Raw genomic sequence first — 72089 nt, forward strand, 5'->3', positions numbered from 1 at the left:
CAAGGAAAAACCAAGGTCAAAACTTTAAGTTTTCATCTTACTGTCGAGTATGAAAAGTTCTCTTCAATTGCCAAGTAAATTCCATTGTGTGCTGAGTTGTTAGCCAAAGCCAGTTGAAGCTGAGTCTGTAGTATTTGCTAAGTGAAGGTAATTCCTATTGAAGCGAAGTAAGGGTAATTATAATAGCTACCGAGTGATGGAAAATCAATGGATGTTGAGTAAAGTAGAAATTGTATAGAAGCCGAGTTTATGGCTATAGATGCACCATGAATTAAGTGCTACATTTTGAAAGGGTATAAGGTAGATTTTTGCCCATTTTTTTGTTATTACAAACATAGAGCGAGAGTGAGTAGAGCAAAGAAGTGACTGACGAGCAGAGATTGAAGCATTTGCATGAATTCCAACCAAGATCAAGCATCGTTTCATCGATTTAAAGGTATTCTTCATGTATCGAGTTATGCAGTTACATAGTTTAACATCTATTGAAACCCTAGCTTGCAAAAATGGCCTCTAGCTCAAGAAATCCTAAGGACAAGGAATCTTTCAAAGTTTAGTTGGTTAGCAATGAGGTTAAGCAACTAGATTTTAGGCCTATTCCTAAGGTTGCATATAAGAACAACCCAACAGGGGCATTGTTAATCATTCCACCAAGGTCCTAATGGTCCAGGACGTAAGGAAATGTTATAACTGCAAGGTTGGAGTAATAGGAGATATGGAAATTCATTAGGCATATGACAAGTTATGTGAGAATGGAGTGTTAAAGGAAGAATTTCAAATTGTTGAAAGGAAGGGCTTAGCTCATGCCCTAGATTTTCCCACTATCTTTAAGACTGAATGTATAAGAATCATTTTGAGTAGAATCCATGATGGATGCCTATGGTTAGAAGGAGGGCCTATCAAATTGTCAAAAAGGATTGTGCATAGGATTACAAGATTTCCAACCCTAGAATGACCCAAAACCCTAATAAGTGATTCTAAAGAGGTGATTGAGAAGAATACAGGGGCAAAGTGGAATAAGAGGGGAATGACCATTAATACCACCAAAGATCCACTTCTTGAATTTGCAGTGAGGGTCATATCTCACAAATTCTATTAGTCAAGCCGACTAAACAATGTGCCATGCATTGCAATTGATGTAGGATACAAAATTGTGAAGAAATATCATAATTATGATCTGGCCGAGCTACAGTTGCAGCAAATCATGGAGAATTTAGGAGCAATTAGGAGATCCAAAGGTGCTCAATGCAAATTTGGTTCAATTTTGATATGTATATTTTTCTATGTTCAGAACGAGTTTCCTTCTTTTGGTAAGGTAGGATGGAAGACCAATAGGTTTGTGGCAACACAAATAAATGAATACATTGAGAAAATGGGAGACACTTTTGAGTCTATAATGATGAACTACTTTGAGGATTTCAAGCAATCCATGAAACAAAGACTGAGAATCCCAGTTTCCCTGGTGTAAAAGTACTTCAATGACATTTGCTTTTTGGTAGATATTGACTACACATTTATCCAGGCTACAGTACCCAGAGTAAGATGGCTAAGGCCTTTAGGGTATGAAATCAATATATATGAAGCATTAGCAACCATCACTGCATTAATAGTAGAGGACATTAATAAGTCAGCAAAGATCTTTGGAAACTATGATGTTGTGAAATCCAAAGTTGAAATGGAGTTGAAAACTACCTCAACTCTCAAAAAGAAGGATAAAATGGTTAAGAAGCTGAAAGCAAAATTTGGTGAAGGACCTAAAGGTGATAATGATGATGATGATGAAGAAGAAGAACAAGAACACGGACAAGAACCTCTTCCCTTGAGTTAATGTGTCATTACTATATTCAAAATCTCTCTAAGTAGATTTGCCTCTGCTGTAACTCTTTGTCTTCATTCTGAATTCTAATACTCTTTATCTGATCTGTTCTAATATGATGCCTTGCTTCTACTTTTCTGCTTGTTGCTCCCCCTATCTTCCCTATTTATTATGTAACTTCCCCTATCACACGAACAATTGAGTGTCAACACACTTAAGCCTTTTGCCAAGTTCATGTCGAGCTAGTAACATGTGCCGAGTATAATGTGTATAGATGCCGAGTTACAATGAGTGTCAAGTCACTCATGTGTCGAGTAAATCAAGTGCCAAGCAAATAGATTGAGTCGAGCAGTTCAAGTGCCAAGTGAACAATAGATGTCAAGCAAGTTCAAGTGCCAAGCCAGACATAATTATAGTATGTGTCAAGCATCAGTAACAACAAGTGTCGAGTAACACATAATTGACCTAGTTGTTTGTGATGGCACAAACAACTATGTGAACCATTTTTGAGCTGACATATGGATAGATATCAAAGCTTTGAAGATAAGATTGAATCTATTTGGATTCCCTATGCGATCAACATGCAACCAATCAGAAAAATGGAGGGAATTGAATGAGAAAGTTGGATGAATCTCAATCATAGATTCATACCTAACCCTAAGCCACCAAAGTCTTTTTAAAGGGAGACAAAGCCCCATAATTCAATATGAATGAGAGAGAGCATTAGAGAATGCATGTGAGAAGGTGATGATAGTAGTAAAAGGGGTGAATTGATCAACATACATTCAAGGTGACCTAGAAGAAGGACAAAATTGCTGAATCAATTAACAGAACAAAGGATCAAGGTTACAACAATTTCATATCATATTAGAGAGGATCAAGATGAATTGAATTAGGATTTGAAATCAACAATATCAAATTGTAAGTGTATCAGATCAAGCATTCTACTATACTTTCTAACAACTATATCAGCAGGACAAAATCCTTTGTATTAAGGTTGATTTAACAATCATTGCGAAATCCTTTAACAGGGTGACATTCAAAGTGAGTGTTCTAAAGTCCTTTAGCCAGACACACTTTTAACAAGGTGTTAAAATCCTTTAACAGGGTAGGATCTAACAATCCTTTGTAAGCCTTTCACAGGGAAGATCACGAGAATGGTCAAAATATGTAACCTTAACAGGTGAACTTTATTGCTGCAATAGTGGAGAATTGTGGGTGTCATCCCCACCCCAATTTTACCTTCTCATTGGAGGATTTCTGGGTAATCATATCTGGTGTCAAGTGTTTATGTGGATGCATTTACTTTACATGTTATTTCAATATGTTTATGCATGCATTGTTTTAAAGTTGAAAGTTCTATTGGTTAGAGTTTATACTCTTGATTCACCCCCCCCTGCCTCTCAGAAGTATACATTTCCCATTTGTATTTCCAACAGAAAGGTCAAGTGTTTCTTCAAATCTTGGTGTTGAGTTTGGCCTTTTAGGACAACTATCTACTCCTTATTTTGGCTATTTAGGAGCTATACATTGGTATGACATGGGTTCAAGTAGAGATAGCTTGTTCATAATTAGCTGATAGGAAGTAAAATCTCTACCAACTCTATTGTAAAAAGATGTGGAGAGGGCATTCTTGAATGGGAAATGATTGCCACCCCTCTCCCTACTTCACACACACACACACACACACACACACACACACACACACACACACACACGTATGAGTGCATATAATCACACTTTAAATATGAAGATAATGGCCCATACTGATTGAGAAAACTTGAAAAAACAAACATAAAAAGAAGACTTTGCATTGTGTTTTATTACAACTCTTGTGTAAATTTAGAAAATAAAATCTAGTTATAAACAATAATGGTGAAGTTGTTCCCCTCATTTGACAATTCCTTCATGCCCACCAAAAATTAACCCTTCTTTGAGCACTTTCATGCATCTCAAATTTTTATAATAAGTTATTTGAAAAGTTTATTGCTTATAGTCTAAGTTAAATGCAGATACGAGTGATCAAATTGTTGGAATAATTCTTTGTTACACCAAAGCTCAAACTATCAATGCTGATACAAATGTCAAATTTAGGACCCACGGGAGGTGACTAAGCCATGCCACAAATCTTCAAGGAGGTGCTACCCACCAAGTCAACAAAAATCTCTCCCTTAACATTGATTGAGCCTTCAACACCTACTAAAGGGAGATTTGAACCCGTGATCGAAGACTCTGATACCAATTGTTAGAATCATTTGCCATTGCACCAAAAGCTTGAACTGTCAATGCCTGATACAAATGTCATATTTAGGACCCACACAAGGAAACTATGTCATGCCACAAATCTCTAAGGACGTGTTGACCACCAAGTCAATAACACAAATACAGTCTTAAACAAATAAGCCTTATTAACAACATCATATGAGTTTATTGTGGAGAAGGAAAAATACACTGACCTCATGACCGATTAAATTATCAAGCGATGAATTACTCCTTGCACTACCTCTCTAGATTCACAAGCTCACTACCTTGGACCTCCACACAAGTTAAGGATGAGAGCAATGTAGGATGTCCACATGGAGTGCATTTTTCTAGTATTGACATATTAAAAAGATCATGACAAAAAAAATTGTAATAACAAGAAAAGACTATTCTACTGGTGGAAAAGAAATGAAGAGCAACTAGATGCTATGTAAGAAAAGATAAAACAAATAAATGAATGGTGACAAGAATGCTCACAACTAGAGAGGATCACAAAGCCTCCTTTTTCCACAAGCCCACATGCAAAAAAAAAGAGAAAAATATTAGATAACTATTGAGAGACCTTCCTTAGTCAGATCCTTGTTTTGGTGTTTCAAACTTTGCAATAATTGAATAGACAAGGTAAATGGTGATAGATAATTGTACAAATAATAGATTAAAAAAAAAACCAAAAATATTGAACTTAGATTGAGATAAAAAACTATAACATACTATACAAATGGGAAAACATATGAGATGGAGAGATTCCCTTCAAAACCACAAAGCTACAACTTGATGGAATGGAGGTTGAGTAATGAAGACAATGAAACCAAGATGTTGCAAGTTGTCCCAATACAATGAAAAAATGGCAAAGAAGTTGCAAAAGATTGAGTTGTGAAGCAAGAGAGCTAAAATGAGTGAAGAAGCACAAATAAAGCTAAATATTTGGATTATGATGGCAAAGGGGTGAACCTTGGTATTGGTGAGTGGTGGTGCGAGGCATTACACTGCAAAGGTGGTAGTTTTAATACTTTAGCAACTCATTAAACATCTATGGATTCATAGGATGAGTATGCATTACATGGATGTCTCTTCAACATGCATGAGTCTTAGGTTGTTCAGGTCATACAACCAAGAATCTAAGTAGCTAGTTGACGAGGAATATGAGGGATGCAAAGCATGACATGTAATTTTATGTTTCAACTAAGGCGAGAACATTGCGTAATGGTAAATTACCAAAGGGTGCAAATTTACAACACTGCATTTATATTTTTAAATCTAGTGAACATATTTTAATTAATTAATAGTAATAATCATTAATACCTTTTTCATTATAACTAATGCTAACTTTTTAAAGTGTCATTTAAAGCTCACCTATTAAATACTTTCTCTAATAAGATGTAAGTGAAGAAGACTTGATGAAAAATTACAAATTTATAAATAAACAAATAATAGTAATGCTATTTCAACTAAGATAAGAAAAATTATATAAGGGAAGAGCACCAATAACTAAGTGAAATTTACTAGTCGTTTACAACTTGTGCATCTAAATCCCAATTACTAATTATAAAGGAGTGCACCATCTTAAATTGGAAGCATTCTAATTTAATGAAGGTTTAGCACCTATTTAATGTGAGATCATCAATCTCCTCTTTTTCATCTCTTCTTCCCTTTTTCGTCCTTTCTCATAGGTGGAATTGGGGTAAAACCTAATAAATCCTCTTTAAAGGTCTTATTTTCATTGTGTTAAGCTCAAGGTAGGATCTATTTCCCCTAGGTTTTTCCTTTCATTCATTTATCCAATTGAAATGTACCCCTTGCATCAAAAAAAATTTCCTCAGAATTTGGACATGATTTCTAAATCTTGAGACCTATTTTGGAGCCTTGAGACAACCCGGGGGTTTGTGCATCAGATCATCAAAGACGCAATGTGCCCCTGATGAAGCCATATTTTGGCTTCCCTCTTTGGGTCTCGTGTTCTAAGTTGTTTAGGTGTTAACTTCTAGGTTAGTCATCCTGCGAGAGTTAGTTAAATCTAAGCTCTATATAAACCCTTCCATTTGTTTTATTTTTCATTTCTAAGTGTCCACAATCATAACAAGAAATTGCATTCTCGAGCTCTAGCTCTCAAGCATTAAAGTGTTTAAGTTTCAAGTCTTCAAGCATTCCTCCATTGAAGATCAATGATTCAAGCATTTAAGCAATTGAAGGAGTTTGTCTTCAAGATCTTCTTTAATCCATCCAACGTCCTTTATCACATCTTCTATATCCATTCATCTTCATCTTCTTGGTCTAAATATGTTGGTGAAGTAAGTACATTGCATTTGATTCAAGAGATCCAATTTTTGTAAGGTGAATTCGTACATTTACTTTACATGCTATTCCAATTATTCCAATTATTTCAATTCAAGGTTAATTCCTAAACTAGGGTTTGACCACGAAAAATCCCCCCATCAACAAGACAAATCATTTTTTATTGCAAGTTGTGGATATCGAATTGACAAACGTGTTGTAGATCAAAGTACCCTTTTTGACTTTCTTGGAAACTAGGAAATCATAATCATTGTCACACACCATCATTAGGGGCGCACTACACCCTTGAAATTCCATTTCGTCGCTGAAGATCCAGTTCGTCGGAAGACTTATGGTTTTCGTTTGTTGCATAGTTTCAGGCCCAAATACAATGATTTCCACTCATTTTGATTAGGACAACAAACACAAAATAGATTTCAAAGGTGCATTCCTCTTCCTCCATTGTCTTTTCAACATATCTACATATATCTATCTTTCATTACACAAACATACATAAAGAGTTTTTAAGGAATTATATATCTTTCCTCTATTCTTCCTATATCTAGTTTTCATTATTGTTCCTTGTTCATTCGGTTAGCACTACTTTCTCTAGACCCAGTTCTCTAGAATTGGGATTGAAAGGAATGTTTTCCTTATCTTCTCTCCTTCTATATCATATACTCGCATATGTGCGTAGGTAATGTGATGAACTTAGGTCTTGTATCCTCGAGCCACATTTCCTCCCTTACAAGGAGTAAAACCTATTAACAAAAGATTTCTTGTGATATTGCTATCAGGATTTAATTGTGTGATTATGAGTCAAACTCATTGACCCATGTTTCATGAGTAGTGATTCAACATGAATCCATCTCTCATGAGAATAAATGGAACACTTAGCAGTCATTGGATCTAGGTGATGCTCACAAGGGTGAAGCACCGAGACTTCCCGAGAGGTTACCCATCCCAACACTACTCCAGCCTGAGCACGCTTAACTATAGAGTTTCCTCCATGGTTAAACCCAAAGCTTGCAAACCCATTTGCAAAACCTTCACCAAGTGTTGTGCCTTATGAACCATTCATTAGAAAGCCCCTTAAACTCATCAATTGGTAAGTAGGAGATAATTTCCACATCAAGTCAAATTGTGATATTGCTATCAGGATTTAACTGTGTGATTTTGAGTCAAACTCATTGACCCATGTCTCATGAGTAGTGATTCAACATGAATCCATCTCTCATGAAAACAAATGAAACACTTAGCACTCATTGGATCTAGGTGATGCTCACAGGGGTGAAGCATCGGGACTTCCCGAGAGGTCACCCATCCTAGTACTACTCTAGTCCGAGTGCACTTAATCCATAGTTAAATCCTAATAGCAATATCACAATGTGACTTGCTATGGAAATGATCTCCTACTTATCAATTGATGAGCTTAAGGGGTTTTCTAATGAATGGTTCACAAGGCACAACACTTGGTGAAGGTTTTGCAAATGGGGTTGCAAGCTTTGGGTTTAACCATGGAGGAAACTTTGTAGTTAAGCATGCTCAAGTTGGAGTAGTACTGGGATGAGTGACCTCCCGGGAAGTCCTAGTGCTTCACCCCTGTGAGCACCACCTAGATCCAATGAGTGCTAAGTGTTCTATTTATTCTCATGAGAGATGGATTCATGTTGAATCACTACTCATGAAACACGGGTCAATGAGTTTGACTCAAAATCACATAGTTAAATCTTGATAGCAATATCACAATTTGACTTGCTGTGAAAATTCTCTCCTACTTATCAATTGATGAGCTTAAGGGGCTTTCCAATGAAAACAACACTTGGTGAAGGTTTTACAAATGGGGTTGCAAGCTCTAGGTTTAATCATGGAGGAAACTCTGTAGTTAAGAGCGCTCAGGCTGGAGTAGTACTGGGATGGGTGACCTCCCGGGAAGTCCTGGTGCTTCACCCCTGTGAGCATCACCTAGATCCAATGACTGCTAAGTGTTCCATTTATTCTCATGAGAGATGGATTCATGTTGAATCACTACTCGTGAAACATAGGTCAATGAGTCTGACTCAAAATCACACAGTTAAATCCTGATAGCAATATCGCAATTTGACTTGCTGTGGAAATTATCTCCTACTTATAAAAAGATTTCTTAACAAGTTTCAATGTACTAATACTCAAGCATTTTTAAAGCTTTTTTTGAGCATAATTGACTCATTTAAATATGACAAGTGCAAAATTTATCCTTACGTGACAACATTTTTTAATGTATAATTTTTGATACATTTTTAAGTCAACATTTTGAAATAACCACTTTTTAACTATTAGGAAATTCTCGACAAATTTTACAAATTAAAAATATTTTTTCAATAAATAACTAAATAACATATAAGAATCTCTTTAAAAATGAAAAAAATAAATTCGTTTAGGGCCTGTTTGGTTGCTGGAATAGGAATAGAAAATTTGAAATACGTTTTCTATTTTTCATTTGGTTCGTCGATTGGAATAGAGCATATGAATGCATATTTTCATTTTGCCTATAAAATGAGCTTGTACCCACTCCAAAAAATAGCTTTTATTGGAATATCCATTCTTATTTTCCATTCCTATGCTTATATAAGAAAGGAAAGGGAAAGGGGGTTTTATAGTCCATGACACTATGCCATAGTTTTTGGGTTTACGTATGGTGACAGTGATATGCGACTACCTCATACTCTTTTTTGAGAGGCGTTTGCCGCTACAAACGAGGCGTACATATCCTACCCCCAGTGAGATTTGAACTTGTGACCTCTCTTTCAAGAGTACACGTTCTCCACCACTATACCAACTTTTCGAGAGTACATGAAGACGCTTCCTTCGCTTCCTTTTTATAATAAAATATGCTCCAAAATTTTGTGATAAAACCTACCCTGACCAAAGTGAGTCTTCTAATTCAAACTATTTTTAATCTTTAGATGCACAAACGGCAAGAAATTTATGCTTTATCAGATAATTTTCACGTAAATCTTTCCCACTGTTCAGATTTTGTAGTTCAAAGTAGTCGCTCAAAATCTATGGTAAAATTCACCGATTCATATTTAAAATTATTTGCCTGTAAAATGCTTAAGCCTCTATCTTCAGCTCAAAATCTTTCGAAGGGTTAAGAAATTGGTACTCTGTGAAACCTCTTATAGCGAGTTCATCAATCCATACTAAGATATTTGCTTTGCAATGCTTCATTTTCTTTTCCTGCCGAAATTTCCAAACGGCTCAGAAATTCGGATTTCGCTTTAAAGTTTTCCTCAGGGTGGAGAATTCTCTGGTCGTTAGAAATGGATGACCTTTTGCCCAGCGAAGATGATCTGGTGTACGAAGAAGAACTATTGCGAAACCCTTTCACCCTGAAGCTATGGTGGCGCTATCTGATTGCACGGCGCGACGCTCCATTCGAGAGGAGAGCCATAATCTACGAGCGCGCCGTCAAAGCGCTGCCGGGAAGCTACAAGTTATGGTATGCTTATCTCAGCGAGAAAATGGCTCTGGTTCGAGGCCTACCCATAACACACAGCAAATATGAAAATCTCAACAATACGTTTGAGAGAGCCTTAGTTACAATGCACAAGATGCCGAGGATTTGGATCATGTATCTGCAGATTTTGACGGAACAGAAGTTTTTGACGCGGGCGAGGAGGACATTTGATCGGGCTTTGTGTGCGTTGCCTGTGACGCAACATGATAGGATTTGGGATCCTTACTTGCAATTCGTGAGTCAGAAAGGGGTGCCAGTCGAAACATCGCTTAGGGTTTACAGAAGGTATTTGTTATTTGATCCCACTCATATTGAAGATTTTATTGAATTCTTGCTTAATAGTGAGTTGTGGCAAGAGGCTGCGGAGCGGCTTGCTGGGGTGTTGAATGATTCTGGATTCTGGTCAATAAAAGGGAAGACAAAGCATCAATTGTGGCTCGAGTTGTGCGATTTGTTGACCAAACATGCTAATGAGGTGAAGGGGTTGAAGGTCGATGCTATTATCAGAGGGGGAATTAGGAAGTTTAGTGATGAGGTTGGCAGGTTGTGGACGAGCCTTGCAGATTATTACATCCGGCGTGGGCTTTTTGAGAAGGCAAGGGATATTTATGAGGAGGGGATGATGGCAGTGATAACTGTGAGGGATTTTAGTATTATCTTTGATGCATATACACAGTTTGAGGAGAGTATGCTGGCGGCAAAAATGGAGACTTTGGGCCTTAGTGATGAGGAAGAAGAGGATGGCGGTGGGGAGTTGCAGGGAGGGAAGAAGGTGGCATTGGAGAATGGTGAAGGCAAGAAGGGAGCAGTGGATAAGATGGCGAATGATATTGTTGCAGGCTGCTGGCTTTCCAATGACAATGATATTGATCTCAGGTATGGATGATATTAGTGGCTAACACATCTTTGTGTAGATTGGATCCATTATTTTGTGAAATTGAACTCTCACATTTTTGTGTTTTGTTTTATGGTTGTATGTGCTTCCTTCTTCACTAAATTGGAAATTTATCTGAAATAACTTCTGCATTGTTTTTCATGTTTGCTTGGAAATTATTGCTCTTTCTGATTTTAAACCTGAAGTAAATTGAAAGATTTATATAAAGGAAGTTCTACATTCTCTTTTTCCATGTAAAAAAAAAGTCAAATAAGTCTAGGTAGTTTTTTTTTCTTTTTCTCTTAAAAGTGTGGGTAACTTCATATTAGGAGAAATTGGTTGATAGAAACTGAAGTAAATTTTCAGTTTCATTTGGAAAGTATTTTTGAGGCGTGTTAATGAAAAGAATCCTTCTTCAACTTAAAAAAAGTAAATATGGGGAACTTTGGTTCATGACAAATTGATTGATAGTAAGTGAAACAATTCTTCATTTTCAATTAGAAATATCTTTCAGTTGTGTAATTGAAGAGAGTCATTCTCTCTGGTTTCAAAGGGAAATAGCCAATAGGAATTTACTAATTTTCCCTCAATTTCTATAGACCAATATGTTGTGACAGGATTCCCCAGATATCAGCAAATTAAAAATGATTCAAAGTTATTAAAAGACATTGGCCAATTGAAAATGAAGAGTACCCCCAATTTTCCCAAACATTAAGCTTGCTAAGCCAATCTGCTGATTTCTTTTTCCAGGGCCCATTTCCTTGCCTTGCTTTGATGACCCATTTTGCTGCCAGATATATGTTTTTTCTTGCACATAGATCCCATGCAATTTTGAAAACCCATTATGTAACAAATGGATTTTCATATCTAAAACAAAGACGGTTTAAACTAAAAACTCCCAACATTCATTAATATATAACTGAATCCTTTTCACATGACATTAACTGCTTTTAACAATTAACAGAAAATAATTGTATTCATGATCAATTGAAATAACTAGATTAACTATTCATAACTGTATGCATGATCAACCGAAATAACTAGATTAACGATTAACTATTCAAACTGTATTCATGATCAGTTGAAATAACTAGCATAACTATATTCATAATCAACTGTAATAACTAGTTTAACGATTAACTATTCACAACTGTATTCATGACCAGCTGAAATAACTAGATTAACGACTAACTGGCATAACTATTTCATGATCGACTGATTAACGAAACATACAAGCAAAGTAAATGCTTAGCAAGATAAGATGGAATGGAACATACAAGTAACATTAGAGGATCTTTAGCTGGTTGTGCAAGCCTCGGCTTTGGTGAGATGAGAAGCATTGACATAGGCTTAACCTCCCAACCTCGGACCATACTTATCCCCACATTCTATTAAATTAGAAAGGCCCTCCCTATTTCGGGATCATACTTGGATGTTCTTTAGTCCAGCCACCTGAGCATACTGGTGTTTTGATTGTCCACTCAGTTATGAAACGAACATGCTTACATAACTGGTGCTACTGACATTAAGTGATCATTAGATGGCAAACTTGCCTATAAACTACCTTGGCCAAGGATTTCCGATAGGCTCAACGACCCTATCACCACCGCTCAACTTGACAACATGTTTCATTATAGGGATGCGCATGAGCTATTAAGTATATTTCTTTTGAATTTTCATGTTTGATTTCTCATTTGCTTTCTTGCAGATTTATTCCACCTTTTCACCATACTTGGCTATACAGTCGGTGAGTCCCAGGTGTCCGAAATTTTCTAAGCAATCTGCTCTATGCTTCTTATTATGCTTATCACATCTTGTGACCGTAAATATTATATTCTTGAGACTATTTGGAAATTATCATTGGATAGTATATTTTATTCCAGATTTTATTGTTTCTGGATATATGCTTACATAAGGGTTGTATCTAAGTACTATGAAAGTTTAAGGAAGAGGACTGATAACAAAGGACATGTATGTAGCAAAACTCATATTGTATCTTGAAATAAATCTAGAAAGAAAAAGTTTTAGGAGCCTATTTGGCTGTTATGGAAAACAATAAAATAATACTGAAATGACATTACATGACCTGATGTATATACTGAATAGGTTGAATCCCTGCAATCCGAATTGACAATCTGCTCTCCTTTAGATGTTGCAGACGTATCAATGCAATATACTTATTTCTCAAAGGCCAAGTTCATATGACAGAGTTGCTGCTTGAATGGATGTTAGACTGGAAGAAGGAGGGACTTCAGCTCACGGGATTGTGTGATATCAGTGCTGAAGGTGACAGAGTGAATAAGGAAATGTAGAAATAAAGAAAGGTAGTCGGGTGTGCGGAATGCTATTGTTGATTGTGTCCTAGGGCAAGGCAAACGAGCAGATATATAAAAGGTGTCGGACTTCATACACGGCTTCAGTGAAAAGAAGAGCCGTGCCTTCTTGGCTTCCACCGGTTCAAAGATTATATGACAATTCAAATTGCCAAATATTTAAATCGATTGTATAAGAAAGGAAAGTAAAAAGGTTGGAAGAAAGAGTTGGAAAGATTATAATTTCAAATATTATTATAATATATATATATTTATATACGTTCATGTAAGTATATCAATGGGGTGACATCATTTTATTAAGTTATTTTAATATAATGTTGTCATTTCATTTTTACATTTATATGTTCGTATATAAATAATAATAATAATAATAATAATAATATGATGATGATGATGAAAGATAAACTAAAAACCTTTAAGGTATGTTTTATATTTTAATTAGATTATTTTTATGTTTAGATTATTTTCTTAATAGCTCATGCGGGTCCCATAAATGTATCCTGTGATTAAATCGTTGCGTTCTTTCCAAAGAAGTTTAAGGTCATACCTGCCAATCTTGATCACTGAATTAAGCGAATATCCCATTTTGATGATCTTGTTTAGCAATGCTTCCCCCCCCTTCATCGTCTCCTGCAATCACCCATGAAAACACTTTTCCCTTAATTAATAATTCTATAAAAATTTCATATAAACATAATAATCATTATTTTAAATCAAGCAACTGCTAATCATCTAATAATAGTGAATGGTTAACGGCCATCTTCATTAATAGTTAATACAATGTATATAAATAACTACCTATTTCACATGATCATGAAAGAATAATCTGTTAAATCCAATGGTTATGAACAAGCTTAAAATTAGGTCAAAATTTTGGGATGTAACACATTACCCATCAAAAGTCATTAAACATATTGATCCCAAGAAATCACATTCCTTTTTCTAGTGCCCTTACAATTCCATTCAGTAAGTTCTCCATCCACACTAATTTGGGCAGAATATTTCTAAGAAGAAAATTTAACATTCTGTAAAGTTATTCCCCAAATCCCAATGCTCTCAACATTATAATAATGAAGGACTACTGAATTTTATCATTTTTTCAAAGTTGAGAAGAACAATTGCAACTTCCTGATTAGAATGCTCGGCCCAATGCATCCTATTGTAGCTAATAATCAAATTGTCCAACATATACCTGCCTTCGGCAAGACCTGTTTGACAAGTTGAGATAAAATTGGGCAAAAGCTTTTGAACTCTGAAAGCTTGAGCTTTAGCATATTTCTTGTAAAACAGAATTGAGTATGATCTATTTTTGGAACTTCAATTATTTATAGCCTCAATGTAGATTAAATACATATTTTTTCTTATCCAATTTCAATTAGCCTTATTAAATTCTGTTGGCATAAGTGATTTGGTAATGGAGTGATGATGTGTTTGTTGGCATAACTGTAGAAGACATGTCATGAGGAGATTGTTGGCTGTGATTGATGATGAGTTAATGAAGATTGAAACAAGATTTGATGATAGGTAAATCAGTTATTTGGTTGTCATTGATGTCAGCTAGTTAAGTGTTTTAGCATGTTACCACGTATTCATTGGAGCACAGGATGAGTTGCAGGGTGAATTAAGTGTTGGTATCCTACAGAGAGGTTAATCTATGAGTCTTGAAGTTATGTGAAGAATCGAGTAAGTTATGAGTGATGGAATTGAACCCTGTAATAGCTAATGCTGTCAGTGGCAAACAGTTAAATGATTTGAATTTAATTTCAGATTGGTGATGAATTAGTTGGATTGATCATGGGATATGGTTGATGATGATGTCAAGATGATATGGTTATATAGCACCTTATAATGTTTATAGGTGAAGGTATTTTAGTGAACAAGAAGTGATCTTGACGAAAACTAGAGAATTTGACAAAAAGGTGAACTGGACGAACATGTCAACAGAGTGAACAAGCAAAGACCAAACCAATAATGAAGAACAATTTGTAGAGATTTGAGGAGCTGTTGTGAAATCTGAATTATTATTGGGATTGATGATGATTTTCGAAGAGTTATTTAAGGTATATGTGTGATTCGTGGAAATTATTGATTACACATTAATCGAGGTAATATGTTTGAGGAAGATTCTTCAAGAAGTTTCTATTTTCCAAGGTACAGATCGAATGCGATATGATGCAGTTAGGAGAAAATAAAGAATGAATGGTTGAATGTGATTTGTGATAACAAAATTAATTTGGATCATTGGACTTAGGTTTTGTTAAGGCGGCATAATGGATTTCTACTCAAAGGCAAAACAGAGAAGAACCTATGCTGATTGTAAGTGGAATGTGAAGTTGGAGAAGGTTGCGATCACAGAGGAAGTTAAAAAATTGAGTGTGGTCAAGTTAGAGTGAAGAGTATGGTATGTTGTTGAGTTACAATGCATAATTGGATCTGATCTAGTAGAGGTAATGCAAATTACAAATCATTCTTTCTCTGTTACTCTCTAACAATTGTAGCAGAAAAATCCCTTAATCGGGTGGATTCTAACAGGCCCGATTGTAAATCCTCTAACTAGGTTACTCCAATAGAGTAAAAAATTTGACAGGTCTTGAGTTAAATTCCTTAATAAGATAGAATTCAATAGTTCTTTTGTAACCCTTAACTAGGAAAGCTCCTAACAGAGCGTATTCTAGAAGAGTAAACAATTTATGAGCATCATTCTCACATTGTGGTTTTTTTCCAAATTGAGTTTCTACGAGATATATCTGGTGTCAAATTTGTGTAGATGATTTTTATGTGTTTGCATGTTACTTAATGTTTACTTTACCTATTATGGTGATTGGATGTTTAAGAGGTTAAATTGATTATTAGTTTGATTGGGTGTAAGTTTAAGTTTGAATTGGTGATTACTGATTCACCCCCCCCAGTAATCATTCCTATATTAACAATTGGTATCAGATTTTTGGTTTCCTGATTCAGGAAACTTAACAGCCAAGGGAAAAGACACAAAGATCTATAGGAATGAGGCACCCAAGTTCACAAAAAGACAACTTTAACACACGGGTAAGCAGAATGAAGTTACATTTGTTAGGTCTTGCTGACAGCAGTGGGCTGCCTTACTACAAAGTACACACCACCTATTGGAACTCTAGTGCAGATAATAGAAGAGAAAGGTTCATCCATAATTCAATAATGATAGAGATTGTAAGTGCCCATCTGATGGAGAATATGTTGATGTTAAGGACATGGATAGTGCAAAGGACATGTGGGATAAAATGATGGAAGTACATGGAGGTGATGTTCATGTGCAAAAGGCTAAAGTTGACAATCTCAGAGGCAAATATAAGGAGATAAGATGTAGGAAGGTGAAAACATTGGTCAGTATTGTTCAAGGCTAAAGGAAGTCATTGTTGCAATCAAAGTAGCTGGAGGCAATCTTGAAGATGATGATGGAGTACGTAAAATCTTTAGAAATTCCACACCACAACATGCTATTAGAGCATCTGCTATTCAAGAGTTAAGGTCTATTAGTCAAGCTTCCCCAATCCTTGTTTCATGTTGAAAAGTTAAAGCAATTGCTCATAATTATAATGATTATGAATGTCTATTGGCTGAAGAAAAAATATGAGAAGAACTTGAAGCATTAATAGCTAAGAGGTTTCCTAAGGGTAAAAGAAAGTACAAGGGCAAGAGTCCCCTTGCTTGTTGGACTTGTGGACAAATAGGTCACCTTGCTCGTAGATGCCGTTACAGAGACAAGAAGGATAATGATGATGATAGTAAGGACATATACAAGAAATTCAAGAACTACAAGGACAAAAGCAACAAAGCATGCTACATAGTTGAAGATGATGAAAGTGATGATGATCCTGATGGAAATAATGATGATGAAGAAATAGTGTTTGTTGCAATGAAGGAAGAACTATCTACTAGTGAAGAAAGAATCAATGAAGAGAAAGCATTAATTTCAAGTGTGAACAATAACGATGATTGGATTATTGAAAGTGGATGTATACACCATATGATTGGTGACAAGAACAAGTTCATTTCAATGGAAGAATGTGATGGAGGCGTAGTCAGATTTGGTAATGGATCATTGTGTGTCATAAGAGGTAAAGGATCAATTGCACTTAATGAAAACATTACTTGTGATGATGTTTATTGGGTTGATGGTTTGATGTATAACCTATTGAGTATATCACAATTGAATAATAGAGGTTTAAAATTTGAGTTTAGGAACGACATATGCAAGATTTTAGTAAAGTTTGGTGAATTGATTGCTATTGGTGGACAGACGAGAGGCAGTCTTTTCCAATTGAATACTTCTAATGGACATTGTTTGAATGCTAAATTAGAAGAATGTTGGCTTTGACATAAAAGGTTTTGTCATGTAACTTTGACAATCTGATAAAGGTTAGTAAGAAGACGTGTAATAACTTAATATGCATACCTACTTTAGTCAAATTAGAGAATGCTTTGTGCAGAGATTGTCAATTAGGAAAGATGACAAGTTTAAGCTTTGCCAATAAGGTCTATTCTTCAGAGGACATTCTTGATTTAGTACATACCAATTTGTATGGACCAATTGGCCTTGAGAGCTAGTATGGTGATAAATACTATATATACTGTTTGTTGATGACTATTCAAGGATGATGTTAGTTATGTTTTTTTAAGTTAAATTTGGTGCTTTCCATATGTTCAAAATGTACAAAGCTAGATTTGAAAAGGAGACAAGCAAAACTCTCAAATGTCTTAGATCTGATAGAAGAGGTGAATTCACTTCACATGAATTCAATATATATTGTGATGAACATAGAATCAAGAGGCAATTGACAACACCTAGAACACCTCAACAAAATTGAATTACAGAGAGGAAGAATAGATCCATAGTGAAATGTGCAAGAGTATTGTTGAAGCAAAAAGGAGTGGCACACATATTTTGGAGAGAAGCAGTGAGCATTACAGTCTACACTTTGAATAGGGTACAACTCAAAAAAGGTATAAACAAGACACCATATGAATTATGGTATGGTCATACACCTAATGTCAGTTATTTCAAGATATTTGGAAGCAAGTGTTACATTAAGAAGGATGAAGTTAATGGAAAGTTTGACACTAAAGGAGATGAAGGAATATTTCTTGGTTACTCCACTAGAAGCAAAGCTTACAAATGTTTGAACAAAAGACCTAACAAGATAAAAGAGAGTGCAAATATAAAGGTCGACAAGTTTTCAGAGAAGAATGAAGAAGATAGCGAGAATAAGTTTGAAGATCACAAGAAGCTCATCTATTATGAACCGATGGAACCTGAAACAATAGCACAGATAAATGCAGGAGCAAGTAATGCTCAACTAGTGAATGACAATAAAGATGAAGAAAATCAGAATGTTGAACTAGTAGCCCCAAGGTATGCAAGACTTGATCACCATGAATTTGAAATTATTGGTGATAAGAATGCTAGAATTTTGACAAGGAGTCAAGCAAAAGAAACAACTTGTTTGTTATTTGAAGTAGAACGTAAGATAGTCAAGGATGTACTAAAAGATGATGATTTGATGAAAGCAGTGAAAGGAAATTAATTAGATAGAGAAGAACAAAACATGGTCTTTAGTACCCAAACCTATTGACAAAATTGTTATAGGTATTGAGTGGATTTTCAGGAATAAGTTAAATGAGAAATGAGAGGTAATTAGAAACAAAGCTAGATTAGCTTGCAAAGGATATGCTCAAGAGGAAGGTCTTGACCATGGTGAGACTTTTGCTCTTGTTGCAAGATTGGAAGGTATTAGAATACTTCTAGCATATGTAACATACAAAGGATCCTAAGTTTGTCAAATGAATCTGTTTTTTTGAATGGAATACTAGAAGAAGAGGTATACATTGAACAACCTGAAGGATTTGTTGCTAAAAAAGGTAAAAATATGGTTTGCAAATTGCATAAAGCATTGTATGGATTGAAACAAGCACCGATAGCATGCTATGAGAGACCTCATGCCCATCTGATACAAATAGGATTGACAAGAACTAGTGACAATAGTAATGTGTATCTTAAGGTAGAACATGAAGATAGGACACTGATAGCTGAAATATCTGTTGATGATATAATCTTTGGTGGAAAAAGGCAATAAGCATGTCATTTGCAGATGAAATGAGAAAAATAATTTGAGATGTTTATGATTGGTGAGATCAAATTCTTTATAGGACTTCAAGTACAACAGATGAAGAAAAATATTTATATCAGTTAATCAAACTATGAGTTGGACTTCAAGTACAACATATGAAAAGTATTTATATCAGTCAAGCAAACTATGAGTTGATGAAGATTGAAACAAGATTTGATGATAGGTTACGACAGACTCATTGGAGCACAGGATGAGTTGTAGTGTGAATTAAGTGTTGCTATCCTATAGAAGGTTCAATCAGTGTGTCTTGATGTTGTGTAGATGATAACACCTATTTATCTGAAGAATTGAGTAAGTTATGAGTGATGAAGTCAAACCGGGTAATAGCTAACACTATCAGTAGCAGATAGTTAAATGATTTGAATGTTACTTTAGGTATGTTTACAGGTGAAAGTATTTTAGTGATCAAGAAGTAGTATTGATAGAAACAAGTGAACTAGGCAAACAGGTAAAGACCAAATTGGTAATGAAGAAAAGTTTGTAAAGATTTGAGGGGTGGTCATGAAATTTGAGTTGTTATTGGGATTGATGATGATTTTTGAAGAGTTAAAAGGTATATGCGTGATTTGTGGAAATAATTGATTACACATTAATTGAGGTAATAGGTTTGAGGAAGATTCTTCAAGAATTTTTATATGGTTAAAACAACTTATGGAGTTGGAACAATTTCCAAGGTATAGATTGAATGTGAGCTGACACAGTTAGGAGAAAATAAAGAATGAATGGTTGGATGTGATTTGTGATAGGATAATTAATTTGGATATTTGGATTTAGGTCTTGTTGAGGTGTTGGAATGGATTTCTACTTAAAGGCAAAATAAAGAACCTAGTTTTTGATTGCAAGTGGAATGCGAAGTTAGAGAAGGTTGCGATCACAGAGTAAATTACAAAATCGATTGCGATCAAGTTAGAGTGAAGAGTATGGTATATTGTTGAGTTACAGTGCATAATTGGATCTAATCTAGCAAAGGTAGTGCAAACTACTAATCATTTTGTATATGTTACTCTCTAATAATTGTAGCAGAAAAATCCCTTAATCGGTTGGATTCTAACAAGTTCTATTTTAAAATCCTCTGACTAGGTGGCATTCTAAAAAATGTTCAAAATCCTCTAACCAGGCTACACCTAGCAGGGGAAAGACTTTAATAGGTCTTGAGGTAAATCCCTTAATAGGGTAGCATTTAATAGTGTGCTTCTGTAACCCTTAATCGAGCAAGTTCCTAGCAGAGTGTATTCCAAAATAGTACATAATTTATGAGTGATTCTCACACCGTGGTTTTCACCCAAATGGGTTTGCACAAGATATATCTGGTGTCAAATTTGTGTGGACGATTTTCATGTGTTTGCATGTTACTTCAAGTTTACTTTACCTATCGTGCTGATCGGATGTTTAAGAGGTTAAATTGATTATCAGTTTGACTGGGTGTAAGTTTAAGTTTGAATTGGTGATTACTGATGTATATTGGGTCTTTATTAAAATTAAGATAACCAATTCAGTTTTCAGTTTCCACCCTTATCTTGCTTCAAATGATTGGACACCCATTTACCATGATAGGGATTATGAGGAACATTCACAACAGAGCTCCTGAAAGTCCCTACTTCCTATGCCCAAAAGCAATCCCCTTGTCCCCCTTTGACCCTATGGGACTTCCTAGCCACATAGCATGAGATGGCATGCTCAGAAGATAAACTCACCTTTTCCCACTTGTAATCCTCTCAACTCCCCCACGACACGACTAGCTGCAGCAGATGGAAAACATACACAATATTTCACAAAAATTCTATATTACAACATTCATGAGTCAGCAATAAAATGTATATTAGATAACAGGTATGCAGAAATGTATACATAAGTCTGTATGTATATCTACACTTAAGCACTCACATGCTAATGTTATATCTCTTAAATGTATACAGAATCAAATAGAGAACAGTCCTGAAAGTATTAGAGTAATATTGTTATATTTCTTATTTAATGGTCACTTAATGTACTTTAGGTTGTTTCTATTTCTGGTTTTAGTTCGCGATTGTTTCTTTAGAAACATCATTATTGTATTTCCTTAAATGGACCTTTCAATCCTCCATTGTAAATTTTAATTCGTAGTTTTTATATTTGGAATTAAATTCCAGAAGTTTAACAATTTTTTGTTGAAAATTGTGAAGAATCTTAGAAAAATTTTATATCTTTTTTTCGCAATTTTATAATAAAAATCAAAGGTGTTAAAATAAAGGGTTTTTGAAATTGTAAATCTCTCAAGATTTCAAAGTTGCTGGACAAATGAAGGATTTGTCTTGATGGATTTATGAGTGATGATTGATAGGCGATCCTTTAATTCTTGGAAGGAGTTCTCCTTTATATATTATTGGTGAAAAGGTCACCAGCTTTCATAGGAATTTAGTCACCACTTTCTATGGCATCCTTTGAGAATAATATTGTATTTCCAAACTTGATCTCCCTTAGATGACCTTCTCAAATGAAGTTCGGTCTTATATCTCCTCTGAGTGTAGGGATCCACATACTTTCATTTGTTAATGCTCTTATAAAAGGGTCACATGCTTTGGTTATGAAAAGATTCATTTGTTTCACAACAACTGCTACCCCTATCACTTCTTATTTAAGCTTCGCCCATCCTGCACTTCTCAAATCTGTCTATATTGCTTTTCAAGTTTGGACACATCTTATTTAAGATCTGCATATCCTCTAATTCTAGATCTACATGTCTTATTTTTTTTCTGTCGCAATTCCTATTTTGAACCCCTTTGTATACTTCTGCTCTAAATCTGCTCTAGATCTCCTCTACCCCCTTTCCTCCATTCCATTTGATCCTTCTTCACCTTTCTATCTTTTGTAAGGAAGGATTACACTTCTTCATCATGTCTGCCCTTTCTAACAGTCAATACCCTTTCACCACCATTTGAAAGAGTTACAATCTGTCATTTAAAAAATGTCAACTTCCTTATTTTCTTCCCTTTTCTTCCTTCTTTCCTTATCTTTCCTCAATTCTTATGCTTCCTCCTCTTCTCTTCATTTCTTTTTTCCTCAAATGAATGTTCTCTTTTCTCCTTTTTATGCCTCATGTTTGAGGGAGACACAACTTCTCTCTTCATGCCCTTTGACCATTTCCTTAACTTAACTAAATTTTAGTAATTTTTTAAATTTGTTTCTTTTATATTTAAATTGAATTGTTATTGTTTATTATTTAATCCTATGTCAAGAAGGGGACATGACAAAAAGAGGGCATAATCCAAATAAACTGCAAATTAAGTGTTTTATATTTAAATTGAATGATTACTATTTCATATTTAATCCTATTTCAAGAAGGGGACATGCCAAAAAGGGAAGGCATAATCCAAGTAAACTTCAAAAAATACTAGCACATTTCACCCATGTGTCTTCCTTATCTATCACTTTACACGTAACCTTATTAAGCTTCAGTGTTAAAATCACTTGCTTGGCTTGCAAGTCATCCTCTTGCAGTGATGTCTGTACAAGTCTTCTATCTTGCAAAGCAAACACCACACCCTTGCCCACCTCTGGCTTCTCTTCTGCAATATTTTACCCTCTTTATAAATGATAATAGCCTTCGACCATTTGGATAAGCTGAACAAGCCACAGGCCAACTGCTTGCAGGGCTCTATGCACCTGAGCAATTACTATATTCAAAATTCAAAAACTGGTACGCACAAGTTTTTCAGTACAAACAATGGTGGCAAAAACAAACCACAAAGACAATGAAAGAAATACAAAAAGAAAGAGCAGTTGGAAACTAGAAAAAAAAACACAAACAAGAATAAAAAACAAACCCCAAAGAATTTTGTATTGTCTATCATTGTCTTTTATAAATGATAAACTGAACAAGCCACCATGGAGGATAAACTGAACAAGCCACAGACCAACTGTGCACCTGAACAATTACTATATTCAAAACTCAAAAACCGGTATACACAAGTTTTGCAATACAAAAAATGGTGGCAAAAACAGATGACAAAGACAATGATAGACGATATAAAAAGAAAAAGCAGTTAAAAACTAGAAAAGAAACACAACCAAGAATCATTCAACAGAGATAGCATCATTCAGCTAGTGTGGAGAATGCTGGAGGATGATTGTTTGCCTTCCCCAGTAGAACACTGCACACCAGCGTAATATTAAAATATTCATATTATCAATTTAATTCTAATTATAGAATATAATAGAATAATTAATAATTATATTATTTAAAATAATTTATATATAATATGGTTTAATTAATAATTACATTTAATAAAAATAATTTATGTAATAACTATGGTTTAATTGAAATTTTAGATATCTTATCCATTTTAAATGATAATTTATTCATTTTATATTATACCTAGAAAAGGGCAGATTGAAACATCAGTTTCATAAAATTCCTTACCTTATAAGTATTTGGTTTTTTTAATATCTTCCTCAATCCCAGGTTGGCTAGACTGGAGAATTTGATGAATCGACGGCCTGAGCTTGTCAGTAGCGTGCTTTTAAGGCAGAATCCTCACAATGTGCATGAGTGGCATAAGAGAGCGAAACTCTTCAAGGACAATCCTACAAGGCAAATCTTAACTTTTACAGAAGCTGTGAAAACAGTGGATCCAATGAAAGCTGTTGGAAAACCACATACATTGTGGGTTTCCTTTGCACACTTATATGAAAATCACAAGGATATTGGAAATGCAAGAATTATTTATGAGAAGGCTGTGCAAGTGAATTACAAAACAGTGGATGATTTAGCTAGTGTATGGTGCGAGTGGGCAGAAATGGAGTTGAGGCACAAGAATTTTAAAGGTGCACTTGAACTTATGCGCAGGGCAACAGCAGAGCCTTCTGTGGAAGTCAAGCGTCGAGGTGAGTTCAAGTCTCTTCTTAAAATTTCACTTTCAGTGAAAATGTACTAATTTGTAAATAGACTTAAGGCAATATCAAGACTAAATTGGAATCCTACATCTTTTTTTTCGATGGAGAAAGTTAATATGATGTGAATTCTAGCAACTTTTAGATTTATCAGCAGAATATACCATTATATCAACAAGCGTGACATTTCATAATGTTGTTATGTGAGATTTCAAACATTATTATTTGTCATGTATGGTCTCCAAAAGATGTTGCCCTTTATTTAATGTCATTGGAATTACCATATAATCATGTCTATCATGTATAGTCTGGAGTTAGTATGGATAACATCTTAAAATTCAGGAGGTGTGGCTTGTCTATAATCTTGCTCTTATTAGCTGTAATATTAAGTAAAATTAATTATTTGTGTAAATAATCCAGCTAGGGATCACTTTAGAGTCTTAGTCTGTCGTATGTCCTTTTATAGCATAGCTGGATTTCTTAGCTGGTGAAAGTTAGCAGTCTTTCAATGCAGTGACACAATTTGCAATCTTATCTACCAGACTTTCATCATATGCAAGTGTATAATTAATGCCGAGAGGCATTCTACAATTTGCAGAAAGGGTGGACTGGGATGGTGTGAGTGTGTTAATGTTACATTTACCTTTTTATATTAAATTTGACAACTATGTACATGTCAAAAATGATAAATAATCAATAATAAATACCACATAAATTATTTGCTAAAATTATAAGTTTTGGAGATATAAGTAATCAATTTTTTAGAAATTAAAATAAAAAAACTTAAGTCAGTGTAAAAAAATGAAGATACAAGGAAATATAAATATTTTTGAGTTTGTAAATTAAATTTTAATCATTTTATAATAGATATCTCTCGACATTTATTTAGATAGATTTATTTAAGATATCTATACTAGTAGTACAGCAGTGCAACCTTTGACATTTAAATTAGTAACCAAATTTTAAACTTGCATTCTTAGGTAGTTCTGAGATGTTTTTTTGATCGGTTGGTAACCTTGAGATGTTGTATGTATGAGTGTCAAGCTTTTCTTGTGAAGAGCTTGAATTTAGAGCCGACCACCTTAATTTGGGTACCTTGGTTGTCATCCGGCACATAAAAATATCCTCAACACCTGATATGGGGACCCATTAAGTAATTAGATATTGTATGTGCAGTTTTCTAAATAAGCATAAACTGAAATTCTATTTTAAGTCAAAATAGTGAATATTTGTTGTGTACTTTATAATTCAGTAACAATACCCCATCTTAAATGTATGCTGTACAGGTCTTACAACACACGTTTCTAAAACATGTAGAATGATTGATTTACAATAACTCCAGCATTTTGAAACATCAGAAATAAATTAGTCACAAATGCAATGTTAAACTATGATATCCCTTTTCGAAATCGCCTTATTACTTTGCCCTATAATTCACAAATCCAAAATGAAACATGACTAAAAATGTAGTTAGAGATGTAATTCTTGCTTGAATATAGATGTGATAAGTTGTATAAATATCTGAAGTCTGATTTCTCATATAAGGTTGATCTCTTAGACTGACCTCCCTTATGAAATGAAATTCTTCTGCTCGGTGTGGTCTCAAAATCTGATACTACTCTTACTGTTGGTTCCTCTTTTTGCTTGGAATGGAATATCCTTTAATTAATGATTTTGCTGCGAAAGAATATCCCCACTGATTTAACAATCAGGGTGTAAGTTTTCTTTTGAGAATTAAGAGTATTATATTTGTTTCTGATTTCATCCCAAGAACCCATCCAGTCATCCATCACAATATCCTGTAAAAGAAAGATGCCCTTCTTCTGCCAGATTTTAGCAAAACAACACTGAGTTAAGGCCAGAGGTTTATTGTTAAGATAAATCCCCCACCATATAGATCTGTCAAGAACAGTATAAGAAGGATTCCTACCCACAACACTCCTTGAATCGAGCAAGGGTTTGACTTGACACCTCGGAGCCTGCTACCTTAACATCAAAATTCCCAAAAACAATGTCAGTTAGGGGCACATGCTTCCAGTGCTTTCCTTTTTAATTGGTTGACCTTGCTAAATTATTTCTGACCATAACTTTCCAAGGCTCATTACCAATTAGGGTTTTGATAATCCATTTAGAGGCTAAAGCAATGCCTTGTTTTTTAATGTCCCTCATCCTGAGGCCTCCTAATTCTTTTGGAGAGTAACATCATTCCCATTTAACACAATGTCTTCTTCTATTTCCAATGCCATCAGACCACAATAATTCTTTAAGGATTTTCTCCAATTTATTGCTCTGATACTTGGCAAACATCCAGACAGAGGCATAGTAAACTACATGAGAGGAAATAACCTTTTGAACCACTTGCGTTCTGCCAACAATGGAGAGCTTACGTGTTTATTCTCAAGTTTAGTATAGATCCATTTCCACGTCCTTCATAGAGGGATCAATAGCAAATGGTATTCGTATATATCTCACAATATTATGTGGGCTGGCCCATTGCCAATTCCTATCCTTAATCCATCCAGGAGGATGATCAGACCAACCAATAATAGTGGATTTCATACGGGAAGCTCCTGAGGCAGCACAAAAGGGTTGAAGTCTGCATAAAACATTATCAAAATTGGGCTCAGAGAGTTCAACAAACAATGAGGTATCATCTGCAAATTGTTCCAGGATGAGTTCATCGTTATTGGGTAGAGCAATACCTCTGACTGGTGGTCCCAACTCAGTGGCTTTGAGAACAAATAACATTGCATCAGCTTCTAGAACAAACAGTGCATGGGCTAGAGGGAGACCCTACCTAATAGATCTGTCCAGGGGGATAGGTCCTGAGAACTTGCCATTGACTTCAATTACTGTAAAGGAACCTTTAAACAAAATGTTTGCCCATTTGCAAAAGAAGGAAGGAAACCCCAGAGCTTGCAGAATCCAAAAAACAGACTGCCTCTCAATTCTATCATAAGCCTTTTCAAAGTCTAGAAAAACCATGCCAACATTTTGTCCATCTTATCAGAATTTCTTTCATTATTCCGAGGAGGGCTTATCAGCCGGTATATTGAATTCCTTATGAATATTTTGCAGAGAGGGAAAATCTTTACGATTATGTCCATTCAATTTACAATGGAAACATGCCCCAAACCCAAGTTTGCAGATTTTCGGACAATAAATGTATTCATCAATTCTAATTGAGACTTCTTCACGAAATACAATAGTGGGGCTAAGAGAAATGAGGATTCGAGCATTGAGATGGGGCAGGGTGAATTCTGGCTGAACACCTCTCAAATCGACCCAATACGGTGCAGAATAAGCAGTGAGATATTCAGACTTATTATTAAGAGACCATGGGAAGGCCCGAAACATAGTTTGACCGACATTCCAGAAGCCTTTCTTCAAAACTTTTTCTTGCATAGCGTGATTCCTCAGAAAAATAACAAACAGCCTCTTTTGAATCATTGTACCAAAATTAACCACAATTCCCAATTTCTTGCCCCACACATTGTTAAATCAATCGTCCAAGAATTCTTTAGCAGGTAAAAATTCATTATCCATGCAAACAAGACAAATTGCAATGCTTTGTAATCTCTTGTTTGAATTTAATAGCTTTTACCATGTTGTCATTCAGCAAAAGATTGAGTCTCCACAGCAGGCAATGGGACCTTACCTTCTCAGCCTCCCCCATGCTCATCTCATCCAGATTTGTCTCTTCTTTCTCGTCGATGTCCATCAGACATGGACCCTCCTCTATTAGCAACCAAGTTCCTCCTATGAAAGGTTCCATCAAAGGAAGCAGTCTTTGGCAAAGCGGGAGAATGTGATTCTGCAACAGCAGCAATCAAGCACACCCATGACTCGAGCAAGCCTCGGCCTAATCAAAGCACACACACGCGAGCCCAAGCAAGCAGGAAGAGCCCTAGGGCTGACTGTGAGAAAGAAAAATAGGTTACAGAGAGCAATAAACAAGTGGTAAACAAAATGAAGCCACAATCATGCCACGACATGGCCAAAAAAAGAAGCGACGAGTCAGCCTCAGGACAGTAAGAAACAACCAGAATGCACCAATGAAGCAGTCTGCAACCAAGGCATGAGATCCAAGCAAAGGGCCGGTGACGCCAGCTTACCCTACTTGCAGACTGCTTTTTTTCCTACTTTAAGTAGTGGTGTCTTGTGACAATGGTTTTTCAAAACAAGAACAGTGATAAAGTTTGCAGATTTAATATATTGATCTCACTTTCAGATTTGCAATATGTTTTTAAACAGCAGTAATAATATATGATAAATGTTTAGATGCTTAACAGAGAAGGCAGACTATAAACATGAACAAGAAGATCATAGATCATATAAGTTATACCAATGACATATTGAAAATGATAAACTTCTGACTTGAACAGTGATCTATTTTTCTATTGATTAGTATTGTATCAAAGTTTCAAACTGATTACGCATTGAATTAAGTTTGATAAACAACAAGTTGATGTGCAAAAGAAAAGAAAAGAAAAATCATAAATCTCAATCATGGCCCTTATTGATGATGCCCTCCACTGAATACTGAGAACCTGGGGTAAGTGTACCTGATACTTGGGGTACATGTACCTGGTACTTGGGTACACGGGCTCGCATCCCAGGGTTGTGGGTACGTGTACCCACACAACCTAGGTGTTAATGTTGTAGCTTCTGTAATTACATCTGATTGAATCAATATTCTAATTGTGAGTATGCAGTTTAAATTGTTTAATGATTCAGTTGGTATTATTATCAATGCCCGATCACTCTATTCAAATTAATGTGTATCAGTGTCACTGATCTCCAGCTTGGGGTCGTGGTCTTTTAAATGGAGATTGCATAATAAAACAGTGATTACTTAATGTGTGATTACATTTTGAATCCGTGTGTTTTGTGTTTGATTGGGCATGTCCAATGCAAGGACATGGCCCTACTTGTTTAAAGCCACATAGGGTCATGTCCCTACATGGAATGCGACTTCTCCATCATATATATATATATATATATATATATATAATGAAAGATCACTACAGATGGAACATACATAAAAGATATAACAGTACTATTGCATCTGCAGTGATCTATAGTAATATGTCAGTTTTATCGAAGAACAAAATTCAGATTATACTTAGAATAAATCAGTGAGTATATGTACATATAAATCTGCAAAGAAAGAAGACACAAGTTAGTGAAAATAACACATAGGGAATATACATATATAAAATTCAAAAGGTATTATATCTGATCTAATTTCCTTAACACTCTTGTTCTCATTCGTTTTATTAATTTTCTAAGTTTTAACATAAGGCATCAACCAAAACAGTGAATCAAAGTCGAAACTAATTACTAGAACCTGTTACCAAAATCCTTGAGCATCTGAACACAACTCCAACATCACAACGAATGGCACTAGTCCAAATGAAAAGAACTATAGTCCAATACAAAAGGGACAGCCAACTTATCATCCTTATCATATAAATATACTCAGATTGGAGTAGTTATTACTCACATTGTCAAGTGTAGATGCAGATATGACTGAAAAATAGATGAATTAGCTCTCAGTGTCAACAATATTTGAGGAGGAAACTCGCATGGGACTTAGTTATTGATGCTGCACGAAATCCAACCCCTGCCTTAACACATACAAAAATCACTTCTCCCAAACTCTCCCTGGCAGATAGGGTTTGCTCACCAATCGAACTTGAACTGAGAGATGAAGATTGCTCACAACAATAAACAAATGCCCTCAATTTTTTTCTGACATTTATATCTAAAACAGGATCACATGCGTATTCAAAATGTCTCTTCAATGGCCTCTCAACTTGCCATTTAACTTTTGCTGCACTTGTGATGTCCTTGCCATATGGGTCTTTCTCTGTTTTCTTCAGTCTAGACTCTATGCTAATCATCCTTCGTGTTGATCTCCTATTTGTTCAACACTCTTGTTTTCCCTATTGGCTATTGTTCTAGCCACCTCTATCCTCTTGCAAATTAAGCATGGTTCCTTTCTATTTTCCATCCACCTTCACTCTTGCCACTTTAGTTTCATGTCTTCATCTTCATGTTCTGCTCCTTCCATTTCATTTCATTACGCTGCGGTTATTTTACTCACCTTTTGCTTCCTCTTCTATTTTCTGCGAAGCTGCCTGTTTATTCTTTCATTCCATAGACTAATAACACCCTCTTACACTATGCTTTTGGCTCCCTGTGTCGCTGTCCAGGTGTACTTCCTTCCAATCAACCGCTTTGAGCGCTTTTGCACCACTCTTCACCAAATATGCTGCCCTCTTCAAACTTTTACCACGATGCTTTTTAACTCCTCCTGCATAGCATTTGGAATCTTACCCTTGTGCCCCTCCCTCTTCTCTGATATTTTCACCTCTTCACATGATATTTTTGCTATCTCGAGCATTTATAATGTCCCTGTTTTAGCGTGCCCTATAATTTTTCTCCCAAGTTACAATTGCAGCAAATTAGGGTAGGGTTTACCCCATATAGGATTTCTTTGGTTTATCCCAAACAAGATAGCTAGGATTCACACATAATCATAATGTCATAGGATTATAATAACATGTAAATAAAGAATGCAAATCAATTCAATAGATGTTGGAGTTGAGTTTAAGATGACCCAATCATAGAATAGATAAGGGAGGGTGGCTTGATGAGGTGCCCCAGAAACCTCTTACGCTAAGCCCAAGAGAGGGTACATTGTTCCCCCTTGGCCTCTTGTGGTCCTTGCCATATAAATGAGGTGGGCTACCTAGTGTGGAATGCTATAACCGTTCTCTTTTATGTTGCAATTCTTAACTTGCTTCTAATGATTGAATACCCATTCACCATGGTAGGGACTATGAGGAGTATACACAATAAGCTGCCCTGAAAGCTTATCCTTCCTAAGCTCAAAGGCAGTCCACTTTGTCCCCTGTTGATCTCATGGGATTCCCCGGTCACAACCATGGGGTGGTGTTCTTAGAAGGTTGCTGTTCTCCTGTCATGGCTACTACACATTGCTTACCATGATTAATTTCAACAGTTAGAAAAATATAAATAATGTTTTATACATATATTTTATTACAGCAATAATATACTTATCATTACTAATTCAAACAATTGTAAAATTTATACCAATTTATATATCTATTTATATATACATATGGAAATGCCTCTATATAATTACTCATTAGAATTTTATTCTAATACACAAAAGTCCAGATAATAATCATCACAACACTTCATGTCAAGTCTTTGTATCAAATGGTATAAATAATTCACATCTCTTTATAACATAATTACATCGATTCGTGACTGAGGACTTTGTATTAAGTCGTAACTAACAGCTGTCATTAATTTCTCCAATCAGCTGTTTTAAGTCATAACTAACAGCTGTATATCACAATTCTCCAATCACATTAATAATTTCTGTCTTAGTAGCTGTCTTACACCTCATTCAAACATTTATAATGTTTCCTTTTATTTGGTTTTCTTACTAAGTGTGGCAGTTTAGCGTTCTATATTTATATTCTACCGTCTGTATGTAATCGCTGATAGAACAGTTCTAGATTCTATATTGTCCATGGTTATGAAATACATTCATTCTATATAATTTCTTAATTTCCAACCAAACAGACTTTGAGGAACAAAACACCACCCAGTCTGAACCAGGTATCTTATGATCTCATTTGTTTGCCACTGCAACTTTCCCAAATTGTATATGACTAAGTCCATTGATAACCAGTGGACAATTCTATTTATTGAGTCATATATCGTGTTTGGCATAGAGTACCATGTACGACTTAAAAGATCTGTGGAACCTTTTTACAATTTTCTCTTTTAGAGACTTCACCAAATTCAAAATTGTGATGATGGCTAGGAATATCTTGGTTAGAGTTCCTAAATGGGAGACATGACAAAATTAACCTGTTAATCTGGCTATGACAGCTGAAAAAGAAAGAAGCGTTACAAATACATGTGTCAATGTAATTTTTTGAAAGTTTATGAAGCCTGCCAATCAATCTATTGTGAATTATGCTTGATGGAGATCTGTACCTTGTTTCAAAACTTACACTTTAGCACAGGCGGTGTCAGTGCTGGTAAAGTCTGTGGAGCCCGGCTTTACATCAGCCAATTGCATTTGCTTAAAGGTTTCCAATCATGAAATCCTGCAAGTGCATTTTGCATAAGCACGAATGGTTTACGAGCCTTGTCTATGCTTCTACATTTAAAATTATAAAGCTAGTTGCAGTTCAAATTTCTTCATCTAATGCTCTTGAGAGCCGTCATCTGCAGTCTTTGATATGGAAATGACAATATGTTGGAGATGGAGCTCTGCAAACCTGAAGCAAACAAAAAATTGAGAAAACAAGCAAAAAATATTTTTGTTGGTGCTGATTGCTGGTTTGCCTTGGTGCTCCTGCACCAGTTAAATTGTGAACATTTTCAAAATGCATCATAAACCAGAATTGAGCATGACTGCATCACTGGTAATGGCAGTTTCAGGCTTGATTGCATGATTAAGATAAACACTAGAAAGCTGATTCTATTCAGATCTGTAATCATCATAGAAATCACTAAATGTGATGCTCCAGTGGTACAACTGGGCTACGATAGTGGCTGAGGAATGTTCAACTGTGCTGTGGAGGACTCTGGATATTATTTAAGATGGGCCACAGCCACAAATTGGTTTTAAAATCCCGTATGAATGTTCTGAGCTGCCTGTTAATTGAAACCAGTACCAAAGGATGGTCAAAGATGCTCCCGAAATATTTGAAGATAAGTTTTGTAGTGTAGTACAGAAATGTGATGGAACCTTCAAAATACTGGAGTCTCTGTAGCACCACTGCAGTAGCAACAATATAAACTTAAAAGTTAAAATCATAGTTAAAAAAAAGGGCGAAATATTGCCAAAAGCATGCGATATTTTGTGGAGCATATAAGGCAGTGATTTTATCGCTATAAATATCAGCGCCAAAATAAACTATAGTATCTCTGCGATTTATACCTCTGAAAAATGCTGTACAATCCAAATTTCGGCCATAATATCGTTGGAAAGTCATGCAGGCTTGACTTTATTAGAATCGATTTAAACTTTTAGGGTTTATTTACTTTATCAGAACCAATTTGACTTTATTTGCTCACAACACGAATAGTCTGGTATCTCTTTTTTGCACGTGGAATAGTCGATGGCAAATAGTCTGGACTTTGATAATCACAATGAGACTTGATGGCAGATTGTTGTCTGCATCTGAAGTTCTGAACACACAGTCTGACTATGAACAGCAGTTTGCAAATTTTATTTGACTTTGAACATCATTTCCAAATTTGTTTGTATTCCAGAGAATTGACTTTGCAGCCGCTTGTAAATTTTTATGTGTTTTTGTATTTTTGTTGAACTGTAAAATTGTATTTAATAGATATAATTTATAAATGTTGTTTTTGTTAAAATATAATTATTATATACTTATTATTATTAATAGTACATACTAAATATAAAAAACTGTAAATTTAAATTTTTTTTACCAGATGCAATATAAAATATAAATTTAAATAACAATATTTATAAATATGTTAAAAAACAGTAGAATTATAAATACTATTATGTATTAAAGTTTAATACTGCTATATATTAAAATTTAATAATCATACTGTTATATATTATTATTTTCATTTTTAAGAACTGTAAACATATAACATTTAACATTTTACTGTGTTTAAATTTTTAAGTTTTTAACAGATTTATAAAATATTAAAATTAAATAGATTCACGATTAATATATTTTAATAGAATTATCATTTCTAATAGATTTTAATACATTTACATACATTGAAGTGTATTTACTAATCTGGTATTTAAAATTTTAATACATTCACAATGATAAAATATTAAATATGATTTGGTGTGTATGTGTGCGTTTTTAAGAATATTTTAAGAAATTGTATATTTTTAAATGTTCGATAAAAGTGCCGATTTATTGCCGATTTTTTCGCCGAATTTTCGCTGATTCCGAGATTTTCAAATTTTTTGGGTCGGCCAAGATATTGCCGAAACCAAAATTTTAAACTATGCTTAAAACAATGTGTTCAAACCCTCAACGAATCAGCACGTTTGTGATTCTCAAGTGGAATCACCTGAAATGGGAAACAATGTTTCCATCCTTGACCCAAAATGTGGAAAAGAAGGTTTTCATCCTCTAAAACCTTGGGGCTTGAACAACCGAAGGGGGAAATTTCACCCTTGGATGCCCAGATAAAATAAATTGCTCAAATCTGAATGTTGAATGGAAAAGATAACTTGAATTGTCCTCAAATAGAGATGGGCACATCCTTGATTTACCTTTGCAAATTGGGTCCATCAGTCCTAATTTCCCTCCAAGTATTTAAAAATGATGTCAATTCTTATTTCATTTTATTTTTAAAAATAAAATCTTCTTTTAATAATTAGAGATTATTGATATCAAGTTAAATAATATTGTTAACCTTTCAAGATTATTGATCATTTTCATAGTCTTGGTTCTTTTCTGTGTCTGTTCAATTGACCACTATGCCATTTCACTTTTCAGTAAGTCTGTATGCTGATTAAACTAAGATACACCAAGTTGTTCACAAGTTTTAATGAGTAAATCAATCACAAGATGAGAATGCTGAAATGCTTTCCCTTGTAAATGACATTGTGTATGTGCTCCTTTATGGTCCAGATTTAGAATTCTGAGTCTTGTTTTTGAAAATGGTAAAATACCATCGCATAAAGAGATTTGCCCAGCATCTTTGATTAATTATGAAAGATGTGCTTTTGATGATATTTTTTAAAGTACTATTGGTAATGCTTGACAAAAATTAATTTCAATATATGTTGCCCAGCAAACTTTAGATATGGTAGTTTTTGTAACCTTGTTAGTGCGAGCAAAAATAACTGGTTCTGGTTTTTAGGATTGTAGCAACAAGTCCAATCAGGTCTACTTTCCTCATTAATAGACTAGTAGTTGATGATATATCTCTTTATGCTAAAAACAAAAGGCTTCTAAGCACATCAATGCTCAGAAGTGGAACACACTGAAATTCTTTCTGCCAAAGCTGAAGACCTTTTAGTTTCTTCAAGCATATCCACTACAAAAAATTTCCGTTTTCCACAAGCTTGGACTTAGCTGTTTTTCTTCTTCAGTTGTAGTAATATGTTTTTAATCCCAAGCTCCTCAAACTCTAATGCAACTCTTCTAGGCCCTTCAGGTGCTTGAAGATTATGATTAAAATTTACAACTAATCTGCTTGGTTTGTCTTCAAGTATGGAGCTTGAATGATTTTTAATGTTCACGAAAAATATCAATGGAATAAATGCTGACCAAAAAAATTGTGCATCAATTTCAAACTATTCTTTATACAGTTGCTGCTGATGGCAATGAACCAGTACAGATGAGGCTGCATAGGTCATTGAAGCTTTGGACATTCTTTGTGGACTTGGAGGAGAGTCTAGGAACATTAGAGTCGGCACGCTCTGTATATGAACGGATACTTGATTTAAAGATTGCCACTCCACAAATTATTATAAATTATGCACATTTGCTAGAGGTAACATTTGAGACAGAGTTATTGACTCTTCTATTTTTGCATGTTTTAACAGACATGTTGGTCAGGGTTATTGACTTTTGTTATGTATATTTGGTTATCAGGAGAATAAATATTTTGAGGATGCATTCAAAGTATATGAAAGAGGTGTCAAAATCTTCAAATATCCACATGTGAAAGATATTTGGGTGACCTATCTCTCAAAATTCGTAAACAGGTATAAGGGCTCAAAGTTGGAACGAGCAAGAGATTTATTTGAGCAGGCTGTTGAGAAGGTTTGCTTCTTTCACTAAAACTGTTTTATTAACTTTTATTTGGGTTACAAAGTGTTATTGTACATGGTATTTGTTTGTTACTGTTTTGGCTAGTACAAGAAGGATAGGTGGAATGCTATAATCTATTATGGATTTGTGGACCAATATTTTATGGCTTAAGTTGAACATCTTGAAAGATTATTCCATCACATTAGTTATTTGTCTCTTTTGAAAGACTAGTTAGTAATTAGATCAATTGCTTTGAAATTAAAATAAGTCGTTTTTCAACTTTGATCTTTCTTTTTAACTCTCAATTGTTTTTTGTAACTTTTTTTGGTCACCAATTTTTTTTTGAAATAATCTGAACCTGCATTACATAGTATGATATCTTGACTTTTGAAAACTATCATTTCACCAAATTATTGTGACCTCACTTTTCCTAATGCATTTTTGCACTTCTTCCTTGCTCATCCAATCCATTTTCCTGAATAATTCATGATTACTTTCAGTCTAGTGTGGTGCCTGGATATTAAATCATGCCTTTCCATGAAAATTGTATTTATTGAAATTCATAGCAAGTTTTTTCTATTCATTGTTATGTCATTATCTTCCTTGTCTATCAAGTAAAAATAGAAAAAAGTTGCCCTGATCTCTCCAAAAATCATTTCTGCATTTAAAAATAATCAGTGTAACATGGGGAATCAACCTCCCTCCGTCACACACAAAACTTCTATGCACCTGGGTTGTGGACTTGGCGTTCAGAAGTCTATACCCATCACCTTCTTTGCTCCACCATCTCGCTGCTGGGAGTGTCTGCAAGCAAAGGTTTCAGCTGCACCACTTGTGATAGAAAGGGGGTTCACTGGCTACCGTAAAGATCACTGGCTACACACACTACATATGCATATCTATGAATGTATGTACATGATTTTGTACTTGTTTTGATACCATGCCACTCAAATCATCTTTATGATATTTCTGATATTAATTTTGCAATTGTGCTATTTCAAGTATTTGCTATTATAATACTGCTGTCCTCAAATTGAAGCTCTGTTTTCCCATCCCAGAAACCCGTCCCCCAGTGTGCCTGTGAAAATAGTTGACAGATTTATCTACTGGACATTATTGTTTTTATATTCTTTTATATTTTTGAAAGGTTTAGGCCAATGTTATTGCCTGCTTTCATCTGAAGTGAATATAGTTTCTTCTGTCGTTTTAGGCACCAGCAGAAAATGTAAAACCTTTGTATTTGCAATATGCCAAATTGGAAGAGGACTATGGACTTGCACGGCATGCAATGGAAGTGTACGACCGTGCAGCAAAGGCTGTTCCTGATCATGAGAAAATGGAGATATATGATCTTTACATTGCTCGTGCAGCAGAAAATTTTGGAGTACCAAAAACCAGGGATATTTATCTGGTTAGTTTTACAATTTGGAGAAGTGTGTACGGATTTTTCTTTTCAGTGTCGGTTTCCATTACTAAAGCAAATTTTGTGCATCAGTTTCTATTTAGATTTTGTTTCCATAGCAAGCCACACAAATTCTAATATCATTCATCTTTCTATGACAGAAAGCTATTGAATCAGAGCTACCAGATAAATATGTGAAGGTTATGTGTATGAATTTTGCTGAGCTGGAGAGGAAATTGGGGGAGATAGATCGGGCACGCAATATTTATGTATATTGTGCACAAATGGCTGATCCACGTTCTGATCCAGAAGTCTGGGACAAGTGGCATAATTTTGAGGTGCAGCATGGAAATGAGGACACCTTCAGGGAAATGCTTCGAATCAAACGCAGCGTGTCAGCTAGCTACAGCCAGGTTTGCATTTTCCTGCAATATATCTTTTATGATTATTTTCCTTGAGGAATAGAAAATAAATAATAAATAATACTTACATGTAACAAAAAGTTTTTGTAATTCTTTGGGCAATTGAAATAACCCACAGTTATATATGCCATTGTTTTCTTTAACCAAGGTTATTAAATCTGTTATATCTGACTTTGAGAATGTTACATTACAGACACATTTTATACTCCCAGAGTATTTGATGCAAAAGGATCAGGGGAAACTGACATTTGAGGAGACAGTTGACACACTTAAGCGGGCTGGTGTGCCTGAAGATGAAATGGCTGTTCTGGAAAGACAATTAGCACCAGAAGCTGTTCCCAGCATGGCTTCGAAAGATGGAATGAGATCGTTGGGATTTGTTAGTGCTGGAGTGGACTCACAAGCTGGGGTAATGGGCACAGCAGATGGGGGTAGGAAGGTAACTGCTAACCCAGAAGATATTGAATTGCAAGAAGAGAGTGATGAAGACAACGAGAATGATGAAAGGGTTGAAGTTTCACAAAAAGATGTCCCATCTGCTGTTTTTGGAGAATTGGTAAACAAAACGAAGGCACAAGACAGTGAAGTGGATGATAATAGAAAGCAAAGAGAACGAGAAGAACCCATGGGTGCTCTTGAGAGAATAAAGAGGCAAAGGAGACAATAATGTTGATTCATTTGTTGATGAAATCTACAATGTTATTAGACCTACCAAAGGAAATGATCTGGTAGTTCAAAAGATGCACGAGGTATTGCTAGTTTAACTTTTTGTTTGGTTTGCATTGAGCTTTTGCTGTAATCCACAAGCTGGTGAATTAACTCTGTTCTGAAAGTTTCTTTTCTTTTTTGGGTTAACGATTAATAGAAGACCAAATGGGAACCACTTCTGTTGCAGGATTTTATTTTCATATCAGTTTGAACTATGGAGATGGCTGCAATTCAGGAACAGTAAACAGTAAAACTCTTAAGTTGTTTAAGGTTTCTGATGATGCACTGCACTTATGAGAAGCTGAGTGTCGAAGTGTCCGAAAAGCCTCGGACATGCTTACAATGTTCCAAATTTACAGGTGACCTATTGAAATATTTAATATAAATGGTAAATCGACCATGTTTGTATTATATTTTGATCAAGTTGAACAATCTCTTAATCTAGGGTCCTTGATTTATTTCATTTGTATTATGAACTGCATTGCACAAGCCTTTTTGCGAATCAATTTCAGTTCAGTCCTGATGTTCCTTTTAAGTCACATTTCAAGTTAGCCATGAATGCCTCATGGTTGATTTGTACAGTAGCTGGCTTTCCGAGTAACATTTGCACCTTCAGCTCCATGGTGTAGAGGCCTTAGATGAGTAATTCCAGAAAAAAAAAATGTTGGGTATCGCCTTTTAATTTTTTATACAATGCTAATTATCTGTTTGAAAATTTGAATGGCCACATCACCTTAGTGAACCTCACAAAGAGTTTTGCAGTTTAAGCAGACCTTCAATTTTAAAATTGCATTTATATAGCTTTCCATTTCAACTGTTTAGTCACTGGTTTTTGTAATTTTAAATATACTCATTCTAATTGCCTAACTATAAAATAAATCTAGTGAGTAATGCATATGTCAAGCTTAAGGCTTAGTACTAGGAACACCAAGTGCAATCTGAATGTTGGGTCAATGTAATGAAAATGGACTCTGACCATGTTATCTCTCTGCTTACAGCAGGGAATAACATAGCAAATGTTTCACCTGCAATCTCTCTCTCTCTCTCTCTCTCTATATATATATATATATATATAAATGTTCACCATTCATGACAGCATTAATGTAGCTCTGAAAAAATTAGGTACAATACTTTAGAAAGGTTTTTGTAAATTGGATAGCAAGGAAGGGAGGTAAGTCGGGGTAACATTTCATGGTTTAGCCCATTACAACTGGAGTAATACTAGGATGCATGTGACCTTGGGAAATCCTGATCATTAGGTGCATGTCTTGAGGAATGATCTTTCTATATGATGCTATGCTTTGTTAGTTTTTCAACACATCATCATTCAACCCATGCCAAACTTGAGGAATGATCTTTCTATATGATGCTATGCTTTGTTAGTTTTTCAACGCATCATCATTCAACCCATGCCAACATTAACAGATGTGGGAGTTGTCACATGTTACATTCAATCTCTTGAAGATCAACTATAAAGGGATTGACTATAAATGAACAGGAAATTTATCATTGCACATAGTTATATTGATGGATGATTGTGAAATTGAGAGTTCTAACAAGCAATTAAATTTTGCTGAGTTTGTCTGTTAACATATTTTAACAGTTCGAAGACTTCTGGAATGATTAAATGGAGGGTTTTTGATTGAAGATCTGTATTATACTACATGTTACATCATGAGCGTAGCTGTTGATGTGACTTTTGGTATGGCATCTTAGGGACCATGGTGATGCTTATTTTGAAGGAATTCGACTCTCCAAAGGCTTGAGATTGTTTTCGAAGGCTCACTTTATTAATTCGAATTTGCGAATTTTCTAATTGGAATTGGAATTTGCTAATTTTAGACACCTCTCTTCGAAGTTATTTTCTCTAGATTTGTAGGTCCAAGTTCCACTCTGAATCTGTGTTTGAGATATGACTTGATGTTTATGTTATTATTTTTGGATTTATTGTTTATTGCTGTAATCAATTTGCTATCATTAATCCTAGATCTCATAAACACTATCTTAGTTCTTTAGCTGAATTCAATGTGCAATCGTTAATCAGCTGAATTTTGTTATCTTTAATTGTAGATCCTATTAGGCTGGGGTCCAATGGAAGGGGGCTTCCTATAAAATAGAGCGGAAGCTGCTTGCTATTTTTAAGTGAATATTTTAAAGCTAGCGGTCCCATGATTTATGCTGCTCAAAATTATAGCTCTGAAATTTAAGGAAGATATGCATTTAAAATAAGCTGAAAATTTAAATTCCCTCTAAAATTACATTTTAATTAAAATCTAAAATTTAGATTATTGACAAATGGCAAAAAGCATTCCTAAGCTGGTGGGGCTATTTCCAGTCCCACCCTTTTTTCACCCGGTTCTTAAAAATGTGGGGCTTCTACTTTTTAGGAGAAGATTCTAAATAATCTTGTAGCAAAATTATATTTTGCTAATGAGACCACCCACTTCTTAGAAAATAGAGCTTAAGCCCCTCTCATGAGACCGCACCCTTAGTGTTGTAGCCAAACCTATTTGTGTTCCATTGTTGTGCAAGATATAATTTTAGATTTTAGTTTGCATTGATAGGTGTTCTCATTCCTTATATATCAATTTGTGTAAACTGTGTTGTTAGAATTTAGGATCTAAGGATACTAGTTACTGCAAACAATATTCAAAATAAATAATAATAATAATATGAGAACTATAAGCACAGTTTTACTCGTTACATAATTAGCTGATAGGGTTTCCTTATGGAGTTCACTCCAGTCAAAAATTGACTCATGCCGTTAAACCAGGTTATTTTCGATTTCTTGATCATGGTTTACCAGTCGCAATTTCCCATGGCTTTAGCAGGTCAGTACTATGTCAGACACGTTCGGCCATATTTTATTAGTCCACACAAGTCAAATCGGTTGGCTCAAATATTTTGACAGATTTCATTAATATGTAACTTAATATGTTACTTCACCTACGTTTGTCTAAAGGGTAAATTCACCAACGCCGATAATACCACTTTGTCTTGTCTTTTAAATTTTTTATTTATTATAAAATGTAAGAATAACTTTAAAATATTTTATTTAATTATAATATTTTAATTAAATATATAAAAAATTTAATAAAATTGATTTTAAAATAATTATACTTTAGTAGTAGACAATTATTTAGTAGTGATATGAATATCAAGATTTAACTGTGTGATTTTGAGTCAAACTCGATGACCCATGTTTCATGAGTAGTGATTCAACATGAATCCATCTCTCATGAGAATAAATGGAACACTTAGCACTCATTGGATCTAGGTGATGCTCACAGGGGTGAAGCACCGGGACTTCTCGGGAGGTCACCCATCTTAGTACTACTCCAGCCTGAGCGTGCTTAACTACAGAGTTTCCTCCATAGTTAAACCCAAAGCTTGCAACCCCATTTGCAAAACTTTCACCAAGTGTTGTGCCTTATGAAACATGGGTCATCGAGTTTGACTCAAAATCACACAGTTAAATCTTGATATTCATATCACAATTTGACTAGTTGTGGAAATTATCTCCTACTTATCAATTGATGAGCTTAAGGGGCTTTCTAATGAATGGTTCATAAGGCACACTTGGTGAAGGTTTTGCAAATGGGGTTGCAAGCTTTGGGTTTAAGTATGGAGGAAACTCTGTAGTTAAGCGCACTCAGGCTGGAGTAGTACTGGGATGGGTGACCTCTCGGGAAGTCCCGGTGCTTCACCCTTGTGAGCATCACCTAGATCCAATGAGTGCTAAGTGTTCCATTTATTCTCATGAGAGATGGATTCATGTTGAATCACTACTCATGAAACATGGGTCATCGAGTTTGACTCAAAATCACATAGTTAAATCCTGATATTCATATCACAATTTGACTAGCTGTGGAAATTATCTCCTACTTATCAATTGATGAGCTTAAGGGGCTTTCTAATGAATGGTTCATAAGGCACAACACTTGGTGAAGGTTTTGCAAATGGGGTTGCAAGCTTTGGGTTTAACTATGGAGGAAACTCTGTAGTTAAGCACGCTCAGGCTGGAGTAGTACTTGGATGGGTGACCTCCCGGGAAGTTTCGGTGCTTCACCCCTGTGAGCATCACCTAGATCCAATGAGTGCTAAGTGTTCCATTTATTCTCATGAAAGATGGATTCATGTTGAATCACTACTCATGAAACTTGGGTCATCGAGTTTGACTCAAAATCACACAGTTAAATCCTGATATTCATATCACAATTTGACTAGCTGTGGAAATTATCTCCTACTTATCAATTGATGAGCTTAAGGGGCTTTCTAATGAATGGTTCATAAGGCACAACACTTGGTGAAGGTTTTGCAAATGGGGTTGCAAGCTTTGGGTTTAACTATGGAGGAAACTCTATAGTTAAGCGCGCTTAGGCTGGAGTAGTACTGGGATGGGTGACCTCCCAGGAAGTCCCGGTGCTTCACCCCTGTGAGCATCACCTAGATCCAATGAGTGCTAAGTGTTCCATTTATTCTCATGAGAGATGGATTCATGTTGAATCACTACTCATGAAACATGGGTCATCGAGTTTGACTCAAAATCACACAGTTAAATCCTAATATTCATATCACAATTTGACTAGCTGTGGAAATTATCTCCTACTTATCAATTGATGAGCTTAAGGGGCTTTCTAATGAATGGTTCATAAGGCACAACACTTGGTGAAGGTTTTGCAAATGGGGTTGCAAGCTTTGGGCTTAACTATGGAGGAAACTCTGTAATTAAGCGCGCTCACGCTGGAGTAGTACTGGGATGGGTGACCTCCCGGGAAGTCCCAGTGCTTCACCCCTGTGAGCATCACCTAGATCCAATGAGTGCTAAGTGTTCCATTTATTCTCATGAGAGATGGATTCATGTTGAATCACTACTCATGAAACATGGGTCATCGAGTTTGACTCAAAATCACACAGTTAAATCTTGATATTCATATCACAATTTGACTAGCTATGGAAATTATCTCCTACTTATCAATTGATGAGCTAAAGGGGCTTTCTAATAAATGGTTCATAAGGCACAACACTTGGTGAAGGTTTTGCAAATGGGGTTGCAAGCTTTGGGTTTAACTATGGAGAAAACTCTGTAGTTAAGCACGCTCAGGCTGGAGTAGTACTGGGATGGGTGACCTCCCGGGAAGTTTTGGTGCTTCACCCCTGTGAGCACCGCCTAGATCCAATGAGTGCTAAGTGTTCCATTTATTCTCATGAAAGATGGATTCATGTTGAATCACTACTCATGAAACTTGGGTCATCGAGTTTGACTCAAAATCACACAGTTAAATCCTGATATTCATATCACAATTTGACTAGCTGTGGAAATTATCTTCTACTTATCAATTGATGAGCTTAAGGGGCTTTCTAATGAATGGTTCATAAGGCACAACACTTGGTGAAGGTTTTGCAAATGGGGTTGCAAGCTTTGGGTTTAACTATGGAGGAAACTCTATAGTTAAGCGCGCTCAGGCTGGAGTAGTACTGGGATGGGTGACCTCCCAGGAAGTCCTGGTGCTTCACCCCTGTGAGCATCACCTAGATCCAATGAGTGCTAAGTGTTCCATTTATTCTCATGAGAGATGGATTCATGTTGAATCACTACTCATGAAACATGGGTCATCGAGTTTGACTCAAAATCACACAGTTAAATCCTGATATTCATATCACAATTTGACTAGCTGTGGAAATTATCTCCTACTTATCAATTGATGAGCTTAAGGGGCTTTCTAATGAATGGTTCATAAGGCACAACACTTGGTGAAGGTTTTGCAAATGGGGTTGCAAGCTTTGGGCTTAACTATGGAGGAAACTCTGTAGTTAAGCACGCTCAGGCTGGAGTAGTACTGGGATGGGTGACCTCCCGAGAAGTCCTAGTGCTTCACCCCTGTGAGCATCACCTAGATCCAATGAGTGCTAAGTGTTCCATTTATTCTCACGAGAGATGGATTCATGTTGAATCACTACTCATGAAACATGGGTCATCGAGTTTGACTCAAAATCACACAGTTAAATCCTGATATTCATATCACAATTTGACTAGTTGTAGAAATTATCTCCTACTTATCAATTGATGAGCTTAAGGGGCTTTCTAATGAATGGTTCATAAGACACAACACTTGGTGAAGGTTTTGAAAATGGGGTTGCAAGCTTTGGGTTTAACTATGGAGGAAACTCTGTAGTTAAGTGCACTCAGGCTGGAGTAGTAGTGGGATGGGTGACCTCCCGGGAAGTCCCGGTGCTTCACCCCTGTGAGCATCACCTAGATCCAATGAGTGCTAAGTGTTACATTTATTCTCATGAGAGATGGATTCATGTTGAATCACTACTCATGAAACATGGGTCATCGAGTTTGACTCAAAATCACACAGTTAAATCCTGATATTCATATCACAATTTGACTAGCTGTGGAAATTATCTCCTACTTATCAATTGATGAGCTTAAGGGGCTTTCTAATGAATGGTTCATAAGGCACAACACTTGGTGAAGGTTTTGCAAATGGGGTTGCAAGCTTTGGGTTTAACTATGGAGGAAACTCTGTAGTTAAGCGCGCTCAGGCTGGAGTAGTACTGGGATGGGTGACCTCTCGGGAAGTCCCGGTGCTTCACCCCTGTGAGCATCACCTAGATCCAATGAGTGCTAAGTGTTCCATTTATTCTCATGAGAGATGGATTCATGTTGAATCACTACTCATGAAACATGGGTCATCGAGTTTGACTCAAAATCACACAGTTAAATCCTGATATTCATATCACAATTTGACTAGCTGTGGAAATTATCTCCTACTTATCAATTGATGAGCTTAAGGGGCTTTCTAATGAATGGTTCATAAGGCACAACACTTGGTGAAGGTTTTGCAAATGGGGTTGCAAGCTTTGGGTTTAACTATGGAGGAAACTCTGTAGTTAAGCGCGCTCACGCTGGAGTAGTACTGGGATGGGTGACCTCTCGGGAAGTCCTGGTGCTTCACCCCATTGAGCATCACCTCGATCCAATGAGTGCTAAGTGTTCCATTTATTCTCATGACAGATGGATTCATGTTGAATCACTACTCATGAAACATGGGTCATCGAGTTTGACTCAAAATCACACAGTTAAATCTTGATATTCATATCACAATTTGACTAGCTGTGGAAATTATCTCCTACTTATCAATTGATGAGCTTAAGGGGCTTTCTAATGAATGGTTCATAAGGCACAACACTTGGTGAAGGTTTTGCAAATGGGGTTGCAAGCTTTGGGTTTAACTATGGAGGAAACTCTATAGTTAACCGCGCTTAGGCTGGAGTAGTACTAGGATGGGTGACCTCCCGGGAAGTCCCGGTGCTTCACCCCTATGAGCTTCACCTAGATCCAATGAGTGCTAAGTGTTCCATTTATTCTCATGAGAGATGGATTCATGTTGAATCACTACTCATGAAATATGGGTCATCGAGTTTGACTCAAAATCACACAATTAAATCCTGATATTCATATCACAATTTGACTAGCTGTGGAAATTATCTCCTACTTATCAATTGATGAGCTTAAGGGGCTTTCTAATGAATGGTTCATAAGGCACAACACTTGGTGAAGGTTTTGCAAATGGGGTTGCAAGCTTTGGGTTTAACTATGGAGGAACTCTGTAGTTAAGCGCGCTCAGGCTGGAGTAGTACTAGGATGGGTGACCTCTCGGGAAGTCTCGGTGCTTCACCCCTGTGAGGATCACCTAGATCCAATGAGTGCTAAGTGTTCCATTTATTCTCATGAGAGATGGATTCATGTCGAATCACTACTCATGAAACATGGGTCATCGAGTTTGACTCAAAATCACACAGTTAAATCTTGATATTCATATCACAATTTGACTAGCTGTGGAAATTATCTCCTACTTATCAATTGATGAGCTTAAGGGGCTTTCTAATGAATGGTTCGTAAGGCACAATACTTGGTGAAGGTTTTGCAAATGGGGTTGCAAGCTTTGGGTTTAACTATGGAGGAAACTCTGTATTTAAGCGCGCTTAGGCTGGAGTAGTACTAGGATGGGTGACCTCCCGAGAAGTCTCGGTGCTTCACCCCTGTGAGCATCACCTAGATCCAATGAGTGCTAAGTGTTCCATTTATTCTCATGAGAGATGGATTCATGTTGAATCACTACTCATGAAACATGGGTCATCGAGTTTGACTCAAAATCACATAGTTAAATCCTGATATTCATATCACAATTTGACTAGCTATGGAAATTATCTCCTACTTATCAATTGATGAGCTTAAGGGGCTTTCTAATGAATGGTTCATAAGGCACAACACTTGGTGAAGGTTTTGCAAATGGGGTTGCAAGCTTTGGGTTTAACTATGGAGGAAACTCTGTAGTTAAGCACGCTCAGGCTGGAGTAGTATTGGAATGGGTGACCTCTTGGGAAGTCCCGGTGCTTCACCCCTGTGAGGATCACCTAGATCCAATGAGTGCTAAGTGTTCCATTTATTCTCATGAGAGATGGATTCATGTCGAATCACTACTCATGAAACATGGGTCATTGAGTTTGACTCAAAATCACACAGTTAAATCCTGATATTCATATCACAATTTGACTAGCTGTGGAAATTATCTCCTACTTATCAATTATTTAGTAATTAATTATAATTGTATATTAGTTAAATAATATATTGAGCGTTCAAACTCTTCAAAATTGAAAAAAATATCTTTAATAATATAAATAATTAAAATTGTAAGAGTTCCATTTTAAAAAATGTATATAAAATAGAATAAGAAAAATGGTCACTATCACCAATCTTTTTTTTTATAAATTTACTTTACGATGAAAGTAGATTTTTTTTTAAAATCACTTTGTTATTAAAGCACATATTTTTATTATTACTTTGTGTTTGTGATTAAAGCATATAATTTTATTAAATAACATTGTGATTAAGATGTAGTTTTAAAATGAATACCAAAGTAAAGAACAATAGAGTTAAAATTAATATAAAAATATATAGATATAGACATATTGTTTCTTATAATTATTAAAAATATTTTTTTAAATATTGACTAGACAAGTACAATGAATCATAGAATTTTGATAAAATCAAATCTATTATAAGAAATATGAATATTTAAAATCAATAACATAGAAAACAAAAGAGTAAAATGAATCGACATTAGATTGGAAAAATAAATCTTTAAAAAATAAATTATAAATATTTTATAAATAGAATACATATATATCTATTAAAATGTTGTGAATATTATGAATATTTTTCAACAAATTAATCAATCCTAATAGATTTTCTAAAATAAATATAATAACAAATTTGAAACATAAAAATGTTAAAAATTTAAATTAAATCTAATGAAATATTATATTTAATTAATTAAATCATAATATATTAAACTTGATAGTGTAATTAAATATTTATTTTAACTTAGATTTAATAAATAATATTTTAAAATTAAAGAATAATAAAATTATATTAGTACATAATAGAACTATAATTCCAAGTTCATTCTATTTACTTTATTAAAACAACACACAAACACTTAGTAAATTGTTCTCCTCTATTCATTTTATAAAACAATGCACCAATAAGTTTACATTTAAATTTAATAAATAATATTATGCCACAAACATATTGAGACAACTAAATATGTCAAATCCATTGTACGTGCTTGGAAATGGTGCAAACTAGGTCGCAAGTGTCATGTCATGCCATGGCATGGATTGGAAGGGGCATCCAGGCACGACCAAATTCGTGCTTGGATAGCTCTTGCCGATAAAATGCAAGGGTTTGGATTCCGCCTGGATAAAGTAATGATCTTGTTGCTCGTCATTCGGTTAATGTGTCAATCATGGCTGCATGTGGGATTCCAAGGTTGTGCATATGGTTCTATTGGCAAAATTGACGATGAATTAGGGCTCGTTGGATCTTCAATTTTGTGGGTGCTCCTCTTCGTGTGCTCGCATTAGGGTCTTGGCCATCTATAAGATCCCATTGACTATTCAACTGGTTTCATCTCAAGGTCGTTGGGCTCAATGTTTGGAAATTATTCAACAAAAATTCTTCTGCCTTCAGAGTAGAAGGCGCAAACACTCTAACTAGCTATGCCTAGATCCCATGCCTCAATGATGGATTCAAAAGATGAATGCCCCTGCCCCAACGCTTAATACTTTATTTGATCATCAACACCATGAGCCATCTAAGGATATCTCATCTCCAATCCAATCCAAATCCAATCCTACTGTTGGAACATAAGTCATCCCTTTCTGAGGTAATATTGGAGGGAATTGTGGTGAACATGATCCAGTGGCCATAATTTTGGAAGAATTTTTTTAAAAATAAAGTAATATTGCCCATTTTTTTGTGGTAGTGGAAGCTTTATAGATACCCAATTATATCTACATGAGTTGAATCTTTTTGTATTTCCTGATTTGATATTGATCATCATGGACTATTGCGTATGCCTACAATCTTAGTGCTGTATTTTGTCATTGTTCACGTATGATTTTATGACATCAGATAATTTGACAAGTTTTCAAATTCGTCCCATTTGGAAACAGTATTACATAATTTAATTTTTGTTTGGTACCATTTTAAACTTGTATTGCATGTACAATCTGTTGTTCTCTGAGTGGATCTTTGTCCTATATTGATAGGTTTCATTTTCTATTGGATATTTATTCATTCATTTTGTTTTTTTCATTTTTGTTTTTTAGTATGAGCAAGACAAGACTTTTCGGCTTCTGTTCGCTGTTTCCCATTAGCTTCTTATTCTTTTTGGTAACACAAATTGTCATGTATGCATTCAATGATATGGAATGGGATGGTGAATTATATTTAGCCGATAGGCTTTCCCATCAGAATTTGACTCACACCATAAAACTGTTGCCGTGCCGATAAATGGTTTGGTTTGGAAAATAGATTTCTGTGTCATGGACAATCTGGTATGCAATCTTGACCGTCACCAATCTTCTTCATTATCATGTAACAAATCTTAAAATGCACATCAAATCTCTATAAAATGATCTTCAAGATTTCCATTCTACTATGCAATCTTTAACAAATCTTAAAATTGCACATCAAATCTCTATAAAAGAGTATTCCAGATTTCCATTAAGCTGGGTGCGACTGCACTGGCCCTCATAATGAGTTCAGGATACATTTAATTCAATAAATTGCCTAGGCTTATAGATGAACGTCCTAAATTGAACCTAACTCGCTTTATTATATTAAAATATATTTCCTTCCCTTGAATTCCCTGAGACACCAATTAAGATAATTCCTCTCTGTATTCATGACTTGGAGTAAACTGAAAACTACTTGTCTCTGCACTTGCTCCTCCACGGCCTTTGTTTTCACTAATTTTGTTCTTGTTGTTTGTAAATTATAGTTTGGAGATCTGTTGAGCTTGCGGGCCACTACTTCTACTAGCCAATCCTTGTTCATTCGATTGGTTGCTTCCGATGTTCCCCACCTATCACCCACAACAGGAATGAGCAGTGAAACATTTGAGCTCTTTGTATTAGTTGCTTTGGCCGTTGCTAGTTTGGTTACTCTGTTTGCATGGTTTCTTCAACATAGGCCAGGAAAAGTGACTGAGAAAGTGGAGGATTGTGACACAACAATATTGCTGAGAACATTCACTTTGAACAAGCTCAAAACTATGACCAACTATTTTGCCCATCAATTGCATTACTTGTTTCTCACCTCTTTCTCTACTGTGTGATGTTTTTTAATGTCCATTGCTTTCCTTTAATTCATTGCTGCAAAATAAAAGTGAAAAATATTTACTGAAAAATGATTCATGCTCACGCATAGAATGATCAACTGCACACATAAAATGATATTAGTTAATATTGCCAGAATATTTTTTATCATCTTGTATCATATACATCAAAGTTTAAAAGAAGATGTTATTGCCTACGGAATAATTTGTATTGAACATTAAATATAATATAAAATATGCATTAACACTTTCCTTATACAAAACTATTTTCTTCACAATCGTCAACCTAAAGGAAATATAGTGTATTCTTCGTCAAAATTAAGACATCAAACATTTATAATCTTCATCATAGATCATATCTAGCATTACGTTTGATGAGCTTCCCTAAAATTATAATATATCCATTAAAAGCGAGAAACTCTTCTCCCTGAACTATGAATATGATTGAATCCTTTCTTCTTTAAAAATCTCCCAAAGAAAATCAAACACTCAAAAATGAATGCCCCCGTTAAGACAACTAAAATGAAATGACAAAAATAATAAAACTATGTACATAATTGTATGATTTGCATAAGCTTTTTGAGATCATCCATTGCTGTGATGTCATTCCTTTTCTTCTTCCTCTTTTTCATTACTGAAGGTAGTTTCACCATTACCCCTCTATACTTAGACAAAACTATCATTGAATCATTTCTGAGACAATACAATGATGTTCTTATTCAGGCTGCTAAGTATTTTGTCACCTATTATTGTTGTGTTGATGGAGTGAATGGTCATTAGAAAGACCCTTGCGATCAAAACAATAATAAAAACAAATCTCATATTCAGAAAATTTTGTAGACTTCACAATCTTGAGGCCTGATAGCTTCTCTTGTCATGTGAAAAGAGGAAACCATAAAAAGGTATTTCTCATTTTTGAGTTTAAAATGAATTTATTATAGAGGTTTCCTAAAAGTAACACTATAACAGATGTAACAAATTTGAAGTGAGTGGTAAGCCAAGTGTTTCGTAGTTGTATGCTTTGCCAACTGGCCTTTTGCATGTGTAGTTGGAAATGTGACGGTAATAATTTGATAGTCTGGTGATCTTTCAATTAAATATTATCTTTCCCACCTCTCTTTTCTTTTTCTTTTATAATAAAATATATGATATTCACCTAATGTCTAATATAAAGACAATGATCTCCTCCTTTTCTTGGTGAATTTGTTCACACTTTTGCCATTCAACTGACCTTAGTTCATAATTATTGTGTCTTGATGAATTTAGTTGCTTTATATACAAGGAAAAAATATAAAAGTTCTCGTAAAAGTAGTCAAATTATTTCTGTTGTCCATTTTTGTTTGGACATTCAAGAAATATCTATTGAAACACGATTTTTTTCCCCCTTTGATACACACTAATGAAACCTTAATTTTGATTGGTAGCTAATACAACTGCCCAAGCCATTACATTTTCCAATTACTTCTTGGTACATTGGAATAGTTACATCCATCCCTTAGATTTCAAAGAGAAGATTGAATTAAATACCAATAATGACATGTATCTATCTAATTGAATTCTGCATCAATCTTTAAATGCTTCTGTTCATGGAGTACTCCGATTTAGCAAGACAAAGAAGTTGATAATTATAGATATCCCTATCTATCTATTCATTCATATGGTGTATGCTTTCATCATCAAACACCATGACGCTCTTCCCTATCAACCACAGTAACTTTCATCCAACCATCATTAGATGAAATAGAAGATCCAGAAGATATTTATCACGAATATTTTTTAGGATAAGTGTATCAATGGTTATCATAGTGAACTTTAATGTAGTGGGGATTTAAAAGGGTACGTCAGATTTTGATTAGAAAATAGTTGTGATAAATCCCCATTGACGATGAAGTTGTTTCCTTTGGTGTGGATTTTAGAGACATACCCTTCAATCAACTTTTTTTGACAAATCCACACCAAAGGGGACGATGAGGTTGTTCTGAAAAACATTGGTCCAACCTTTCCAATCCAACCCATTTCCCGAGGTAGTCATACACAACAATCCCTCACCATAGCTAGAGTCAAATTCATCCAAGTACTTCATATAGAGTCTTCCTTCTCTTCTGAACACTCTTTTACGATGCCAAAAAAACCCATACAATATTATTAGAAAGAAAGAAGAAGCAATTCTCCAATATCATTTTCTTTTTACTTGCAGGTTTTTTCTTCAGATATCATACATTAAATAAAATATTAAAATTGTAAATTTTTTACTCTATTCTATATAACATCTAAAATGTATGCTATCAATTTTTAATTCTTTCTTTAATTTTAGATCTCTTTTATTTTGATTTTAGAAAAAAAAACGAAAACTATTAATTTTAAATTCTTTCTTAAATTTTACATCTCTTTTATTTTGATTTTAGGAAAAAAAAAAAAAAAAAACTATTGTACCCTTGCACCTCTTTCTGGTGCAAGTGCTAGTATATGCACAGGGAAGCCCTTTCGGGTAGACCTCTATAAAGTGTCATTTTATTAAAACACACAATATTATCTTTTACCTAGGCATGCTAACCTAGGTAAACTTCTATTTACCTATACATGATCAACGAAAGATATATTTAAAATAAAGTATTTCAGAGTTCGAGACTTTTTATTTTGAAGATATGTTCAATGGTAAATATCTTATTAAAATAATTACCTAAATAGTTTATAAATGATAATCTAGGAAAACAATATTGATGGTGTAGGAATAATAAGAATATAATTTTCAATGAATGTTAAGTGTTCCATATAAATATAGAATACATTGGGACAATAACCACCCATTATAATGTTCTATATAATAAGATTTATTTATCATAATAATATTGTTAAAAAATAGATTAGGTACAAAATAGAACAAATCTCTAGTCATTTATTTTAGCATTTTTTTTAGCAGCAAGTGTTCAAGAAAAATACCACTTTGAAATGATGGTTTTCTTATTATAAATGTAAGGATGGCCACGAAAGACTTAACTTCATTTTGATTAAAGCAACTTTACTTTTACATTTAGATGAGGACATTAAAATTTACAATTAGTCCTGCCTATAAGATTTTTTTTGAAATAGACTGTGACCTGTGTTTCTTAAAAGGGAGTGACCTACTTGTGTTGTATAATTTTTATGGATATTTCACATTAAATTAATCTAATATAAAATTAATCTTATTTTTGTTTATTTAGATATGTATCTTTATTCATGTTGTTGAAATGCAAAATTTTACAATTAATTTATAATTTATAATTTAAAAATATTTTATAAGAAAATAATTATTTATAGAAATATATCTTTATATGACATATTTGAACAATTTATGAGCAAACATAATTATGGAGAGAATTTTAAAATAGGAGTCAATGAATTTTGACTCAAAAATTACATAATTAGATCATCCTAAGAATTCTACAAATTGAATTAATGTAAACAAATATTTCACTTACCAATTTGAATCTAGTTAAATTATATCAGACAACAAAGTCATTGAAAATATTAATTATTTACATTTTAGTACTATTTATGTACAGTAAAATTATTGTCTTAAAAAAAATACAATATTTTCAAAAAATAGAAAAGTATAAATTATTTACTTAGATGATGTTTGAAAACAAATACCAACAATCTAATAACAAAACTTTTTAATATAAATTTATAAAAAATAATAATTTCCAACTTAAAAGTAACATTCATTATCATAGAGAAAAAAAAGGTGGATAAATCTTGCGTTTCTTGTTTTACTCCACTTTTTTTTTAGTAAATGAGATTTGCCTAGATGAATTTTTATGTTCAAATAAAAGAGTACAAATGATCATCCACATTATTTTGAAAAAGCGTAAATTTAAACAGCATGATAGGCAAATTGGTAGTTATGGAGAGAATTTTAAGATAGGAGTCAATGAGATAATCCTAAGAATTCCACAAATTTAATTAATGTAACAAAATATATCACTTACCACAAATTGGTAGTTATAGAGAGAATTTTAAGATAGGAGTCAATGAGATTTGATTCAAATTACATAATTAGATCATCCTAAGAATTCCACAAATTTAATTAATGTAGCAAATTTTTTTTTTTTAATATTAGAAATAAGAGTTTCAGAACAAAAAAAAACACCCGAGTATCAATACGAATATATAGAAGGAGGCCAAGCCTCACCCAGAAGAGAAAGTATCAGCTGTACATAGCAATCAACAAAAGGAGGAAAAGCAAAACTATCTAGCTGAGAAGATCATAGTGATTGTCAACCCAGGCAATCCAGCCTAAGGGACCTTCCATCCAAACTATACTTTTATGCCCTTGAATCTGCACCAACATAAATAACTCTTCTTTTCTGGCATTCCCTTTTTCTCTAATATCTTTGTTCTATCTATTGCAAGCTTGCTCAAAAACATGCAGATCATCCAAAGTACTACGCCACTGGTACCCACGCTTAAGCTCAAGGTAGTAAAGAGTAGCATGCCCATCACGAAGGAACCTCCTCATTTTGTCCCGTTCAATCATCATAGTAGTCTGCACCTGCAAGAAGATTTTAAAGTAAATGAGTTTTCGAAAAAACTCAGTAAGATCCCCATGCTTACCTTGATACCTTTCCTCGTTCCTGCACTTCTAGATCTGCCAGAGAATGTTAGACGACAATATATTCCAAAATAAATTGGTATCTTTAGGAAGACCATTAATATGACCAGAAATAATATCAAAAATATTAACATTAATAGGATAAACAATGCCAAACATTTTCCATATTTCTTTAGCAAAAATACAATCAAGAAGGATATGTCTACCAGTTTCAGGAACTCTACACAAATTACAAATATTAGAATTAACAAAATCTCTCTTTATAGGTAGCTTGTCCAACAAAACTAACCATTTGAAACATCTAATCTTGGGTTCCATAGGATTCTTCCATAAGATATCAAAATACTTTTTCAAAGCATTAGCATCATAAGAAGAGTACCAAACAACATTAATATGATCGATAATATCAAATATTACAATCAATGATTTTATAAATATTCTTAGCTTTGAGCAGAGTAGTAATGATACCACCAGGCCATTTGCACTTCAGGAACCTGAGAGAATCAATGTGACAAATAGTGGGAAGACCAACAGAAGCTTGCACAATCATGTTATAAGTTCTTCTATGGGAATCCGGGATAGCATATTTATCCTTAAGAACATCCCAAGGCATAATTTGATCATACTCAAAGAGATCCATAAATTGTTTAATACTTTTATTAGCCCATTGTCTAACAGAACACCCTTGGGTAAGGGCCAAAGGTTTACCATTTAGGTGGAGATTCCACCAAATGGATCTTTCACCATGGAGTTGAATATTGGAATGAAATTCCTTGTTAGTGATGAATTTCCTAACATGATCCCAAGCCTTCCAAATAGACCTGAAAACCACGGAGCCTTGAACCATGATAGTAAAATTACCAAGAATGAGGTCACAAAAGGGGAGGCTAGTTCAAGACTTAGCTTTTCTAGGAACACCCCTCTCAATATTGCTCCTAACTAGCACTTTCCAAGGAGAATCACCCTCCATGGACTGAAAAATCCATTTGGCAAACAAGGCTATACCCTGAGTTCTTAAATCCTTCAGCCCAAGTCCCCCAAGGGTCTTGTCAGTGTGGCACCAAGCCCACTTAACAGAATGGATCTTTCTATTCCCTTTGCCATCAGACCAAAGGAATTGTCTGATGGACTTCTGAATTTCAGAAATCTGATAGTTATTAAAACACCAAGCAGAAGAATAATATATGGTGTATGAGGACAATATCTTTTGGCAAACCTGAATTCTGCCTGCCAAAGATAACGCCCTGTTATGCCATTTCTTCAGCTTTTTATCAATCTTCTCTTTCACCCAAGACCACATGTCTTTGAGGTCAGGCTCCACCGAGAAAGGGATGCCAAGATATCTAGTGATCCTATTAGGACCACCCCATTTAAAATTGTATTGGAGAAACCAGTCCGGGGGCCGGTCATCCCAACCTAAACAAACTGATTTAGCTTGAGATATCTTAGCCCCAGAAATAGAACAAAAAAGATTGAGTTTAACTTGCATGTTCTTGAAATTATTTTCTGAAAATTCAAGGAATAAAGCGGTATCATCCGCAAATTGACAATTGATGAGCTCTTCATTATTAGGTAGATAAATACCTCTGACCTCCGGAGATAAGGAATTATCTCCGAGGATATAATAAAGAGCTTCCGAAGCTATGACAAAGAGGGCAGGTGCCAAAGGGCACCCTTGCCTAATGGATCTCCCAAGAGAAAAAGGAGCAGAAAGAATACCATTGACCTCAACCTGAGCAGAAGCATCATTAAGAAGCATAGCCACAGTGTTACAAAAGAAAGGAGGAAAACCAAAAGCATCCAGCATCATAAGGATAAATCTCCATTCAATCCTGTCATAGGCCTTCTCAAAATCCAAAAGGAGCATGACAGAGTTTTGATGAGAGCATCTAGACCAATCCATGGTTTCCAGCTAGTTATGAGATTCTCAAGAATATATCTACCCTTGATAAAACTAGTTTGGGTAGAATTAACAAATTTAGGAAGAATATTAACTAGCGTAAGAGCCATAATTTTTGCCAAGATCTTGTAGGAAACATTAAGAAGGGTAATAGGCCTCCAATTCTTAATAAAGATTTTATCCCCTTCTTTTGGGAGAAGTTTAATAATCCCTCTATTGATATCCTGACCCAGGGTACCTTTATTCAAGGCTTCAGAATAAAGATCAAAGAGATCCTTACATATCCATCCGATGTTGGACTTATAGAATTCAACTGGGAGACCATCAGGGCCCGGCGCTCTATCATTATTAAGGGCCTTAATAACACCTTCAATCTCCTCAACAGAAATATTATTAGCAAGAATAGCAATATCATCAGGATCAAGCTTTATGGTAACAAAATATTTCACTTACCACAAATTGGTAGTTATGGAGAGAATTTTAAAATAGGAGTCAATGAGATTTGACTCAAATACTACATAATTAGATCATCCTAAGAATTCCACAAATTTAATTAATGTAACAAAATATTTCACTTACCAATTTGAATCTAGTTAAACTATATCAAACATCATTGAAAATATTAATTATTTACATTTTATCACATTTTATGTACATGAAAATATTATCTTAAAATAAGTACAATATTTTCAAAAATTAGAAACGAATAAATTATTTACTTAGATGATGTTTGAAAACAAATAACAACAATCTAATAAGAAAACTTTTTAATCTAAAATTATAAAAAATAATAATTTCCAACTTAAAAGTAGCATACATTATCATAGAGAAAAAAAGAAGTGGATAAATCTTGCGTTTCTTCTTTTACTCCACTTTTTTAAGTAAATGAGATTTGACCTAGATGAATTTTTATGCTCAAATAAAAGAGTACAAATAAATTAAGCACCCACATTATTTTGAAAAAGCGTAAATTTAAACAGCATGACAGGCAAATTGGTAGAAGATCAATTGTTATTGAATTTGTATATAAATATGCCTCAAAGTTGTTTAATAAAAAATGTAGCTTATTTTGGCAATTCATATCTTTAACAAAATTTTTTTTTCCTATTTTCCACACCTTTGTAGATGGTCAATGGCAACAATAGCAACATAGAGTATTGAGAGGAAAAAAATCCATGTAATGACATCACAAAACTGATCTAAATATCAACAGACAATCAGAAAACAATGTATAAAAAATTCTTTAGGAGAGGAAAAAATGTATGAAAAAATCTTTAGGAGAGAAGCCCAATAGAGGGCATTTACTCCAAATAATTGAACACAAAAATTGAATCTAGGTAGCGGTTGAGAAGAATACCTTCTCTATTACACAATTACCCCATTTAACTAGGGCTAATCTAGCTTGAAGGACTATTGAATTTGAAAAAATAATATTGGCCATAGAAACAAATGCAACATTCATTGAAGATGTGATGGATAATATTGTCCTTTTCTGCTTGAAGTTGCGCATTTTGGTTATTCTAGAAATGCACGGAATACGCTTCGCTTCATTCTCAGTCTGCAACAACTTGACACCAGAACCATTCCATCTGCCCTTCTCTGAATCCACATTCTGAGCCCTAATTGCGTTCTAACACTTTGAAAGGCACTTCAGGATTATAATTTCGCTATTGAAGTAATCTTACTACTAGGATGGAAATCCATTTGAGAAAGGGCACCTTATTTTAAAAAAACATAAAAGATGACATAATAAGTTCACAACAAAATTTGATATTATCTTTGAAATATTTTGTCCAATATTTAAATATCATGCTCATGCGAAGACAACCATTTAATATAGGTTTAGATTTTTTTGGCTCAGTAAAAGGCCAAAGCCATATACTTTTAATATAAAATAAATTATAATTTAGTATGTTCTGTGTGGATATCAATAGGAAAGAATGGAGTTAAGAAAACCCCTTGTCTTGTCAAAGATTTAAACAATCTAGAATCCAAATTACAAATATATTCAAATATATTCAAATTGCCTTGTATTAACATGAGTATAATGAAAATCGATGATTCTCAGTTACATATCTAGATTTATAAATAACAATTATTACATTGAAATTGTTGACTTAAGATCCTAAGTAAGCCTTCTTCAAGGCCAATCTTTACTCATCTTACCAATAAATTTAGGCTAAGTGTTATATATCAGACTTTATTTTGACATCATGATTATATCGTGAATCAAGCTTTTAAAGAATGATAGCATCCTAGAGAAATAAGTGACCATAATGATTTTTTTTTTAGACTGTAGGAATCGGTGCAACACGACCCCCCTATAAACTGCAGTGTGCCTGGTAAACTTTTTTATGTGACCGGTAGCGCTGGCGCGACACGCCCACCGGTACCACGAGGATGGGGGAGACTAGAACCCGTGACCATAATAATTGAAGGGCTATTGCCTTTTTAATAGAAGAGAGAATCTTGCAACATTAGATGTTAGTCTTACCAAGTTTATTATAATTTATAACTATTGATATCCTTTTCACAAATCACGATGCCATTAGCAAACAAGAGACACATTGTGTCAAAGTTCTTGGCAATAGTTAAAAAGAAAGAAAGTAGTTATTTATTGATGAAAATTGAAACAAAAAGCATACCTTATATATCAAAAAGGAAATTAGAGATTTATACTTGCAAATTGAAACAAATAAAGATATAGCGATAGAAATTTTTCAAAGAGAGTAATAAAAATAAATAAATATTCATGTCATTTAATTTTTTAAAAATTTGAAATATAAATTTAAATAAAAAACATAAATTGAAATATACCATTTAAAATAAGTTATATCTATTAGAAACATATAGTAAATTTTAAAATAAATAATTTGAAATATTATATTTTACAAAACAAAATAAATCTATACTTATTACGAAATATAATTGATCAAACAAAAATGTACATATATAGCTAATGCGGGTATGTGTTTAAAAAAATTATAAGAAAATTTAGAATAATAAAAAAAATTTATTAGAACCTATTTAACAATTTAAAAACTAAATAAAATTTAAAAATAAATTGAATGTGAAAAGTTTGTGGGCCAAATAAAAAATTGGCAATTTAAAAAATTAATTGATTGGTATTGATATTATTTATTTAAAATTTATCAAAATAAATGTTATGTCTATTAATTATATTTCTTAATTTAAATATATTTAATTTTGATATTTAGAAAATACATAAGTCGTTATCGAAAGTGCCATAAAAATCACATTCTTTTGATAAGCCCAATTCCTACTTGCTTTACATATAACATACATAAAACATTAAGGCTAATAACTCCTGTTAGCTATTTATAATATCTATTTGGTTTTATAATCTCTTAACTACCTTTAAGCACATTACAATCACCAAGACCATAAAAGGGGCTAATTATTCCTTTTCCCCAAAACTTTAAACATAAAGAATGGAAAGCAAAAATATTTTAGAAAAATACTAACAAGAAGGAAAATTGTTAATGTACATTAAATTTTTAATGAAGTTATTTCTGAATACATTCCCTAAGAGTAAGATGAAGTAATTTGTTAGATGTGGGGATGCTCAAAACCTCACCACCATAAAAATATTTAGATATATGTATATATGTACACCACACACACTCACATACACAATATACATAGAAGGGCTAAAAATGACTAATCAAAATTCAAAAAGCGATTAATAACAATAGTTATAGAAAGATCTAGTGAATTGTCTATGTAAATCTTCAATCCCATCTTTATAAGAAAATTATTTGTAGATATTTTTCCTTCGAAGCCTCTAAGACAAAGAATTAATCCTTCTAGAAACAAAATAATAACCATCAAGAGCACCATAGCTAATTTTCCCTATTATGAATATAAAACATTGCTAAGCAATGTAAAGTAAAACACTTTTGTAAGGACAAAGGAGGAAATAAACACCAATAAGCTTTAACCACAATTCCTTAATAGAAGTATTAATACGATAGCCAATTACAAGGAAACAACTTATTGTTGGAAAGTTTGAGTAAAGGTAAGGTGCTATGAGGGGTGGGGGTGAGTGGTGGAGATGAGGGTGAATATGTACTCTCTAAAACTTTTAACCCTTTAATAATCTTTTACCCTCTTGATTACTTATCTCAGTTTGCATGAATATTCATAACAACATTTGTTGAATCACAATAAACAAATCAAATAGCAATAAAAATAAACATGCAACACATTTGATGCAAAGATTTGGTCTAGCAGAAACCCTTGGTTAGTGGAGAAAATGACGGTGGGGATGGTACCCACAAATCTTTGACTTTTGTAGCATAAAGGTTGGTAGGTTAGAGCTTACAACGATGTCACTTCTTGTGACTTATCCTATTAGGAGTAATACAATAATACCTGCTAAAGTCTACTTTGTTAAATGATTTTGCAACGCTCTTCAAGTGTGCACTATGTGCAAAGATTTTCCATAAAATCACATTCTTTTGATAGCTAAAATAAAATAAAATAAATGATGATGATTTAGGATAATAAAATAAATTTTTTAATAAAATGTAATTAATCTATCATAGCGTACAAAGTAAAAAAATTGCCATTAATGCATGACAGATAAAAAAATCTAATTAACTTGTCATAATGTGAAAAGTAAAATGATGTCATTAATGAATTTTATCCCTACAAAAATAGTATAGTCCAATTAGATTAAGGAAAAATGAGATTTTTGAAATTATGAAAAATTAGAAAATAATATAAACATTTGAAATTGCGTCAAAATTTTAAATTCTCTTATGTCATTGGTGAATTTAATAAAAAGATTGAGTTGAATTAAAACAATAGTATCTTTCCTTTGGCAAGAACTAACAAACTAAAATCATAAGCCATTGAGACCATAATAAGCCTAATTCCTACTTGCTTTATCTATAACATACATAAAATATTAAGGCTAATAACTCCTGTTAGCTATTTATAATCTCTATTTGGTTTTATAATCTCTTAACTATCTTTAAGCACATTAAAATCACCAAGACCATAAAAGGGGCTAATTATTCCTTTTCCCCAAAACTTTAAACATAAAGAATGGAAAGCAAAAATATTTTAGGAAAATACTAACAAGAAAGAAAATTGTTGATGTACATTAAATTTTTAATGAACTTATTTATGAATACATTCCCTAAGAGTAAGATGAAGTAATTTGTTAGATGTGGCAATGCTCAAAACCTCACCACCATAAAACTACTTAGATATATGTATATATGTACACCACACACACTCACATACACAATATACATAGAAGGGCTAAAAATGACTAATCAAAATTCAAAAAGTGATTAATAACAATAGTTATAGAAAGATCTAGTGAATTGTCTACGTAAATCTTCAATCCCATCTTTATAAGAAAATTATTTGTAGATATTTTTCCTTCAAAGCCTCTAAGAAAAAGAATTAATCCTTCTAGAAACAAAATAATAACCATCAAGAGCACCATAGCTAATCTTCCCTATTATGAATATAAAACATTGCTAAGCAATGTAAAGTAAAACACTTTTGTAAGGACAAAGGAGGAAATAAACACCAATAAGCTTTAACCACAAATCCTTAATAGAAGTATTAATACGATAGCCAATTACAAGGAAACAACTTATTGTTGGAAAGTTTGAGTAAAGGTAAGGTGCTATGAGGAGTGGGGGTGGGCGGTGGAGATGAGGGTGAATATATACTCTCTAAAACTTTTAACCCTTTAATAATCTTTACCCTGTTGATTACTTATCTCAGTTTGCATGCACATTCATAACAACATTTGTTAAATCACAGTAAACAAATCAAATAGCAATAAAAATAAACATGCAACACACATCCATCAACACATTTGACACAAAAATTTGGTCTAGCAGAAACCCTTGGTTAGTGGAGAAAACTACGGTGGGGATGGTACCCACAAATCTTTGACTTTTGCAGCATAAAGGTTGGTAGGTTAGAGCTTACAACGATGTCACTTCTTGTGACTTATCCTGTTAGGAGTAATACAATAAGACCTGCTAAAGTCTACTTTGTTAAAGGATTTTGCAATGCTCTTCAAGTGTGCACTATGTTCGAAGATTTTACTATATAAGACTATCAAGTCCACTTGGTTATGAGATTTTTTGCTACAAAGGTTAGAAAGTAACAATAAAGTGATATGATAATATTTAACTACTTTTGCTTGTTTAGATACACTATGCTTTGGACTAATATAACACTTTCCTATGAATGACATCTCTAAATTGTCCTCTACTGCGCGATAGCTCTATTCTACTGTAATATGTTCAAACTTTTATTCTCTCAGCATAATAACTCCTTCAACAACTTCTAATTTGTTCTCGATCTCTCTTTATATAGAAATCTTGTAGCTTCTTCAATACATGACCTAATTAGGGTCTAGACCCTTGGAATGCTCAGACAATCAGATCAACGATCCTTGTTCATTCTCCCTTACCAATATCCATTGCTTTATTTTCATTGGTTAACTTTTTTGCATTGGGATCCATAAGATCATGCATCAATCTCAATATATCTTACCTAAACATCTCCTCAATCTTTGTAAGTCATTTTCTAGCTTAGTAGGATTCAATCACATAGAATTTTGTGCATTAACAAACTTTTAGGGCCTGTTTAGCAACAGGAATACAAGCGAAATAGGCATATGTAAATTTTTAAAATTTTGAATTTTTCGTTTGGATGCACCAAATTGGAATTGGAATGTGAAGTAAAATAGGAATACGTATTCCAATTTTGGCCTAAAAATGGGGTTTTGCAATTCCACCCAAATAGGTGTTATTGGAATACGTATTCCTATTCTACTTTTATTTATTTTAGAAAACATAAATTTTGGGTTCCACAAATTCCCTATCAAATATTGGCCGAACCAATAGCCCCATTTTCTATTCCAGAATAGCTATTCCTATTCCCCTATTTCTATTCCCGCAGCCAAACAGGGCCTTATATTCATCCTGTAATGCTCGGTAAACACCAATTATTTGCTCAACATACATGTTGTCCCTCGATAATATATACGCTCAGTCATAACTGTGCTCAGTTATCATACTACTCAGTTAGTATACTTCACTCGCTATCTGCCTCTGTTCGATAACATTGTATTTGTTCGATGTCTAGGTTCATTGATCTTACTCTTCAACATAGTGTGGCATTGATGGCAACACTTAAATGAATTTGGCATTAGTGACAAACTTGTTCATATAACAAAATAGTACGTAGTGAAAATTTGATACTCCCCCTAAACTTGTATCCCTCGAGGCTTCAGAACTTTTTCAAAACTCATATTTCACCATCTCTTATATCTCCTGAAATGTCTCACATACTATCCCTCTTATTCATACTATGACATAATATCCCCCTTTTTTGACAATCATGCGAAAGATGAAATTATGTACAAGGTATATTTACATCTCATCAAACAAATTATTGCACTGTTCAGAATAGTCTTCCATACTGCTTTCAGTGCTTCCAATGTTAGTTGTTATGAATGGATCTATGATGAGAAATCTATTTGATGTGCAATCATAGACATTTTGTGTATTTATATTAGCTCTCTGGCCTTCTTGATGTCCAACAGTGGTAGGAACGGCTTAAACATCACACACTAAGCTTAATTCTTAGACCAAAAGTGTTAAATAGTCAAAGTTGACTTTTTTTTCTCAAGCTTAATTCTTCCTTTAGTGTGTGATGTTTAAGGGTGGCCACAATGGTATGAAGATGGACTGAAATAAGAATTTCTACCCTTACCTTATCCTCTTCTCTCCTCAAATCTAAATTTGAGCTCATAAAGTATTTAATCCTCTGCTAATGTGCATGGAATAACCAAGGTTCTTCGGTTAGCTTATCTAAGATTTGCTTCAACTCCTCTTCAGTATTTTCCAACTTAACTAAGATGTCCTGTGTAGTAGTGTCAATAGTTGGATAATCTCTTTGAGAATATTATCCCCAACTCGGTTGTAGTAGTGTCAACTTTAGCTTGCTGAACTGCAATAAAATCATTAACCTTTCCATGATTTTATGCTCCATCTTCTTCTCTGTTAGTTCAATCAATTTCTTAGAAGCATTAACATCAGGAGCTTTCGCTTGTTGTACAAGTAATCCCAACTTTTTAATGATACCTTCTGATTCAACTTTGTCTAAGGCACAATTTCTAGTAGGATGTCTTTGACATTAGATACCACATGTTTCTGCTTTACGTCTCGTTTCATCTTCTCATGTGTTGCTTTTCTCTTGCACAATTAATCATAGTTTGGTATTATTTAGGATCTAGAGTGCTAGGGTCACATTGAGGTATCACAATGACTTCATCTAGTGTGTCTTGATCCCTCTTAATTCTCTTCTTCTTCTTGTCCTATGAAATTATTGAAATTGCGCTTAATGATGTCTTTGGTGGCAATAGAGCCCGTTACTCTTCATTTTTGTTTGGTTGCTCGACTTTCGAAGGTTTCACTTCCTTCCTCTTACTCTGCTTTTGCTGCGCAGGGACCTTAGTTTGTTCAATATTTTCTTCTTGTTGCTGAAGTTGTTTCTCAGTGGCTTGCTTAGGAACTTCTTTCTCTTTTTCCCTTTCCGTCTCTTTCTCCCATTTGACTTCTTTGTCTTCCTTCGTAGTTGACTGTTGAGCACCTTGATTTGTGTTTTGTAGAAAATGTGTTTTTTGTGTTCTCAATGTTTTCATATTTCTTTTGCTCGGGGTCAACATAACCTGTAGTTTTCTCAACTTCCTTGGGTGCTTCATCTTTATTTGTATCTCCAGATTTCTTGGTTGACTTATTAGTATCATCTATATCAGTTGGAATATTAGTAGCTAAAGAATCAAAATTATTATTTACATAGTCATTCATTGTATCATGGACTGAATAGTCACGAACTTGTTGCAAAATGGTTGCATCATTCATCAATTGTGCAGTTGCTGACTCTGTAACAGGAGTCTCTTCATCTGTTTGTCCATTGCCCTCCATAACATGTTGATCCTGTTCATAGAATCATCTAGATCATTCTCAGTAATGTCAACAATCTCTATTCTTTCTTCAATGCCCTTCACCATTTGCAGACTGTTATCAATTAATTCGTTCACTTTGTCCACTATATCTTCACTATCTAATTGTATATTCTCCGGTGACTCGGTATCATCTTCCTTTGCTTGATCCTCATCCATATGAAAAATTAAATTCCACAACTTCTCACTCGCTTCTTTGACTTCTTGAGTTTTCCCTTTCATAATTTTTTTATGATCTAGTCTCTGTCATGAATCTCTTCTTGTGTTGTACCATGGATTCTTCAATCTCGAGTACAATTGGGTTTGGCATGGTCAGTACCAGTGACCTTTCTCTCAATTGTCGCTCGGTATCTAGTGCATAACTCAATCTTCCAACAAGTTTATTATATAGTGCACTCGGAATCAAATTTTCTTTTTCAACTGGTGCAAACCTATTTGAATACATTGTGTCTATGACTACAGTTTCAATTTTTATTTTGTCTTCCTCATTTAATTTGTCATATTTGATTACATGCATAGATCCAAAGCTCCCTTGTTTTCTTAGTTCTTCTGCATGTTCATCAATGGTTTTGGGTACAAAATGCTTCACGACTCGAAATTGTTCAGTGTTCGATTCAGTCTTTTCACTATCATTATCTTTTACAATCTTTTGCTTCTTCGGTGGCTTAGACACTGAATGAACATTCTTTCTCTTTTGATACATCCGAGTTTTCTTTTTCTTTGTATGAATGTTGTTATGCCTTTACATACTTTTTGTGAGAGAAAAGTTGGGTCCCCTCTTTTCACTTTTGCCTTGTCTCGTTTGAGATAAGTCCTTTGTGTTTTGTTTTGATCTTCGATGTTCGGGTCCCTGCATACCTGTCAAGGATCCGCAGCCTCGCACCAAGCATCTACAACCAATGAGAAAAGTAATTTAAGGATAGGTCAGGAACCCTTTCCCTCATATCTTCTGTGGCTGGAAAAGACTTCTATGATCTTGGGTTGGACATGTGGAAATGTTTATTAATAAAGAACAAGTACAATTAATTTACGCTTTAATTACTGTGATGGATAGGTTATTTAAGATGCTTAAAACGATTGTCACTTTATTTGAAAATCACAATTGTGCGATGCAAGAAGAATTTTTCATTCTAGGTTTCCACTTGCTTGCAAGTGATCATTTCTTAAGTCTTCAAGTGCTCTATTAGATTGGGCTAATTCTAGTTGGTATTTGGACGAGGGTGGGTCCTAGTGCAACAACACCTCTGCAAGTTGGTGTTTTTTGCTCTTCCCTTTCTTTTGTTTACAATTCACATTTTTTGTTGTTTTTCGTCCCTCTTCCTATTCTTTATTCTCCTTGTTGGCGTTGCATTGGATTTTGTTTTGCTTGTTTTGCCTCTTGGGGCATGACTTTGGTGGTCGTTACTCAACTTTCTTCCACTATGTTGTTTTATTTCCTTTGATCATTTGTTGCATGGTGGAGCTAGTCAGTTCAATCCTCTGTCTGTAGAGCAAGATTACATTCCTCCCACAAAATGTGCTGGATACCTTGAATTTGAACCATTGGTTCGTGGTTGAAGTTCATGATACAAGATGCATTTCACCTTAGGAAGGTGAGTTTGGTTCTTTTTTTTTTTCCTTTTGGGTTGTGTAGTTTGGTGGTGCAAGTGTATCGTCTTAAATTGGAAGAAATCTAATTTACTGAAGGTCCAACACCTATTTAATGTGAGTTCATCATGTTCTCCCCCTCTTTTATTTCTTTCTCCCTTCTTGGACTTTTCTCCTAGGTGGAATTGGGGTAAAACCTAATAGATCCTCTTTAAATATTCTATTTTCATGGTGATAAGCTCCAGGTGAGATATATTTTCCTCTAGGTCCTTCCTTGCCATCCTAATTTCCACTTGGAATCCAATCTTGGGACTGCAATAGGGTTTTCTTAGAATTTGAGCATTTTTTTTATTTTGAGACCTATTTTGGGGTCTCAAATCATCCCTGGGGTTTGTGTACTTGAAACTCAAGGGCACTTCACCCCTAATTAGCTAATCAGGGGCGCACTACACCCCTGATTGGGCCCTATTTTAACTCCTTTTTCTTCAGGTCCCATATTTTGACAATCAGGTACAAACTCCCATGTTAGTCGACTTGTGGGAGTTAATTGATTTTGATCTCTATTTAAGTACCTTTATTTGCTCCATTTTTCACATCCAAGCATCCATGACCATATCACGACATCCGTGGATCCACAAACAATTGCATTCAAGCATGCAACTTATCAAGTTCTCTTCAAGCATCCAAGGTGTTCAAGGTTTCCTCCATTGAAGGAGTGTATGCTAGATCTTCCATTGTATTTTCAAAATTCAAGATCTCCCTTCATACATTCAGGGTCCTTTGTTGCATCTTATCTCATGATCCTTCAAAGGCGGATTTCAAGCACATACATTCAAGAAGGTTTTGGTTTCACTTTGATTTCCTTATAAGGTTTTTAAGGTTGATTCAAAGCTATTACATCTACATATTTGATTACATTCCAAATTCAAGAGCATATTTATAGATTTACATTTGATGCAGGAGCATCTTGCATGGGAAAATTTTAAAAAAATAAAAATAAAAATGTGGAGGAGAGAGAAAGTGACGAAAATAGAAGGAAAAATAATAAAAAAATAAAATAATGGAAAAAGAAGAAAAGAAGAATAAAAAAGGAATTTCTATTTTTGAGGCACAAAGATGGCGTAAATAGAAAAATAAAATAAAAATGGTTGTCATTTCATTTATTGAGGTGTGTAGGTGGAATTCTAGAAGGTTGTGGATATTGTGTAGGTGGAATCCTAGAAGGTTATGGATATTGTGTAGGAAAATTCTAGAAGGTTGTGGATAAATCATGCATTGGGTGGTAAGTGCCTATTTAAGCAAGGCATATGAGCATTTCTAATCAAGCTTTGGAAGGAAAAAGCTTCAAGGTGAAAGCTGGAAGGTGTGAAGGCTCCAAGGTGTGAAAGCTTCAAGGTGTGATCTCTTCTTAGTAGAAGCTTGGAGAGAAGGAGGAAGTGAGGAGTGAGTTTTCTCGAGTCTATGGACAGAGCGCCAAATGTGAGGCAGTTTACATCAGGATTGTGGTGGAGTTGTGAGTGTGTGGATAGAGTGCTGAATGTGAGGTAGTTTACACTTAGATCTTGGATAGAGTTTGTGAGAAGAGCTAGTAGTTGCGGTTTAGAAACAAGGAGGATGCTTGGTGGCTTGCGAGCACAAGTTGAGATCTTGGAGGTTTCTACCAGAGTGTGGATCTGGACTAGCTTGGGTTTGGATTGGATCTTGAGAGATCTTGTAGAAATGTTATTGTAATTACTATTGGATTTTCAAGTATAATAAAATTGCTGGGGAAGCATTTTGTCATCTCTTGTCTCCATATTGTTGCATTTTTGGTTGAGTTGGTAGGGTGCTGTGGCCCTTCATCAACATTGCTTCATGTTATATCTATCACTACTATTTGCTAGCATTCAATTTCAATCATTTCAATTCAAGGTTAATTCCTAAATTAGGGTTTGACTGAGGCAACCCCTCAAACAACAAACAAATAAACAAATACCTTTGTTTTGTAGGTTTTGGCTCTTGGATAGACGAACATATTACATATTTGGATACCCTTTTTGTCTTTCTATGAAACTGTGAAATTAGAATCAACATCAGACATAGTCCATCAGGGTTGCATTGCACCCTTGATGCACCAATTTTCCCTTGATAGATTGTTAGAAGATTTCTGGGTTTTGTCCATCACACAGATTTCAGCCTAGAACTTGGATTTTAGTTGCTTTCTACACCATTTGACAACATATTTTTAGGTTCGTGTTCTACAAGGTACTATGTTTTCCTCTCCATTTCCATAGTTTCCATCTCAAGCATTACTTCATCTACATATTCTTTTCAAAATCCTCTTAAGGTGGGGGTGAGAGGGAAGTAAACCTGTGTTATCCATTCTTCTTTTGTCATTAGCTATTAGGTATCAGCCTAATCTAATGCAAAAGGGGTGGATCCTGGTATTCCCCCTTCTCATTTATGTGAAGAGGACTTGGTTACATTTTCCTACCCTGTAGAATGTTTTTTTTTTGGGTGTTGGCCCTATTGAAAGAGTGTTTTGTGTCCTAGGCACCCTCTGATACTCTTTTTTTGTCCTTATTTTTGTGTGGGGTTGGATCCCACCAATCGTGTTGGTATGCTTGTCTTCGCTAAAAGTTTATAGGCATGCCTTCATGGATGCCTAGTTGGTTTCTTTGGCTCTGAAAGTTAGAGTGTGGGATATGTTTTCTTTGTTAAAAGTACATGCATGCCCTCAGTTCTAGTGGGTTAGTGATGGCTTGCTAACATTGTGTTGGTGGTCTTGTTCATGTTCTTGGTTAATTGTAAGAGGTTGGTTTTTCCTTTTGATTATCTACCAAGATACATTCTCCATCCTTGGGTTGAGTGCCTTGTGTTATTAACAACATGTTGGTTGGTATTTCAAATTCAAATGACTATCACATCCAAAGTACGCAACATTAATTTATTTGATGTGTAATACGAGTGAATGTTGAATAATATTCTTGTCAATCACATAAGAACAATTCAGTGCTGTAAGCCACATTGTTGGAGTCTTTTTTTGTGAGACATAATTTGGTATTCAAGTGATGAATAAATAATTGATATTCTATTTTACACTCACAAATTCTAAAATTGTAGGTTTTCAAGGTTCAAGGATTTCTTCTCCCATGTTTAGTGAGAGATAATTTCATGCTTCTAAGGTATGGCTTCTAGATACCATCTTTTTGTCTTTTATTAGAAGTTACTTCACTTGTTTTGACTTTTGGGTTTTGTGCTCCCTCCCAAATGACATATTCATCTTCAATGGAAAAGACAGGGGGGCACAAGGTCCCCGGGACCCTAAATATATTAAGCTTGGTAAAAGTAAGGTTTTAGAGGATAATGGTATTAATGTATATGTAGTCCTTGCAGGTGCTAATGGATTATGGCTTTAGAGGATCAAAACAAATCTTTGAGTATTAGGGTGGGAAAAGAGCCGATGCAAATTCTAGAAGATGGTTGTTTCCTTTTAAAATAAGCACTTTCGAGAAAGGAAAGGAAGACAATTCTCCAAGGGTTCTAGGCCTATTGAGTCCCATGATCCTAACCATGGAAGGATTATTTTCCAACATAGGACAAGAGGTGTCCACAGCAGAGAGGCTACGGAAGCAAGGAGTTAGAAAATGAAAGGGTGCTCACACGTTTAGAAATCTACTATATATTGTTTGAAATGTTTGTCTTCTTAGGTCGATGAGACCTCTTGGTGTAGGTCACCTCCCTAAAATTGAGTTTTTGGTGTGATTAGGGGTTGGTTAGGTGTGAGTATGTTTAATAAATTCCAAATGTCTTGGAAGACGACTACTTCAATTGTACGAGCTAAAATGTTCACTAGGTCTTAATTGCTCACAAGTTGCTCATTGAGCCAAAAGTTGCTCAATAGGGAAACTATGGGAATGGATGAGTAAATGGGGTCTTGGATTAGCCAAACAGGTCCTAATTATTCTATCTAAGGTCCTAGGTGGACCCATTTGGCCACAAAGCCTTGTGAGCAAAATGTTGCTTCAAAATTGCAAAATTGCTCAAAAGTTGCTTGAGAAACTTTTGCAATTTTTGCAAGAAATTGAATTTAACAATTTTGGAGGTTGTAACTACCCATGCTCAGGTATATGAGAAGGGTAGATCATATTTTGAAGGGTTGGAAGAATTATCATCAAGTTTTGCATGTGTGATAGTACTGTACATACATTTTTGTAGGGTTTCCTTTTGTCTCATGCAGTGTTACAACCTTATACGGATTGGCACAATAGATCCAATTCATGTTTTGATAGATTAGGTTTTGCTGATTCTTTTCCATATTCACATTGGTGCGAGAGATCTAGTTTGCAAGTTACAAGTTTTCCTTTCTGACTCGTTTGTGAATCAATTCACAGTGCTGTTTGCACAAAAATGTCTCTAACCTAATCACCCATGGTGGAAAATGCATGAAACCAAGTGGAGTGATAGCTTAGAAGGTGTACATAATGTTTTTCTTTTTTCTTTTTTCTTTTTTTGATGGGATTCCAAGTCAAAAAGTAAATCCCTAGGTTGATTGCTAGGAGTATGTGAGCCTGGACAATTTTGCTAATGCTAATGCAAGGCACACCCATTATCATGCTGAGGCAAGCCAGTGCCATACCTAGAAGCCCTAGGATGTCAGGTTGAACATGCAAGTGGAATGGAGGCTTGTCATGAAGTTGGAGGAGTTGAAGAGATTTTTGTTTACTGACTGGGCTAGAGGCCTAATATTAAGGCTGAAACTAGGGCTTGGTACTAAATGGGGTTGTGGATGTCATAGAGCCTTGAGAGTCTGGATTATTGGTGGGCTATGGGATAGCTACTAGATTCCTAAGCTGGTTTTGGGGATTGTTT

At 34.6% G+C, this 72089-nt stretch overlaps 1 protein-coding gene across 1 annotated transcript; it reads left to right on the forward strand.

Moving 5' to 3' along the window:
• Positions 1-9243: 9243 nt before the first annotated feature.
• Positions 9244-39148, forward strand: LOC149556178 (Tetratricopeptide repeat (TPR)-like superfamily protein). Its single transcript, XM_089830307.1, has 8 exons — positions 9244-10721; positions 23658-24079; positions 35457-35641; positions 35743-35913; positions 37112-37312; positions 37465-37716; positions 37919-38474; positions 38621-39148. The coding sequence occupies exons 1-7, from the start codon at positions 9649-9651 to the stop codon at positions 38390-38392; spliced, it is 2778 nt and encodes a 925-aa protein (XP_089686433.1). The 5' UTR covers positions 9244-9648; the 3' UTR covers positions 38393-38474; positions 38621-39148.
• Positions 39149-72089: the final 32941 nt, after the last annotated feature.

Source organism: Cupressus sempervirens, chromosome 5 (assembly GCF_028749045.1).
Source record: "Cupressus sempervirens isolate cs-2001-9-10 chromosome 5, ASM2874904v1, whole genome shotgun sequence".
NCBI classification, from domain to species: domain Eukaryota; kingdom Viridiplantae; phylum Streptophyta; class Pinopsida; order Cupressales; family Cupressaceae; genus Cupressus; species Cupressus sempervirens.

Coding starts and splice junctions, on each gene's coding strand:
- LOC149556178 (XM_089830307.1), top strand. CDS start 9,649: ATGGATGACCTTTTGCCCAGCGAAGATGATCTGGTGTACGAAGAAGAA. Junction 24,080..35,456: donor TGTGGAAGTCAAGCGTCGAG/GTGAGTTCAAGT, acceptor TTCTTTATACAG/TTGCTGCTGATGGCAATGAA. Junction 37,313..37,464: donor AAACCAGGGATATTTATCTG/GTTAGTTTTACA, acceptor TTTCTATGACAG/AAAGCTATTGAATCAGAGCT.